The 71889-nt window shown below is 31.1% G+C and overlaps 7 protein-coding genes across 11 annotated transcripts; 3 read left to right on the plus strand and 4 right to left on the minus strand.

The window, feature by feature from the left end:
* Window positions 1-5832: 5832 nt before the first annotated feature.
* On the plus strand, window positions 5833-17745 carry LOC101491556 (uncharacterized). 3 transcript variants are annotated; one of them, XM_004497101.4, is made up of 15 exons: window positions 5833-5989; window positions 6725-7200; window positions 7467-7710; window positions 8697-8974; window positions 9547-10335; window positions 10424-10518; window positions 11346-11408; window positions 11495-11583; window positions 11676-11741; window positions 13607-14152; window positions 15453-15527; window positions 15661-15731; window positions 15874-15931; window positions 16272-16518; window positions 16742-17745. In XM_004497101.4, exons 2-15 carry the CDS (start codon window positions 6779-6781, stop codon window positions 17407-17409), a joined length of 3711 nt encoding a protein of 1236 aa, XP_004497158.1. In that variant the 5' UTR covers window positions 5833-5989; window positions 6725-6778; the 3' UTR covers window positions 17410-17745. The 3 variants fall into 3 exon arrangements, with proteins under 3 accessions (XP_004497158.1, XP_012570254.1, XP_027189597.1); XM_012714800.3 differs by having other exon boundaries at window positions 10427-10518; XM_027333796.2 differs by lacking the exon at window positions 5833-5989 and adding an exon at window positions 6054-6074.
* A 6786-nt stretch (window positions 17746-24531) lies between these two features.
* On the plus strand, window positions 24532-25576 carry LOC101492536 (germin-like protein subfamily 3 member 2). Its single transcript, XM_004497103.4, has one exon. It carries the CDS (start codon window positions 24739-24741, stop codon window positions 25366-25368), a length of 630 nt encoding a protein of 209 aa, XP_004497160.1. The 5' UTR covers window positions 24532-24738; the 3' UTR covers window positions 25369-25576.
* A 1058-nt stretch (window positions 25577-26634) lies between these two features.
* Window positions 26635-29124, minus strand: LOC101492200 (protein trichome birefringence-like 36). The gene is made up of 5 exons (XM_012714787.3): window positions 28730-29124; window positions 28054-28225; window positions 27794-27975; window positions 27312-27470; window positions 26635-27130 (listed from the first exon to the last, which is right to left on the minus strand). Exons 1-5 carry the CDS (start codon window positions 29071-29073, stop codon window positions 26830-26832), a joined length of 1158 nt encoding a protein of 385 aa, XP_012570241.1. The 5' UTR covers window positions 29074-29124; the 3' UTR covers window positions 26635-26829.
* A 4655-nt stretch (window positions 29125-33779) lies between these two features.
* LOC101491864 (diphosphomevalonate decarboxylase MVD2, peroxisomal) lies at window positions 33780-39849 on the minus strand. The gene is made up of 10 exons (XM_004497102.4): window positions 39417-39849; window positions 38724-38922; window positions 37000-37063; window positions 36837-36900; window positions 36674-36754; window positions 35836-35922; window positions 35236-35393; window positions 35074-35122; window positions 34398-34519; window positions 33780-34299 (listed from the first exon to the last, which is right to left on the minus strand). Exons 1-10 carry the CDS (start codon window positions 39633-39635, stop codon window positions 34077-34079), a joined length of 1266 nt encoding a protein of 421 aa, XP_004497159.1. The 5' UTR covers window positions 39636-39849; the 3' UTR covers window positions 33780-34076.
* An 8044-nt stretch (window positions 39850-47893) lies between these two features.
* LOC101492866 (uncharacterized) lies at window positions 47894-53615 on the minus strand. Its single transcript, XM_004497104.3, has 8 exons — window positions 53479-53615; window positions 53124-53308; window positions 52733-52965; window positions 51984-52233; window positions 51719-51864; window positions 51213-51418; window positions 50623-50747; window positions 47894-48664 (listed from the first exon to the last, which is right to left on the minus strand). The coding sequence occupies exons 1-8, from the start codon at window positions 53481-53483 to the stop codon at window positions 48078-48080; spliced, it is 1737 nt and encodes a 578-aa protein (XP_004497161.1). The 5' UTR covers window positions 53484-53615; the 3' UTR covers window positions 47894-48077.
* A 2147-nt stretch (window positions 53616-55762) lies between these two features.
* On the plus strand, window positions 55763-60427 carry LOC101493198 (proteasome subunit alpha type-5). 3 transcript variants are annotated; one of them, XM_004497105.4, is made up of 10 exons: window positions 55763-55869; window positions 55967-56010; window positions 56156-56237; window positions 56363-56443; window positions 56844-56957; window positions 57036-57137; window positions 57473-57531; window positions 58502-58604; window positions 59872-59937; window positions 60037-60427. In XM_004497105.4, exons 2-10 carry the CDS (start codon window positions 55997-55999, stop codon window positions 60127-60129), a joined length of 714 nt encoding a protein of 237 aa, XP_004497162.1. In that variant the 5' UTR covers window positions 55763-55869; window positions 55967-55996; the 3' UTR covers window positions 60130-60427. The 3 variants fall into 3 exon arrangements, with proteins under 3 accessions (XP_004497162.1, XP_004497163.1, XP_073223953.1); XM_004497106.4 differs by having other exon boundaries at window positions 55766-55869; window positions 55970-56010; XM_073367852.1 differs by lacking the exon at window positions 55763-55869 and having other exon boundaries at window positions 55875-56010.
* Window positions 60428-64421: 3994 nt separating this feature from the next.
* LOC101493740 (protein indeterminate-domain 4, chloroplastic) lies at window positions 64422-71863 on the minus strand. Its single transcript, XM_004497107.4, has 4 exons — window positions 71470-71863; window positions 70582-70978; window positions 66609-67709; window positions 64422-64693 (listed from the first exon to the last, which is right to left on the minus strand). The coding sequence occupies exons 1-3, from the start codon at window positions 71624-71626 to the stop codon at window positions 66623-66625; spliced, it is 1641 nt and encodes a 546-aa protein (XP_004497164.1). The 5' UTR covers window positions 71627-71863; the 3' UTR covers window positions 64422-64693; window positions 66609-66622.
* Window positions 71864-71889: the final 26 nt, after the last annotated feature.

Genomic DNA, 71889 nt, shown 5'->3' on the forward strand with positions numbered 1-71889 from the left:
AATTGGCCATAAATTTTTTAATTAAATTAATTTGAAGGGGTAGTTGATAAAGTAGTGTTTAAACAACACTTACCTTCAAAAAACTGTCGTAGTCGTGGTGTATTGTATTTTATTTTTAATTTTTTAATTGGCCATAAATTTTTTAATTAAATTAATTTGAAGGGGTAGTTGATAAAGTAGTGTTTAAAAAACACTTACCTTCAAAAAAACTGTCAAGTAGTCGTGGTGTATTGTATTTTATTTTTAATTTTTTAATTGGCCATAAATTTTTTAATTAAATTAATTTGAAGGGGTAGTTGATAAAGTAGTGTTTAAACAACACTTACCTTCAAAAAACTGTCGTAGTCGTGGTGTATTGTATTTTATTTTTAATTTTTTAATTGGCCATAAATTTTTTAATTAAATTAATTTGAAGCGGTAGTTGATAAAGTAGTGTTTAAAAAACACTTACCTTCAAAAAAACTGTCAAGTAATCGTGGTGTATTGTATTTTATTTTTAATTTTTTAATTGGCCATAAATTTTTTAATTAAATTAATTTGAAGCGGTAGTTGATAAAGTAGTGTTTAAAAAACACTTACCTTCAAAAAAACTGTCAAGTAGTCGTGGTGTATAGTATTTTATTTTTAATTATTTAATTGGCCATAAATCTGCACGATGAAGTATTATTTCTATTAATAGAAACTTCATATATTCCTAAGACTCTATTTGGCTGACACGTGGCAAACTTGCCAAATTATCATCTTTGCTTTATTATAATGTATAGATTTAAAAAATTGTAACAAAAGCATTATTATTAATTTATTATTATTTTTAGGAGTTTAAAAAATTGTAACAAATGTCTTTATGGGATTGGGATGTGCCAAAAAAATGATTAGGTAAATAGGTGATGCGTGCTTGCTGGGGAGTGGGGTAAACCTGTGCTTTGTGGATAGGGAAAGGCACGTCAGATCCAACACTACACGATACTTTATTCCTATTTATTTATTCACTCCTTCAAAACACGTCACCTACGCTTTTTTTAAATCATCTTTTATTTAATGTTTGCGAAAATGACACATCTCCTTGTTTTTATTATTAAAAAAGTATTTATTTAACCAAATTTTGTTATAGATAGTCATTCAAATTATAAAATACATTAAAAATAATACGAATTCAACGTTAATAAAATTAAAATAATTAAATAAACAAATTTATGTTACTTAAATTAATAACATAAAATAGTTAAATATAAAGGTGATTTAATTATAGTAACTAAAATATTAATGTGATTATATCAATAATTCTAACAACTAAATTATTATTTATAATAAATCAAAATTGGCATTTTAATCTAAACTACACAAACACTTCAACAAACAAACAACCAAATAATGCTATATTAAAACGATGAATAAAAATATGTCACACTCAAATAATAAAATTACAAATAATACAAAGAAATATAAAATATATGTGAAAACTTCTTAATTATATAAAATGATTAAAAAAATGAAGATAAGTGATTCAGATGCTTCAAACTGTTCCTCTGGGCGAATAGGTAAGAATAAAGATAAGCAAACTGTACAAGTTGATGTTTGTGATAACAATGACTTATACTGTTATGCAATAATATTTAGCAACATGTTACATCGAGTTTTTGTCTTACCATTATTCACATTGCTAATCGTCTTTATTTTCTTTATGTAGAAAATAACGAGTTTTTGTCTTATGTTGAAATCGAACATGGTACTTGAAGATAACTACCGTCGTCCATTCATTTCAACTACCAATTGATATGCATATCAATTAATAGTAGAAATGAATGGACGACGGTACTTATCCCTCAGATACCGAATTAGGGCAAGAAAATCGTGATTAATAGTACCAGTAAAAGTAAGTGGAACTATTACAAAAGACGTTTTTTTACACAATCCAAGTCATCATTCTATGTTTTTTTATAATAAAAATGATTTTTAAATTAAAGTTGCGTTAGAAAGGGCTAAAAAGATATATGCATACTAATAAAATGGATATTCACGTGCATATGTTATCTAAAAATTATATTTTGAAATTCATAGTTGTTTTTCAAACTATTTGAAACACAAAATTGTGTATTTTAGAATAAATTTTTTGGAATGCTTAAATTTCAATATTTTATTAATTCTATGTTTTGTTTCACTCATGAACTACAATCAAACCAAACCAACATTTTGTCGTAACAATATCATGATATTTTAACTTTTTTATTTACATTTCTACACAATGTGTCACAATAGGTTTTCTCCACTGTTCTAATCTCGCTACAATTTATGCATCACAATTAATTTATGTATCACAACTAAGTAGGGTGGTTTTAACAGTATACTTCTCTAATAAGGTTATTTAATAAGAAAGTGATTGATTTCAATAAGGGTGTTTATGATGTAAAAATTGTATTGAGTTGAATTACATTTATAGTTTAGTTTTTAAAAACTACTTTTGAATTAAGTTTGATGCAATTATGAACCGATTTAAAATTAATTTATAAATATAATTCAGTTTAATATTTTGAATAAATTTTAAATTAAAATCAATTTTGAACAAGTTATTCGCTAAAAGAATTTTGAAATTCTTTTGGCAAATTTTTTTTTATTTTTCTTAAGAATTTTTTTTTTTCAAAAACAATAGATACAAAAATCGAGAAAAAAAGTTTTGATTATTCTTAAAAATTAAATTTTGGAAAAATAATTTGAAAATCCTTTTGACAAATTATTATTTTTTTAAGAAATTCTTTTGAGAAAAATAGCGATAAAATTTTTCTAAAAAAAAGTTTAAATTATTTCTCAAAAAAAAAATTTCAAAAATTTCCTAAGAAAAATATTAATTTGACTAACTGATTTGTTTTAAATATGCAGTACAATTTATTGATTTAGTTTTTTTTTTAGTATAATGTAATTTAATTTATCAATATGATTTAATTAATTGTATATTTTACAAAAATGGGTAAAAATGCATTGTCTAATTTTCAACATTAAGTTTTTAGGAAAAAAAGATGAAAGTGTGTGTAACTAAAAAAATGGGTGTGAATATAATTGTCAAACACAAATGACCGAGTTATATACTTGAGAAATATAAATGGCTCACACTTGTACTAACCTTATTTACAACTTTCAATCTTTTTCAATTTCAACCCTCCAAATTAAATTATTTACCATTCATTTTCAATGATAGACATTATTGTAAAGATTGAGTTGAGTTATGTTAAGTACCCATAATCTACGATGATTAAGACTTGAAAAATGGATACCCAAAATATATGCCTTTTACAAAGGCAATATTAACAATAATGGTTAATTATTGTGAGGTATCATAATAGAGATGTTAACTCGTCTTTAAGGGATCATTGATCGATGACTAACGATTCGTACTTGGATTCGATGGGAGATGAAGTATTATAAGCACTATTTATGGAGAATAACAAATTAAATGTATACGAGTGTGAGCTTTAAATGCACCGATGAGAGATGAAGTATTGTATGCACTATTTATGGAGAATAACAAATTAAATGTATACGAGTGTGAGCTTTAAATGCACCGATGAAATATGAAGTATTGTAAGCACCGTTTACATTGTGGGCTTCAAAATCTTTATTTCTTTAACATACAAGTGTGACCACGTGGATTCAAATGTATATCATTTATAATTATTGATTTATTCCTTTTACTCTTTTTGTAATCGTTACTATCCAAATTATTAGAGAGTATCTCAAATTTGTTGGAAATTTTCAACAATGCTCCCCCTTATGTGAGAATCTTTTACTCCTATCTTTCATGTATCACTATGCACACTAATCTCTACAATTTTTTAGACACACCAAACACATAATTAATCTCATATTTTTGTTTGCAGCCGCTAAATTTGTTATTCGCTCACTAATTCTCTTGCTTGCTCGTCTTTACTTAACTGTTCTATTGTATGGTGAAATCACAATGCATGATTAGAAGTTTACGATAAAGGATCCACAACAACCACAAGTCGCACATATAAGATGAAACCCTTGATATTCAACTTTATACCCATGCCCATTAATCCAAACCTTTGACACTACCTACTTTGCAATGTCAAATTCCACGCATATTCTTACAAATAATTTATTCCATCTCCAGTATGTTAGTATGTTTCTATCTACCTTGATTTGACGTGATATTGTGCAAATATTGTCATTCGTAAACTTCTATCATAGTATATTTATTAGATTTGTATCAGAAACCTCATTCAAACTAACGTACGATTGATCGTTGTCGTATAAGAAATACGATTCAAATTATACTATGTGACCGCTAAATAGTTAACGAATATCACCCAAAATCCACTTGTAGTCACCTCCAATATTTACAATAATGGTTAGCGTGAGGTATCACACCAGAGATATTAACCCATTTTAAATGGATCGCTCATAGAAACAAATAGCTCACACTTTACGTCGGTGGGAGGCAACCTGTTGTTAGCAATGTTGACTTTGGGAAGACAAATTAAATGGTAAAATATCATTTCCCTAGTTGTATATTGACATTTAAACCTAATCAAATTTGTCAATTCTCTTACACATAAGAGTACTTTCACGTGGATTCAGATGTTTCTCAATTATGATTTTTGATTTTTTTTTTCTTTCTATTTTACTCTTTCACGTAATTGATTCTTTTCAAGTTACATAAAATATGTTTTACTTTTTTAGTGACATTCTGCTTTTATGAAGTATCTTTATTATTTTATTTTTGTACTCATACGTATCATTCATTTTCCATACAAACCGTTCTCTTTATATTAGTCAAACCCTTAAATATTGGAACCAATGTTATATTTTTCTTCGGAACTGCTGGAGTTATTCTTGCATGCGTTATTCTGTATAAAATATGTTTTACTTTTTAGTGATATTATGCTTTTATGAAGTATCTTTTTTCTTTTATTCTTATACTCATAAGTATCATCCATTTTTGCATAAAATCCGTTCTCTTTAGATTTGTCAAACCCCTTAAATATTGGAATTAATGTCACATTTTTCTCCAGAACTGCTGAAGTTATTCTTATGTGCACTCTTCTGTATAATACATATTTTACTTTTTAGTGACATTATGTTTTTATGAAATATCTTTATTCTTTTATTTTTGTACTCATATGTATCATCCATTTTTCATACAAACCGTTCTCTTTAGATTTATCAAACCCTTAAATATTGGAACCAATATCATATTTTTATCTGAAACTGCTGGAGTTATTCTTGTGTGCGCTCTTTTGTATAAATATGTTTTACTTTTTAGTGGCACTATGCTTTTATGAAATATCTTTATTCTTTTATTTTTGTACTCATAATATCATCAATTTTTCATACAAACTGCTCTTTTTAGATTTGTCAGACCTCGAAATATTAAAACTAATGTCATATTTTTCTCCGCAACTGCTGAAGTTATTCTTGTATGTGCTCAGTCTATCTCCACACATATCGTTGCAAACACTTTCGGAAACCATTGTTAGTAAAAAACATAAATTATAACATATTAATCAAATTTATATAAGAAAACCTAATTCAAAGCAAAGTGTGATTGACCTATGCCGTGGAAGAAACAAAATTTAAAACTCCATAAGTTAAAGCGCCATATTTTTCTTGAAACATCTCTTTCATAAGTGTCGTTCTCTAATTAGTTTTAATAATCTCGAGGGCATCAATACCAAAGAAGATGGTTGCAATGCAATTTGCATGCATATATATAATAAGGGCCCTGGAGACCGTGGAGTGGTATAGTCAACCCTGGACTTGAGTTGACAACGACCACGTTTTACCAAATCGGATAAAGGGCCCCCGTTTTATAAATTTCTTTTCACTCACTTCCCCTCTTTCGCCCTATTTATATCATTACCTGCGGGTCCCTCTTTATTTCTCTCTCAAAAATTCACCGTCAATGTGTTTTTCTCTCTTTCTCTATCTACAATCCCATCCCATCTTCTTCTGTTCAATCCTCTGGTCAATGCAGGTACTATTATTCTTCTTCTTCCTCCTCACTTTTTCATTCTCTCTACGTTCATTCGTTCTCTCATATCTGTGTTTTGCAGTGAAGTGTATGTGAGACGAGAATTAAGTCTTTCTTGAACCCTAGTTTTTTTTTTTCATTCTAATTGGACTGGGATTCTGAGGTCGCGAATTTTATTTGCTCGTTTCTCTTGCTGTTTTTTAATGAGGATGATGATGATTTTGAATTTCGAAACGTTTTATTAATCGCGTGTTTTCTCAGTTGAATAACATTATCGTTAAGCGTTTTCACGGGTTCAAAGTTTTTTCAAAGCTTCACTGTCATTGACGTCTCTTATTTTTTCTCGAAGTGCGTTTTATTCAGCGACGCAATTCTACTTCTACTAACAATCACATTTTCGTTTATGTTTCTTTTTGTCAATTTTATTGTGTTTTTAAAGCACAATCACTATGTTTTTTGGTTTCACAGCTTCTATTACAATGACGTAGTTTTTTTGCAAGTAAAACTAGTTTTAGTTAGGGTTATTGAAATTTTCAAGGGTTTTGGTAACGTGAATGTAAGTGTAATGTGTAGTATTCATCTGTACATGATTGGTCGTCATATACTGGTTGAGTTTGTGTGAACTGTAAAGTTGTATATCGATTGTGGTTTGTGATTATTATCTTATTGACTTATTACGTATATGTTACAAGTATTTTACTTCTGGCACTTATTTATTGTTTAATGTCTTGTTATCAGGATATTCCTTACTGCATGAGCTGCTAAGAGAACATATGGTTCAAGCGTTGACTTATGGCGGTAGACAAAAGATTTGATTCTAGTGCAGCTAGTCCGGAGGAATTGGCTTTCAAGGGAACTCTCTCAAATGAGCAGAGGGGAAATTCGATAAATGGCGATTTGGACAGGTCTGCAAGTGTCCGTGGTGGTGATGACGGTCAGATGTTTGTTTCTGGTGCTAATATGTTGCAAGGAAGTTCTACATCTTCAGGAGATTCGAATCCGTTAGCTCAGTCTTCAATGTTGGATCCAATTACCGTTGGAGGTCAAAAGTATACTAGGTCAACTGAGTTCAGACGGGTCCTAGGGAAATCATCTGGAAACACCCTCGAAGATGGTGCTTTCCGAACTGCTAATCTGAAGTCTCCCTTTCCAGCGGCTACGAAGGAATTGAAACGATTCAAAGCATGTATGCAAGAGGCCTGTGCCAAGGCTAGGTAGGTAGTTTGAGGAGCTGTATGCAATACTCTTAATTCTGTCATCAAATCAAACTAATGTAATCTAATCCCACTTCTCATTTAATGTGGTTTCTAATCAATTAATGTGAAATCGAGTGCTTGCATTTTCAGCACATATCATTGAATGACTGTCATTTTAATCAATTGTCCAGAACTATTTCAAATTAATGCGTCGAACTCATTGGTTTTTTGTCACTTGAGTAGTGATTCTGTTATAAAGGTTCCACACTTTTATTTTTTCTCAGACATGGATCAAAAAGGTTGGATGAATCTATACACAAGTTGAACAAGTGTTGGGAGGCTGTAAACGCAAAGAAACAGTTTCAGAACGAGTTGTTGCCAAATGAAATGATGAGTGGGTCCCATTTATCAAAATTGGGAAGTCAGACTCACCAGAGCCCCACAGAGCTTGCCAATCAAAGGCTAGAGGACAGGCCTAAGAATGTCATTCTTAATAAGCGCATTCGTACCTCAGCCGCTGAGATACAGGTTTGTAGCTAGCTCGTATTGTTAAATTATTGTTTCATTTCCTGTAGTAAAGATGTGGGTTTATGACATGTTAATTACTCATGGCATTTATTGTTGTAACAAGGAGGACAGAGTTCCAATGGTATCGAACAATAAATAAAAATATTTTAGTGCTTTGTAATAACTTGGATAAGGGTGAGTATGATGATTAATCTTCTCCCATATCTGGTGCAACAATATCCAATTTCTGTTCCACGTGCTTCTCTGAAGATTTAGAAGACATGTTGCAACTTGCAACTGTATGTGTTTTCTTAATACACATAAGGACGAACCATGTAGGGAAAACCGTGTCCCTAGAAACGGCTGTCAGGCTAGCCAGCAGCAAGTACTAAATGTTAAGGGGATAACAAGGCTGTAAAGGAACACACCGACAGAGAGAATTTTTGGTCAAGAGGCGAGATTTGTTGTTTGTAGAAATACTAACAGATATACTGGCTTATGGATAGAAGGAAAGGTAGAGAAAGAGAGAACTCTCTAATTGCTCAAAGAAACTTGTTTGTGCTTGATGTCAAAACATTTTGTGATAGCCCTATTTATATTATTCTTGTAGGGATTTACAAAATAGAGGAATCTAGATTACAAGAAAAATGTAGAGATATTAGGGCTGCTCTAATTTATATGAGTAGAAAAATCTAAAAATATTAAGGTTGCTCTATCCTATTTCCATCATATACTGTTACTTTTCATCCTACTTCAACTATCAATATATTTGCTTGCTAAATATCTGGAGGAACTATTATTTTTTCGATTGCCAGCGTAACTCATGGAACTACAACACTTATGTAGACCCATTGATAACTGAGTATTGATTTGATTCTCATCTCTTGAATACTGACCAGGCTATTATGTTCTTCTGCTTTCCATATAGCAACATATTTTTCGACCTCATTAATACTTTCTTTTTGAAAACATCCATATTTACTCTATATTTTGTGGATAAATACTAGGCGGAAGGGCAAAGTAATAGCTTTGTGAGACAGCCTTCGGCAATCGGAAAGAATAAAGACAACATCAGGGATAGTGCCAAGGTTTGTGGTGCTGTAGACGAGAAGATTCAAAGGTTACCTGCAAGTGGAGAAACTTGGGATAGAAAAATGCTAAGAAAACGTTCCAAGGGAAATGTCTTTGATGGATCCATCGACGAGGAAGGAGATATTAAAAGAGTTATGCATCTAAAGCAAGCTAACGTGTCTGGTATGCAGTCTTGTGATGCCAAAGGTTTGAGGTAATACAAGTTTATGAAATGCTTTGATTTCTGATGTCTGTCGCTTAAACAACTAGACTAAGTATGCCTTTCTCTGTCTGAATTTGACGTGATGCATTTTTTATTCCAGGATTAAATCTAAAATGATATTGACAACCAACTTAGTTTTATGAGATTCACACTCTTCTGAACGTTAATGTCCAACTGCTTACCTACCTTGTGATGATATTTAGTATTTACAATCTTATAGCTTCCGCTCTTTTATGATATGCTAGTGAAAGGTGTTTGCGACATGCTCTTTCTCACAAATCGTCATGATATTGTAGTAGTAATAGCCAACTTCATGCAGCTTACCTGCCTATTAGTTCAAATTCATGTGTATTGGTCCGGAATGAGCAAGAAAAGGTGTCTAGGGATTCAATGGACCAAATAAGAAACAAGTTGTACTTAAAAGAAACAATATTTGTTCATTTGTATTTATGATGCATCTATAAAGTGCCCTGCCTTAAGCAGCTTTTATTTCCTTTATAGTTTATACAACATTATATTATACTGTTACGACTAATGTTATCCTTTTTTTTCTTTCTTTTTAGGTCTGATGTACGTGACAAAAATTACACTGGTGGCAATTATCCACTGACAAAAGGCAAAGCTTCAAGGGCGCCTCGAACTGGTAATTTGATTGCTGGAAACTCGTCTTCTGTATCTCATTCTTCTGAAACTCTTGAAGCCTCAGAACAGTTTTCAAATGTGCACAAGTTCCATTCAGAAAGTGGGACACTCTGTCGAAAGCGTACTTTGCCTGCAGGATCGCCTATATCCCATATTGCCCAATGGGTTGGACAGAGACCTCAAAAAATTTCTCGCACTCGAAGAGCAAATATGGTATTCCCGGTCTTAAATTGTGATGAACTGCCGGCACCATTAGAAGGTTGTTCCCCTTCTGATGTTGGTACTAGAGTGACTTCCACTACAACTAGCGGACAACATATATCCAAGGGTGATATCAACAGCATTCAACTAGGTCGAATGAAACATGAAAATGATTCATCCCCAACCAAATTATTTGAAAGTGAAGAATGCGGTGCTGGAGAAAACGGTGAAAGTAAATTAAAGGAGAAAGGATTGGGCAGAAACAAAGGTGATGAAAGAGCCATAAATAATTCCTGTAATATAAGTTCCTACGTGTCAGTGACACAAAAGAAGAAAATGCTGAACAAAGAGGAGATTGAGATTGGAGATGGTCTGCATAGTCAGTGTAGTGGTAGCAGCGGCTTTTCAGTTTTGAAGACTGGCATCTCATCAAGGAATGAAAAGTTAGAGATTTTAACCCTGACAAATCCAATTCAAAATATGAAGCCTTCTTCTGAAAAGAATGCTAGGTATAATCCCCCCTTCTCCCTCCTGATGATGGATAAAAAGGAATTCTCCCCACAAGATTCAGTTTGTCTTTTTTTTTCTTTTTCCCAGTAGATCAAGGCAACCTCGTTTGAAGAAATCACGCAATAGTAAAGCTATTGCTCATCTCGGGCATCCATCAACTAACAATTCCCCTGATATTGCTGGTATGTCTTTACATTTTGAGTAAACTACTCATTGCATTAAAAAAGTAAATCTGTTTACAATATTATATACTTATTTAATACGATAAGCCTTTATAGTTTATACTGCTTTTTGACACCTAATTCTTTAGCTTACAAACCGACCCTGGTCCCACATCTCCTTCAATATTCCCAAAGGAAACCCTTATCATATGTTTCATTGTAACTATTCCTGCCCTGCATCACTGATGTCTTCGTTTTTTTGCTGGCTCTGTTTCTGAGGGGTTTGATACTTCATCAATTTAGGTTGTCAATGGTATTTTTGGAAAAAAAATCTGTGCTAGATTCATACGATTCTGTATGTCTACATGCTCAGTTTTAAATTTTTGTTGTATTCTAATTGATATTAAGTTTATGCAAGTACTGTAAGAAATAACATTTTTTTTTTATTACGAAGGGCATTAGTCAGTGTTACAAAGTATTATTAATGTAATTGTTGAAGTTATTGGGTTTTAGATGAAATAAAGAGAAGAGAATAATAAGGACTTTTGAATAAGGTAATGGTGTAATTTTATTGATAATAACTGTATACTAACTTGATATAAAAGATTAAGCATCAACGCCTATTAGGTCAAAACTAATAGTGTTAATTAATTGAATAAGGAAATAATCGTGATAATATTAATAACTAAGAAATATGGAAAACAATCTTCAGAGATAACCTAAGATAGTTTCATATAGAAAATGATCCTATGGGATAAAATAAGATACTCTAATATAATAACAATATATTATAAGATATTTTCTTTCATTCTAACCGTAATGATATACTAAACCATCCAACATGGCAGGTAGGTCAGGCGATGACGGCGAGGAACTATTATCTGCTGCCAACTTTGCTAGCAATGCCAGCTGTATGTAACTAAATCTCCTACTTTTTAGGTGTGCATGTGTGTGTATATTCATGCAGAAAATTTAAAAATATATTGGGCCTTGACAGATATCGGCTGTTCTAGTTCATTTTGGAAGAAAATGGAACCTAATTTCGCTCCTGTCAACTTGGAAGACATTGCCTACTTGAAGCAGCTGGTGGGTGTTTTTGACTATATTTTTCTGTAAAATTTAAGTGGCCCTTAATGGAGAAGTGTGGCTTCACCCCTTTTTGTTACTCTTTGCATCAGGTTAAAACAATAGAGGATGATCAGAGATGTCTATCTCAAATGCTTTGCCTTCGAAGTGATGTCACGGTAATGTCTAAGAAGCTAAAATCTTATATTTTCAATGATTTTCAAATTTGGCACCTTTTTACAGATGATCGACATGCTACTTCAAATAACTAAAATGATTATTATAGTCAGCTTATTTCTTCCTTTGAGGTGCACGTGTGTTCTGAATTACATATTACAATTGTATAAACTGAGACAATAAGAGAACAAGGAATAGGAGATAGTGCCCATGCACTGAGGAAGTGCTTTTGAACATTGCATTATATCGATAATTTATGAAATAGGACATATACGCTACGCATTTATACCCATTGTTTTCTTTTGAACTATAATTGCTAGCAGTTAGTGTGTTATGTTATTGGGGGACGAGGGGGTTGAGTCTATGATCTCGCTATCACTCCTGCATTTTTGTTCCTCCCCCATATCCAACCCATCCACTTTAAACTGCTTGGATTTATATCCCTTGTGATTTGGAGAGTAACCCAAAAGGACACTCTTATAAACCCCTTATGCATTTATACCCCTTATGATTTGGAGAGTAAACAAAAAAGACACTATTCGGAACAAAAGTCTAATTTATGTTACTATAGAGACACAATACATAATAACAGGTACAGCCAAAGTCACACAGGTGGTTGTAGTCATGAAGAGGATGATATAGCTTACTCAATTTCATTATGAATGACACCGCAGGAAATCTGTTAATAAAAAACACTTTTGTCAAGTCCCAAAAAGGTTATGGACATTTGCTAGAGCAATAAGAGCTCCACCATTTCAGTGTTGGGCATGTAAGATGATGAATGACACCCAAATCACTGTGTAACTTAGAGAAGGGTCAAACCTCAACCCAACTCTTCCCAATCAGTTTGCACAGCCTTTTTTATTTAATTAATTTTGATGAAAATTGAATTGCAGCAACTGTAAGAAATTGTTTGAAAATATTAAAGGCCCATTGGGTGGATAACTGAACTCAGAATTTCTCTTTCTTAAATCCCACAGTTCTGCAGTAGGCTGCACGATGCGCCGCTGCAAAGGATCCAAATCCTTGTGACAAAATTACATATATTTTTATACTTTAGATTTCAATTATTTTTAAAAATTGTAATTTTGGTTTTTATTTTTTACTTCATACTCTCTCCGCTCCTAATTATTAGAGAATATTTGGAGATTTTTTTGGTCCCATTTATAATTTTTTTTTTTACAATTTTAAGGTATAATTGTTCTTTGAATTACTTTTTTACCCTCATTCAAGATGTTTGATTTTCATTATTAGTAGGTGTATTTAATGTATCACAATTTCACATAAGGGTATATTTGGAAAACATTCAAAAGTTAAAACAATAAATGACTTCTTTGGTTTTGATGATTTTTAGTTTTAGTTTTTTATTTTAACTATCTTCGTATTTTTTAGATTTTAAATTATTTTTGTAATTTTTATATAATAAAAAGATAAAGGTAAATGATATATATATATATATATATATATATATATATATATATATATGTATGTATTATGTAACTCCATTCTCTTGATTTATAACCCAACCTTTACCTCATAATAGATTTGAACAAGAGGAACATGATAAGTGGTAGAATTAATTAACTTATCATATTCTACCAACTCATCAAATTATAGGTTAAGACGCTATATGATTTATCATATCTTGACAACCAAACAATAATAGATTAGGACAAGAATGCTTCAAACTTTGTTTAAGTAGCGTGCATTAACAAAGGTGCTTTAGTATGAACTATGAATAGCCACATGAATATAAAACTGGGGCAGAGCTCACAAATTAAATTACTATAAGTATGCTGCTACCAGTGTAAAGTTTTTATCAGTTATCAGTATTTTTCTAACACATTTCTTTCATTTAAATTCTCAGGATGGGGTTGTGCTTACTGACAACCTTTTATCGCAAAGTTGTCTTGAGGGAGAAATAGGGAGAAACATTTTAAGCCAAACTGATTCAAAAGAGCTATCCTCAATGGTTGACATGGTTGAACAACATCACGATGACAGCTTTCTGTGCAGTGAAATGGATTCAGAAAGCAAACTAGCACCTTTGTACCAAAGAGTACTGACAGCTCTGATCATTGACGATCAAATTGATGAAACTGTTGGAGATGGAAACATATCTTCTATGTGTGAAAGAGATGATCCTCTTTTGACGGCTTGCTTCTCTCGGGATTTTGAGAACCAATTTACCATCTGTAGGACTAAACATGGATTCAACACTGATACCATTTCCTGTAACGGGAATGCTACCTTTACTTGTGGCACAAACATTCATGTTCAAGATCTTGACGATGTTTTGCAAGTGGATCACCGACCATGCTCCTCATCTCTCAATCACCATTTTGAGCAAATGTGCGTGGAGGATAAACTCTTACTGGAGCTACACAGCGTTGGTCTATATCCAGAACCAGTGGTAAATTTCTAATTTGTACATACGTGAAAACAGTCTCCATAGTTTATTCGTATGGGAAGTTTTCTGTATGATTTAACTGTCTTCCCTCTGTCCCCTTTTTTTTTAATTTTATTTATTATCTTGTATATACATGCATAGTGCACACATGAAACTAGACTCGTATAAATAGGAACAATTCATTTGGCTCCACCAGACAGCTTCAAAATTTGTGATAGACATGGCTTTATTGCCTCTTAACTTATGATCAAAAGTTCTATAGTATGCCTCCCTCATTCTTCAAAATAAATTTAAGGGTTTAATATGTTTTTAGTCTCTATAAAATTGCAACATTTCATTTCTAGTCCTAATAAAAAATACAACTTTTAGTCCCCACAAAATTATCTTATAATTTGTTTTAGTCGTTGTTGTTAAGTCAATATATATTTTTGAAATCTTTTGCAAGCATGTTTACAACATTATAAAAATTACCTCCACAAAAAGTAAACTCAAAATTTAATTTCTAAGTCCATATTTTCGTTACTTTTATCTTGAATTTTTTATGTTTAATAAAAAATTCATATTTAGTTCATTCCAAGTTAAAAAATTCTAAATTTTAGTGGTTGTCTAGTAGCGGTGGTGGGTGCCAGGAAGTGGTGGTAGTGGAGGGTGTTGAGCGATATTTCATGTGCCATGTGGTAGCAGAGAGTGTTGGGCGCTTGGGTGTTGGAGTTGAAGGGGACAGGGGAGATGCTGAGAAGGAGCAGGGATGGTGGTGAGTGTTCGATGGTGATAGCGATAGTTAAGGGTACCCAACGGTGACACTGTGGGGATGGAAATGGCAGTGTGTTGGGCGTGAACATGGATGAAGGGTGTCCAAGGGTGATGGTGGTTGAGGGTTTTGTACAGCAGTGGTGAGGTTGGAGGATAATCTAGGTTTTGTAAACATTACTCGGGATAATCATAGTTTAAATTGCTTTTCTCTTTCTTCTAAATCTCCCCCATATTGGAGGGGAGGCAGATTGGAGAAGGGAAATATTTTGGTCCTCCCCATTTCCCTCCTCCCCTTTCATCCATAATTTTGAACCAAACTAGGAAGTTTATTAATGGGCCTCTCCATTCCAATCTCTGAAGATGACTGGTGCTTGATGCCTTCATCCTTGGCAGTTGGCGGAGAGCATGGTCTTTATATGTTAATGCATGCATGCAGACATGCATTATATTTAAAGAGTTTACTGAGTATTGAGTATGTTCTTTTTTGGTTCATTTTTTTCAGTTGATGCTTCTGTTACTAACTGTTGTCTTTATGATTGTTTTTTAAAAGCCTGATCTTGCTGATAGTGGTTGTGAAGCTATTGATCAAGATATTATTCAATTACAGAAGGGACACTTCCAACAGGTTTTGATTCTTATGTTGACTGATATATATATATGCTGTAGTAAATTGTTTAGAGGGAAGGATCTGCTTGGTTTTAAGTTATTCTTCTTGATTTATTTATTATAAATTTGGCTATATTTGACCAAATTTGCAGCTCACTGAAAAGAGAGAATACTTTATGAAACTTACTCAAGCAGTAGAAGAAGGCAGGGAAATGGAACAGCGGTAAAATATTTCATAATATTTAGTTTATCTTGTTTGTTAGTTGTTTTTATTTTTTATGTTGGCAATTTGTTATAAAAGTAATCTGTGTTATGTATCTATATGACCCTCATTAATAGCTAATATGTATTGTGTTAATCTGCAGAGCCCTTGAGCAAGTTGCTATGGACAAGCTTGTTGAGTTGGCTTATAAAAAGAAGCTGGTAATATGGTTGTTTATTTTTTGTGCTTATTCCCTGTTGTTTGCTCTGAGTTTGTTGTAGAATGCGATGTGGCAATTGAATTGAGCTATTTGACATATTATTTGAAACATGTTATTTGTTTGATTGAAAGGTGGCTATTTGTTTCAGTTTAATGTATATTTGATCCTTGAAATTATCTTCTTTGTTCTTTGCCTCTATTTTAAGCCCCTTTTGGGATGTGTTACAAAGCATCTGGCTTGTGCTTTAGACTTATCTTTTCAGAAATGTGATAGCTTTGGTCATGAAACAGTGAAGTTAACCTGGTTTGTATTTGGAAAATGACCCTCTATAATATTGATAGGCCACTCGTGCAACTAGTGCTGCAAGGTATGGACTTTCTAAGGTCTCAAGGCCAGTTGCTTTGGCTTTCATGAAGAGGACTCTTGCTAGATGCCGGACATTTGAGGAAACTGGGAAAAGTTGCTTTCTGGATCCTGTGTTTAAAGATGTCCTATTTGCAACTCCTGCCCATGACAACTATACTATCTCAGCTGATGCTGAAAACCGGCCACTCGCTCAAAATTCTCAGCAAGAATCTCCACTACCAGGTTTTCTGTTTCATTGTGTTTTATTTGTTTTGGATGTATTTTTTATGATACTCAAGTAATATGGGCAAGATGTGTCTGTAATCATGTTTATATTCCTATGGCATTTGCATTTTGCTTTGTCTTTATTTACAACTCGTCCTGGTTTCTAAAATCTATTATTTTATTAAGGGGTAGATCGGTTTTTGTTCCTTATTGGTAATATATTGAACTTTGGCTATTGCAGGTTCATTTCCTTGCGGGGAGCAAAATGTCTTGGGAAATCCAGACCATCCCTCTGACATGGATTTTGCCGGGACTGGATCAATGCTGAACAGGGGGAAGAAAGAAGTGCTACTTGACGATGTTGGTGTTGGTGCTTCCTTGAGACCTAGATCAACTCTTGGCAATTCTTTCATGATTGAAGCAAAGGGAAAGGGGGCTGAAAGAGAGAGGGACAAAGACACCTCGGGGAGAAATTCTGTTAAAAAAGGCGGTCGTCCTTCTGCAAGGAACTCAAGGGGTCGGCGTAAAATGAAAGCAAAGGCCAAACCAAATGCAGCTCAACTATCTACTTCTGCAAAAGGATCTCTTGGCATGTTTGTGGAAAATGCAAACTCTGCGCATCAATATACTTATGGCTCTGATGAACTGGTTCCCAATGGTAACAACAGAAAAAGTCAAGTTGGGTCTGTATCTCATGGTTATACTACTAACGAGTTAGCCGTTGAAACCGAGGAACCCTTGGGCCTTACAAACATTCATGAACTAGACTCCATAGAAGTAGGTGTAGATAATGAACTTAATGGGCATCAAGACCTGGATTCTTGGTTAAAAAACATTGATGAGGATGCTTTAGAAGATGATGCGGTTGGCCTAGACATACCGATGGACGACCTGTCCATGGTTCTGTGAAGACGAACCAGGATATTATATAATCCTATGCAGGACATGGTGTTTATTAACAGTGCTGTTTCGGTTGAACGATGCACATACAACTTATGCCTCTCAAGTTGGCACTCTTAGTTATTCTCATGACTTTCGTATAGTTATTATTAGTCAGTATCTACAAATACCAAATATAGAAGCCCAAGAAAGGGTTAAAGAAATAGAAAAGAAAGATAAGGTAGTCCTCAATTGTTCATATGATCTAGAGCACCATAGGTTGTAACTATTACATTCGTTACAAGATTTTGACAATCCGGTTGTTATTTTCTTTCATGAACTTATAAATCATCTTCTTCCAAATTACAGCAAATTTGTTGAATAATTTGTGCCTAGAATCTGAAACCAAAGACCGTTTACGATTTATAACCCAACCTTTACGTTTGAGAATTTGAGACAGGTTTTGTTGTTTACGATTTAGAACCGGAGACTAAGGTATGTTTGACCCGCGAAAAAAAGGTTTATAGCCAATAGTTTATAACATTTAAGCTATTATTTTTGTCAAATAGAGCCTAATTGGTTACGAATAAAAAGAAAAAGGGTCATAGTGAAACTGAAAATGTTTTTGTGATAAATATATTTTCTTGAGTCTTCAAAATAGAAAATCTTGAAAGAATATGTAATCATTTAAAATCTCTTATTTTTCTTTTTCATTTCCTTATAAATTAGAAGGTTAAGAGAAAAAAAACAAATTTTTAAAGAGTAATAATCAATTTTTAAAAACAAAATGTAGAAAATTTATCATTAATAAAAAAAATTGTTTATAATGTGGTGTACATTAGTCCTACAAAATTTAGAAATAGAAAGAAAACAAATTATATACTGAAAATTCATTAAACAAAGTATATTAAAGGCATACTCCAATAACAATTCTTGCTATTACCACGTATACATGTAATAAAACTATTTTTCAAAATAACCGTACAATACTTTGTTTTTATTGTTGTTACTTGTGAAACAGATATACAAGTACCTTTGTAAGAGTGTTCGTGACATATATCTATTATAATATATTAAAATTGAATCTTTAATTTTTATTTAATGACACGTCACACTTATGTGTCACATTATAATATTTGTGTTACATTGTTTATTTTCTTATGTGGCATCCTTCATATGTCTCTACTGTTTCATCTCACATTTTTTATTTTTTAATTTAGTTTTTGCATCTCACGCATCATAAAAATAAGTTAAAAATGTTACAAAAAAGCTCATCACAAAGATAGTTATATCATCTTTTTACTCCAATCAACTTTTGAAGCCCCTCTAATTCTAACTTCACACATCCTTACATTAATTGGTAATAAAATATGTCATATTGATGTTATCTGATCTCAAATATTCCGATAACTATTTGTAAGTATGAATTCGATCTCAGAACCAATCTCACAAAGCCATATTTGAATTCGATCTCACGAAACAATCTCCGCCTATATAACTAACTATAAATTGTTTCCACAATTAGACAAAACACACCGCGCGCGCGCGCGCACACACACACACACACACACACATATATATATATTGTTTTGTGTTCTAAGATATTTTATCGGGTACCAAAAGGCAAAAAATTGGAACTGGAGCATCTTGACACATTTCAAATGTACATACTTTGAGTTTGAAAAATTGAATTTATATGTCTGAAAATTTTGGATTAAAAAATTTTAAAGGTGTGGTGTGACTTAAAAAAAATGACATTTCATCAAATTTTAGATTAACATTCTGTTTGGGACCAAAACTGGGGAGAAATAAAATGAGGGAACCATTTTCGTGATTCAGCTAAAATAAAAGATCAAAACTGTAATTAAACCTAAATAAATTAAGTTTCCATCTATTTATTTATTTTGTGTACTTAAAGTTTCCATCTATCTATTATAATTAGAGATGTCAATAAAATCTCAAATTTCAAAGTCTCCCCTCAAAAATCTCCTACTAAGCCTTTAATATTAGACTTTCTATTGAAATAATTTTTTTAGAACTCATCAATTATTTCATTATTTTTTGTTGGCTGTGAAGGGACTCATTGATAAGGATCTCAAGAGCATGAAGATGATTCATATTTTAATAAATTAGGATAAACTTTATATATTTTAATTTGGTTTGTATTAATTCTTAGTTTGCTTTGATTTAAAATTGTAATAGTTTTATTATTGATTTAGTTTTTGTTATGTGTAAGTGAAAATACTTTTCTTACTTACATTAAATTTATCTCTAAATCTAAATGGGTCATAAGTGACACCATTCTCTAAATAATAAAACTATTACAAAAAATTATTTTTGACTTTGCTCTCTAGAGTTCTTGAAAGAATTCATCTTGAACTTATCAAGGCTGTTAATCCTTGTGGCGTTCTTTTTGGCTTATCAATCCCAAGATTGTGGCGCCATTTTGTTCTTTGTTTCGTTGCTGAATAATAATATTGAGTTTCATTTACATCAAACCCTAATACTCCAATTCTTCCAATTTTCGTGATCAATAACCTGCGTTCATATCTCGAGTTCTATATATTGTTTTTCGGTGATTCAAAAGCCTAACTTGTGTTTCAAAATGTCATCTTTCACCTCGTTTTGGAATCGGCCGAATCGGAGTTTTGCAGCGCCATTTATCGCGTTCTCCAGCTATACGCGATTTTCACTCAAATTTGTAAGTTTCCGACCTAGAACGATCGTTAAAGTGAACTATGACTATTAGGATCGTATCACTCATAGGCCTAATATTTTGTTAATTGAAAAAAAATTTGAAAAATTTTCGAAATTTATTTTTCTCGAAAAGATATAGGAAAATTTTTTCAAAAAAATCTAAAATATTTTTTCTCGAAAAATTTTGTAATCAAAATCGAAAAATTATTTTTTTGAAAATATCGATTTGTTTTTGAAAAAATGGGTCCACTAAACACACAAAATTTTAGGGGTCTTTTAAACATTAAATTCTTTTGTCCCTCCAACATGTGAACAAAGGCTAATAATTAGTGGACTTGTGAAATTGACAACTCTAATTATAATATATTAAAATAGATTCTCAAATACCATTACGATAGATCGTCAAACATTGTGCAACTTCATTAAAATATTATCACATAATTTTTTTTTTGATGTGACACATCTAAGAGGCACTCTTTCATTCTTCTTATTATTCTATACTTGCAATTTACTTATTACTATTTTTAACTATTTTTGCATATAATATTTTATTGAACTATTCATGTGTCATGAATTACAAATTACAATACAATTAATATTAGTTATTCGACACTCCTCCATCATTATTTATGATGATTCTTCCTATGGTTTGAACTCTCCAATTAATATATTAAGTCTTTAAACATTTCTCAATAAATATATACAAGACTACCAAAAGTTATTCTATATTGTATATTGCTTATGTCTATCAAAAGTAGGAAAACAATGACTAGTGTGCTTAAGTCCACATGTAACTCTTTATATTGAAATTTAAGTTAGATAGATTGTCGAAAATTTTATACTTTATTACATCAAATTCGTGTTTTTTTTTATATGCTCATTTTACAGGCTTTTAAACTTTGGCTAATGCTAACAAGTACCTTTATACAAATGTTTTCAAGGCTCTTGTTAAGGAAACAAAAATGAAAGTTTTCTACTGAAAAAAAAAAATACCCTATACCCCTGGCATTTTAAAATCTTGAAAACACAAATTTTAATATATTTTTAATTGACTTTTTTTATTTTTAGTTCTTAACAAGTGCTCTCGGTAAGGGCACTTGTTAGCATTTCCCTCAAACTTTTTTCTTTTAGATAAATAAAACATGTGAGAATTTTTATATTTTTTGAATTTACATATTTGAGTTTTAATTCTATTTACATGTTATGATATATTTGTGGTCAATTGTTGTGTTGATATTTGGTCCAAATAAATCAATGCTTTTGTCTAAATTGTGTTTATATTTCATTACAGAGTATATTATGTGTCATCCAATATATTTGTCGAATATATGTTGGAACTTAAAACAAGTTTCTAACACCAATACACATCTTTTACATTTTAGTAATAATAAGAGTAAGTTATACAAAATTATATGATGACAACTATATAATATTTCACACCTCATTTTTATAGACATATGGAGTCCAAAAATGTAGCACATAACTTTCAAAGATTCTTTAGATGAGGAATAATAAATACTTCTTGTCTATAAGATAAACCTATCCCACATTTTTTGTTTCTATAAAAACTTTAATTTCTTCAAATTGAATATTGCATAGTATCATCATGGAAAAAATAATTCATGTTTTAATGAAAAACTAGAGAATAACTCGCGCGTTGCGCGGTAGAATTTAAATTACTGAATATAAAATAACAATAATATGTAATTTAAAAGTAATGTTAATTTTATTTTACAGTAGAATATACTCAAGTGTTTATGTACTTAAAAATAAACATATTTTTGAATAATTATATATAAGCTAGGTTTGCTTTAGTACAAAAGAAAAAGTAAAATATTGTTGACTAATACAATTCTTGCAAAATGTATTTAAATGTGGAATTTGTTTATTCAAACTTTTTTATTTTATTGAAGTGGTTCTTCTAATAATATATTTGTTAAATAGTTATGTATTTCTTTATTGTTAAAGTTATACATTTAGCTATAATATTTTTTTTTTATTTTATATAATTTATATTAGTTTTGAAACATTAGATTTATAAATTTATGTACTTTTTCACGTTTTCAATTTCATTAAAACTGAAATTATATAATATATGAAATAATTGTACATGGACAAATGAAAATGTTTGCATTATATATTGAAGAAACAAAACATAATATAATAGAAGATGAATTTTGAATGTGCCACATCAGAATTTTGGTGAGTTGATAAATATTAGAGGATGTGGTATAGATGAAGAATTTTGGAGGTTCTGTTTTAATTATTATAATAGAATGATTTGGGTTTTTTTAATTAAAAAAAATATTGTGGGAGACACATTCAACCTAGGAAAAAACTCATTTCCTATGCAATAATATTGATATATGATATTCAACAATAATTGACAATATAAAAACAATATTATTGAAGTATCCTTGAACTAAGAGTGTGTCACACAAACAATTGTACCTGAGTTGCATTTCATAATGTCGTTATTATTGTTTGAACTTAGAATTTATAAGAAAATGGTTGGAAATTAAAAGATAGATCTTGATGTGTGTATGTAGTCGAACTTGCATTGGCATGATTTGTACTTTTTTGTATGAGTTATTGAAATGAAAGTTTTGATGAGTAATTATAGCTGTTTAAGTGTATTGATGATTCATTGAGTGATAAATTAAAACTGAAATTATATAATGTATGAAATAATTGTACTTGGACAAATGAAAAGGTTTGCATTATATATTGAAGAAATAAAACATAATAGAATATAAGATGAATTTGAAATGTGCTACATCATAATTTTTTAGAGTTTTCAAATATTAGAGGATGTGGCATAGATAAAGAATTTTGGAGGTTCGATTTTAATTATTATAATAGAAGATAATAGATAATAGATAGCTCATTTTTAGTGAGATCTATAAAATATATAATTTTATCTCACGTCACTTATTAGATAACTCAAAATAATATTTAAATCAAATAGAGAAATATAATTTAGAATTAGACCAATAATTTATTATTAAAGTATATAGTTCTTTAAATTTAATTTATATTGTTTATCATGCATTTTTCTGTTTCTTCGTATTATATCATTGTTGATATGGAATTAAAAGAAAATTTATATGTTCCCTGAAATATTAAATTTGTTTTGTATGGTTATATACAAAAATATATTTTTAACTTTTTTTTAAATATCATAAATTGTTTCAATACTAGAAAAAAAAAAGTTATCTCAAACATATTTTCTAAGTATTTTTTGTATTATATAGAACTTGTTTCGATATACCAAAGTAGTATCACATTACTTAAAAAATGATTTTAAAGGTAATTTATAAACATATGTATTCTTCAACTCATAGTGACACTTTTGCTAAGAAAGAAATCATGAGACTTTCCATAAATTGTTGTTAAATTGTATGTATAATATTAGAAAATATTTAAGAAAGTTATAAAATTATATGTTTACCTGCGCAATGTTTGGGTCTTAGTGCATATTTGACATATTTGGATGTTGTCGAATAAAATTGATTTTGCTTCAAGAATTGATTCTAATTTGAAGTTATAATTTATAACTTTTGAGTCAAAACGTGATTTTTACACTGAAATTTATCATTAAACTCAATTTTGTATGAATATTTTCAAACATAAATCACTTTACATTCAACTCAATTTTAATCAAAAATCAATTCATTCAAAATCAATTTTAATCACCACAAAATCAAACATACAAAACTTTCACTTAAAAAACATCCCAAAGCTTTTTCTTACAAACATTTACCTTAATGGGTTATAACTTTTACCTAAGTCCCATGGAGATGCATGCAAAACTTAGCGGAAGCATGTATTGTCATTTTAGCATTGCTTCATGTGACACAACACATCACATCACATCTTTTTAACATACTTTTATTATTAAGTTAAATCTCACCAAATAGAAAATGAGTAGTACATGTTGTTGGGTCCCAACACATGTGACACAAGGGATGTTATAATCCAATGCTATACCAAATGTTAGTTAAGAGATATTATGATGCAATGCTATACCAAGTTGTTTGGAGCATAGAAGAGTTTTATTTTGTCTAATAGAATGAATCTTCACCCTTCTTTAGATTAGTGTTCTTTAAGCAATAACAGGATCAGTGGAAACAACTCAGCTGCCGTCCTCACTATGACCAATTCTTTTGCTTACAAGTCAATGCAATGAATAAATAAAGCAAATAATGAGTTGGTGGATGCTGTCATTTATTGCTTCTAACGAACTAATGCCCCTTTATAGTTGTGTACAGAGGATTTTTAGTGTATCAACAAAAAAGTTGTCAGATAAAATGATTATCTTCAAAAATATAGAAAATTGAATATGCACTTTAATATAACTTAATTTTACACAAACATTCAATAAATTTTTTATATTCTATAGTTATTTTAAAATTGCAGTTATAAAGTCAGAACATGTGAAAATATCAAGCGTTCTCATTTGAGGTTGTTTTACACCAACCACACATCTTCATTAAACTCAAAAAATATCCCTATAAATATGGTACTCAATAATTGATGGAACAATTTGTGAAGCATATAGTCTTTTGACTCAACAAACTCATTCATCCGAAACAACCGTACACACCTCTTTCCAATAACATCTATATTGATACTACAACAAATAGTTAAGTTTCAAGAACAATGATCAATAAAGTGATTATCCTTTTAGTTATTATGCTTTTCACCATTTCTGCATTTTGTTCTGATCCAGATCCAGTTATGGATTTCTGCATAGCCAAATCAACAGACAACAGTTTCACCTGCAAAAACTCATCAACAGCAACGGTTGAAGATTTCACCTTCTCTGGTATAAAAGTTCCAGGAAATTTCAAAGAAACTGGTTTTGCTTCAATGGGAGTGAATTCAAATATTTTTCCAGGTTTAAACACACTTGGAATGTCTTTTGTTAGAGCAGATTTTGATGTTGGTGGTGTCAATGTTCCACACTTTCATCCAAGAGCAACAGAGGTTGCTTTTGTTCTTGAGGGAAAAATTTATTCAGGATTTGTTGATACTAAAAACAAGATTTTTGCTAAAGTTTTGGAGAAAGGAGAGGTTATGGTTTTTCCAAGAGGACTTGTGCATTTTCAAATGAATGTTGGAGATGTTCCTGCTACTATTTTGGGGAGCTTTGATAGTCAAAATCCTGGTTTGATGAAAATTCCAAATGTTGTTTTTGGATCTGAGATTAAAGATGAGCTTTTGGAAAAGGCTTTTGGATTCACTTCTAAGGAGCTTTCTAAGTTAAAGAAGAGGTTTTCTCCAAGCTAAAAAATGCAATTTTTATGTTTATGGTAGAAATTTTTATATGATATACTTTTTGTATAATAACATTCTTGTGACTATAGTTGAAAAATACATCATCACAGTGGAAAATTATTAGATTGATTTGTAGTTAATTGTTTTATTAATTCATTCCTTCAGGAACTGTATTTTATTTATAATAACTGAGTTAAAAAGATTAGAAATTTGAGTTGAAGTGTTATTTTTTAAGCGACAAGTAGTAAAGTGTTGGAGTTTGTTTCCAAGCTTCTGGAATTTTGTGTTCATATTTTATAGTTATTAAAGTCAATAATATTTGCTTTTTTTTTTTGTGTTCATATTTTATAAGTCATCAAATGATCAAAGTCAATAATTATACACGTTTGGCACAAAAGCTTGAAAATCAAAGGAGTGGTTGGAGGAGATATATTTGACATGAGTGTCTTTATATTTACTTTCCCATTCTGCTAAGCTTAATTAGTTTCTGCCAGGGTGTGCTTTTATCCTAAGGCATCGTTTTCAAGAGGTTGAAACTGCTCCAAATGCTCCTTTTCAAATGACTCTCATGCCCTTGTTTGGTTGTTGCAATCACTTGACCAGCATTTTACTTTTCCATGCTTGTCTATGTATAAAGTTTTTATTGGTGAACCAAACAAGCCATGGGCCATGATTATATAGCCTAAATGAGGACATTGTGTTTTTCTTGTGTAATATTATAGTTCAAGTTTGTATCCCTTTCATTGCATTTAAAAAACAAATGTTATTTCATTGTCTCATATACAAATCTTTGAAAAGAAAAATAGAATGAAAATAGGAGACATTTTATAATTAAAAAAGCTAAATTAAAAAACCAAAAGAAATAGAAAACGTTTTCTCAAACTACGTAAATCTAGTTTCTTTCCTTTTTCTAATTTCAACCGAACAAAAATGTTTATCCTATGAATCACTAACATTATACATAACACGACACTAATATTAACATGGACACCGAACACGACATTAATAGTGACACATATACATCAATAGTAATTTAAGATCTGAAAGTAATTGAATATAACTACATGTGGCGGTGTCGTATCAATGTCAGACACTAACATATGTCGAATATGAACACACCACACCTTCAATTGAAATGTTAGTTGCTATTTAGTTCCATAACAATATTAGAAGCCTAGCAGGTGTCCGAGGTGGCTTTGATGAATCCATGCTACTTGTTTTTAAGGTTATTGTTTGGCTACTAAGGAAAGAAAAGCTTTTTTCTTGTGGAAATCAAAATGACAAATGCAAGCATAGTGTTATTGATCATATAACATTAATAACAAAAAAGACACCTTAAACAACCATGTTCTTGCAGGAGTAACCATAAATAAAAGACTCTAGATAATAAAAATAAACTCAGATAATTAAAAATCAAAACAACCATGTTCTTACATTTTTCTCCATAAAATCCATTCCATTTTTCAGTCATAGTTAAAGCCATGCATTCAACATCTCATTCCAAATATCAGGCACACCAGGAAGGCACCAATGGCTGCAATCAGAGGAAATTCCAGTACCTTGTTTCTGTCTTTCTTCTTCACTTATTGCCTTACTATACACTGAAGGATGTCCATCTCTTCTAAAAGCTGTCATTGTTGTAATATCTTGTAGATATACTGGAAATCTCATTCTCTTCACCACTCCTTTTAGCACAACGAGTGGTTCAGGAACATGTAAGTGGCTGAAAAATTGTATAGGCTGTCTTTGATTGTAACATTTCCAACCATTTTGTCTGCGTAAAAAGGAAAGGCTTAAATATGTTATAGAGAATAAAAGAAAGAGAATTAGGTATATTACATAAACTAAAAACATACTTAAACTGAAATGAAAGAAACTAGAGACACTAAGTAAAGCAACAATAAAACGACGACAATTTTAGTATGTTTCGATTAAGCAATAAAAATTGATAGTACCTGTTATGTCTAGGTGACATGCTTCTAAAAACGACTCGGGTTTTTCGAGGGTCCAAATTTAGATCCACCCATCTTGCCCATGTACTGAGTCCTTTCTCGTAAGCAACCATTGGATTCATGTTTGTGATGATACTATTTCCCTCCATGTAATAATCCCACCTGAAATTAATCACAAAAACCGCAGGTAAGGTAAAGGATGCCTACACTTATAAACACGTTTTCAGGTTGTCTGATAACCGGTGGCCGAACAAATCTTGGATAGAGTCTATACCATCTTAGAATTTTTTTCGAGTCTAACACATTTTTAAAGTAAAAGATCTCTCTACATATAAATACTTTTCCAAGTCATATCTAATAAATCAAATGTGGAACTTTTAAGATGATCAAATGACATCATTTGCTGATAATTAAATTATGGAAGAAAATAAATGATACTACATTCAATTGAAGTGGAAAACTAGAGAATGAGAAAGCTTTCTTACGAGCTTGTTTGACCAGAGTGAGTCCACCAATGAGCTGAATCAAACACAAGAATATCAACTCCTTTCCAATACATTGCATTCTCTTCAATCAAATCCAAATGTAGAATTCTCTTATTATTAGACCCTTTCTTCAGCTCCACTAATAGTGGTGCCCAAAAGAACTCAATTGATGTCTCAAAATCCTATAAGTGAACATGTAAGTAAGTAAATCATTTTTAGAATTAAAAAATTGTGGAGATTTAGATTGATTAATGTCCTACCATAGCATTGAAGGACATTAAAGGACCATTATATGTCACCCTCTTCTTGTCAGTTGGAATAACTCCCTGAACTAAACATACAAGGGATTCCCATTGGTTTCTCATTATAGAATCACCCACCAACATTATTCTCTTTCCCCTCATTTTACCAAGAAACTTCAGTGCATCAAACCTGAACATGTCATCAACAAGTCAAAATTATCAACAGTATTAATATTCGTTTGTCTCAAATTGTTTATTATTTAATAAATACATTTTTTAATAAAAAAAATTTAGGTATCTTAATCTAATGTATATTTTCTACCTAACTCCTACTAAAATAAGTATAACTAATTGTTTTGTCTTCAGACGTGTGCATTATCTTAAACAATAAGACTATTTTCCAATAAGTACATTTTCATACTAGCTATCAGCACAAGTTGTAGGTGTTTGAGCCTCTTAACCATTTGGTCGAGGGTTCGATTCGTAGCTAGAAAAACATATGTTAAGAGAGGTCAATCCCTTAAAATGATTTTAGTTATCTCGATAGATTAGTCTCTAAAATTACGCACAGAGAATACCTTGTTTACCCAAAAAGTACTAGCTAGGAAACAAGCAATAAGATATTGACGATGCAATACAAAAGCATACATAAGAAAACAAAAGGGTAACAATGTGAAAAATGCTTCATCATCACCTTGGGATGGAGCAACCAGATGGCTTCCACTTCCATTTCTCATAATCTGAATCTGGCCGTCCATTCTTTTGACAAGTAACTGCAGTGGTGAGATAAGGACAGTTGGAATCGTAAAGAGGGTAAGATTCATCAAAAACCCATTTTCCAACTGATAAGTCACATTTCTTCCATGAATCACTATAAGTTTGCACCATGTTGACATCTTCAGCTTCTTCAGAAGAAAGCCAGTTGGGCACATACCCTGGATTGATCAGTGATAATGTGCATTGGAACAAGCCTAGTAAGGTGCTGAGGAAGAAGAATAAGAAGAAAAATGATAGCAAATGAAGGTTTGGTTTTGCCATTGAAGAAGGCTAAAGTGAGAGCATAGTGATGGTTGTGAAGAAGTTTTGTAATTTAGAAGAGAAGGGCCTTCTTTAAAGTGTTTGATCAAGGCATGACTTACGGTGTTGTGGACCATGCAAATTATGTTACTTTTACTGATTGCCATTGATTGATGAGAAATCTCTGTAGCAATGACACTTTTCTTCCTCTTTTTACTGAGAACCTTTATTAATATTACTATATCAATCAAAATTGCTTCAACACATTAGCTGTTGATTTCAATATTCACAAATCCTCTAAATCATTTAGACCAAAAAGCATTAAACTGTCATAATCATTGATGGCAACTAACTTCGAACAATGTTTACTTGATAATACTACTAATTTTAAAATGCACAGTTGAAACCGATACAGTTCCATGCAAATAAAAGTTTTTTAAATAATAATCCTCACCATACCAGAAGGGATGCTGATGTTCTTCGTATTCCTGTTGGGGGGTTCAGAAGAACATACCTCCTTCAGCTTAATGCCATCTAGTTTATGGTAAATAGTTCCTTTGCAGAACTTAAAGAACTACAGTGTAGTATCACATCTACTGAAACTTTAGTATTGATTCCATGGGTCAACTATATTAGGCTACATGCAAGTGTATCTATCCATGCAAGCGTTGCAATGCAGTGCTGCTTGTTAGAGGAGTAATACAGTGGAATGTGGACAATTTTTCTGTTATGCAGAACTAAGCGAGAATTATCAGAAGCGTTGCAAAAAAACTATTGGCTGCGGCGTTACTTATCTGTAGGTTTGAACAAAATGTTATATATAGGGATCACTCCACAAGGTAAATGGACATGCCAAGTACTATGCAAGTGAAAAGAACTCTAAATCAAAATACATAAAAAGGAAAGAATTAAATTTGTTGAAAATATATTTATAATCTTTATATTTATTACATATCGTGTAAATAAGGATAATATCTCATATTTAATTTTGTATTTATTGTCTTTAGTCTATATAAAACCGACTCCATTGTGTAGTTCAGACACACGTTTCACCATATTTCTCTCATTTTCTCTTATTCAACATGGTATCTAGAGCCTATTAAGAGAGACGACCCTATACCATGATTACCCCGGGATCCGCTGCCCTTTGATGAGATTTTTTTTCGGTAAACCATGTCCCAATTCTAGTTTACCCCTTCGTTGTCGCTTTTCGTTTATTTTTCAGCAAATCAGACGCAGTACTGTTCATCGCGTGTGGTACTGTTCATCGCAAAAAAAAACAAAAAAAAATTCTTTTGTCACTGCTCGTTGCTGGTTTTAGGTAATTGCTTATTGATTATGACTACTTATTAAAATTTTCTTCGGTGGGTAGAGTATTGTCAGAACTCGAGTTCCGTTGTTTCGGCCTCACAAAGTGGTAATTCACCTGTTTGCATCTTACCTTCTCATAGTCCATGGATTCTCGATTGTGGTGCATCTGATCAAATTCGACAATATCTCACAACTTTTGGTTATTTACCAAGGATAGTCTTAGCCAATGGTTCCCAAACACAGTCTCAATGGATTGACACTGTCCAAATCCTCCCTACTTTGTTAGTTACATTTGTCCTTTATGTGCCTGGATGTCCATTTAATTTAATTTTTATCAGTTGATTAACTCATTCTCATGATTGTGTTGTCACATTTACTAATTGAAATGTTACTTTTCAAGATCAAATATTAGGACAACAAAGTGGTGTCGGATGTGAGTCTAATGGCCTTTATTATCTCTCAAACTCATCAACGACATGCCCTACCACATATTCCCCTCTTACTATACATGCTCAGTTAGATCATCCGAGTTTTCCCAAACTATAATAGTTAGTACCTAATCTAATCAAATTATCTAGCTTAAATTGTTAGTTGTGTCAGTTAGGAAAACACACTCGTAGTCATTTCCCTTATTGAGCTAATAAATGAGCTTCGTCCCTGTTTGCTTTAGTTCACACAAATGTTTGAGGTCCTTTTCGTACTATTTTCACTCTTGAGTCTAGATATTTTGTTACCTTTATCGATGATTTTTTCCGTTGTACGTGGTTATTTTTAATGAAAAATAGGTATGAATGGTTTTCTATTTTTGAACAATTTTATAAGAAAATTAAATCTTAATTTGGTATATCCATTCGCACTTTGGGCAGTATAATGCCCGTGAATATTTGTCCCATCAATTTCAAAATTTTATGACATCTAACGACATTCTTCATCAAACATCTTGTGCTCATACACCTTAACAAAATGGAGTAGCCGAACGCAAAAATCGGCATATTATTGAAACCACTCGTACTCTCCTTCTTCATGGTAATGTACCATCTCGCTTTTGGGGCAATGTTGTTCTAACGGCGCATTATCTTATAAATTGCATTCGTCTATTCTTGATAACAAAGTCCCTCACTCGATCCTCTTCCCTCGTACCCCTCTTCACTCACTTCCTCCTCGTGTCTTCATGTCTACATGTTTTATCCACAATCTCACTCCTAGTCTTGACAAACTTCAGCTCGATCACTAAAATGTGTCTTTCTTGATTATCATCGGTCCCAAAAAGGTTATTGTTGTTGTTCTCCTACTCTTCGACGATATCTCATATCGGTTGATGTCACATTTTTTGAGTTTGCTACATACTATGAGTCGCTTCCTGACCCTTTGTCTGCAACTATTCATGTGGACCTACCAGAGTCTGTTTCACCTTCTCTTTTACCACTAGAACTTATTACGTATGTCCCACCTGAAACACCTCTGGTGGCCCCTCCTGTTGTCCCACTTGAGACTCCTCTTGTAGATCCTCCAATCGTACAACCTCTTCAGACATATCGTCGTCATCAACCATCATCCATTATACATGTCTCTACACTTGTTCTTGATACCGAGGTCAATCCAAACGCTCCTTCGTCGCCACCTCCTCCTTTATCGGATTCGACCCTTGATATTCCTATTGCTATTTGTAAAGGTATATGTCTTACTCGTAACTCATCCCCTCGTTACATTGGTTTGAGTTACTATCGTATTTCTCCTTTGCATTATACTTGTTTGTCTTCTTTGTCTTCTATTTCTATTCCTAAATCTTCAGGTGAAGCTTTATCCCACCCATAGTGGAGACAAGCAATGATTGACGAGATGTGTGCACTTCAAAGTAGTGGTACTTGGGAATTGGTTCCTTTACCATCTAAAAAGTCTTTAGTAGGATGTTGTTGTCTTTATACGGTAAAGTTGGTCTTGATGATAACATTGATCGTTTTAAAGCTCGTTTGGTGGCAAAAGGGTCTCAAATTTTTGGCCTCAATTACAATGATACTTTCTCCCCTGTAGCTAAGATGGCCTCTGTTAGACTACTCCTCTCTATTGTAGCCATCAAACATTGGTCTCTGCACCAACTTGACATTAAAAATGCTTTTTGCATGGTAACCTTGAAGAAGTGTATATGGAGCAACCACCTGAGTTTGTTGCTCAAGAGGAGTCCTCTACCATGGTTTGTCGACTTCAGATGCTTCTTTATGGTCTTAAACAGTCTTCTCGAGCTTGGTTTGACAGATTTAGCACATCAGTGCAACAATTTGGTATGATTCAAAGTGAAATTGGTCGTTCTCTTTTCTATTGCCACTCAATCCAAATGTGCATTTACTTGATTGTCTATGTAGATAATATTGTCATAACTGGTATTGATCAGCAGAGCATACTCCAGTTGAAACAACATTTATCTCATCAGTTTCAAACCAAAGATCTTGGCAAGTTCCGCTACTTCTTTGGTATTAAGGTAGCCTAATCTAAGGACGAATTAGTAATTTCACAAAGGAAATATGCCATGGATATTCTTGAAGAGACAGGTTTATTGAATGTCAAGTCGGTTGACACTCCTATGGATCTATTTTCAGATTCAAGAAGATACAGAAGATTGGTTGGTATATTAAACTACCTCACAGTCACCCGTCCAAACATTTCTTTTGCAGTCAGTGTGGTAAGCAATTCTTAAACTCTCCTTGTCAAGAACAATGGGATGATGTAATACAAATCTTGAAATAATTAAAGGTGCTCCAGGAAAAGATCTAATTTATGAAAACAGAGAACATACTAGATAGTTGGTTATTCAAATGTCGATTGGGCAGTCTCACCCATTGATAGGCAATCCACTTCTGGGTATTGTGTACTTGTTGGAGGAAACTTAATATCTTGGAAGAGTAAGAAACAAAGTGTAGTTGCAAGATTTAGCGTTGAAGCTGGATACAAGACTATGTCATTAGTGACCTGTGAGCTCATTTGGTTGAAACAGTAACTCAAAGAGCTTCAATTTGAAGAGGCAACACAAATGACATTAATCTTGATAATCAAGCAGCATTGCACATTGCCTCTAATCCGGTTTTTCATGAGATGACCAAATATATTGAAATAATTGTCACTTTGTAAAGAAGAAGATTGAATCAGACAACATCACCACTAGCTTAGTTAATTCCAATAATCAATTGATAGATATATTCACTAAGTCCCTGAGAGGTCATCGAATCAGTTATATATGTAACTAGTTTGGTGCATATGATTTATATGCACTAGCTTGAGGGAGAGTGTTGAAAATATATCTATGATTTTTATATTTTTATTACATATCATGTAAATAGAGATAATATCTCTCATATTTATTTTTGTATTTATTGCCTTGAGTCTATATAAAACCAACTCTGATGTGTAGTCTAGACACATGGTTTCACCATATACTCTCATTTTCTCTTATTCAACAAAATAAAAGGTGCTTAATTCATTACAGTGAAGGACAATACTTATTTTTCTCACAGAAAATAGACTAACTAGATTTGAAAATAAGAATTACAGATATATAAAAGAAAAACACAAACTGCGAACTTGGAATGAACAAATAATCATGCCATGGGTACCACAGGCTTCCTTGAAAGGGTCCTCTAAGAAAAATATTTCAGGCTGATAAAGCCTATGGTTAATCCTGATGAAGAGTAGATCAACCATGGGAATATTTCCCATGAACCTTATTTGGGTAGCCCATTTTCACTGTTGAGAAGAGCTTGACTTTCATCAGAAAGCAAAACAGGTCCCCTTCCTGGTCTGGTGCATATAAAGTAACTGACTTCCCCCTTGTACTTTTGTGATGGAATATTATCTTTAATTTCTGGAGGTGGAGGCAAAGTTTCTATGTCTGGTATTCCATTGATCCCAGCATCTTTTGCAATTGACTTGTCACCAATAATGTAACTGGAGGGGGAAGAGTATTGCAGGTAAATAAGAAACTCAAAAGATTGACAAAAATCTTAAGAATAATATGCACACAGCTACCAAAACTTAAAAAGCACCTGTTTAGGTCATCTGAATTTGGAGGGAAGTAGTAAAGCAGCCTCTGAATCAAAAGGGTAGCAGCTTTTCTATTACGTGCAATTAGAACTGCATTCGGCCCTGCATCAAACGTATAAGCTACCTGCACATCAAAACTAGCCATTAATATTTAACAGGAAAGCTAAGGATTTGTACACGTTAGTTTGTTTATATGTGCCCGCCTAATAAATATGTATAGCCAAACAGGCTGTGTATATACACATTATTCATGCGGACATTAATGCATATATACAGAGGGCATAAGGTCATAGGAAACTCCAGTTGTGGAATAAAAGTTTAATGAAATACTTGATAAAATGAGAGGAACAAAGATATTAGGTTAAATCGGTCAGTGAAGATTGCTCGATGCCTGTACTTCACATCAGGTGGCTCATTGAGTTACCCTGATATCTGAAAGGAACTAAGGAATTGCTACTAATGTATTGAAGCATGATGACTCGAAATATTGGCTCAACGTTTGAATTATAAATTAGTAAGAACTTTTTTGAAAAATCAATTGGTTATTATAAAACAACAAAGGAAATTTCTTTTTATTTTAGCATATTCAATTATTGTTAACCATAAATTAGACAAAATTTGACCCTAGGAATAAACCTTTCTGCATGAGAAATATATGACCAAGAAAGTAATTCAAACCTGGGGAGCTTCTTCTGAACGGTTCCACTTTTCGACAATGCTGATTATCCTGAAGTGAAATAGAATAATTGATAATAAATTAGAACAGAAATGTGCCACACTTGTTTGATCTTATAAAACTAACATAATAGTCATAAATAACTGTCAATTATCAGAACCTACCTATGGGATGTATCATTCATGTAAAATATAGGGGGACTCGTATCCAGACAGACAGCATGAAACTGATTGCTATCGGTACAGGTGAGTTGTGAAAAAGATGCAAAATCACGGTTTCTGATGGCTTCTTCCATTTTCAGTATTCTCTTTGGCACTACTTCCTATTGTGGTTCAAATGAGAAAAAGACATGAATAAGAAGTAATCAAACGTCAATTACCATGACATAATTGTTGTTTATATAATAACAATGACAGAAAAACACAACTTTCATTTATTGCCAATTAACAACAGTATTTAAATTCACATTTACAATTTGAGAGAGAAATAATGGAAAATAAATTCCACCATTAACAAGAGTAAGATGCTTGAAAGTAGAGGTCTTGTATGAAATTAAAAAAAAAAACAAAAAATATATATATATCTATATCTCCTTGATTTTAATATTTAAAACCGCATAATGAGAAGATTCTTGGAAAAAAGAGGGAGGAGGGGGGAGACTATATATATTCTATAGTAGTTATTGAGGAAGGTCTCTACTTTAATACAAAGAACTCCTCATCCAACATGGTTGATGCAAAAATTGTACAAAGGGAATGTATTACCTTAGCTCTATGCTGTAAAAGCAAACTTGTTTCAACACTCTCACGCATTCCTGAGGTGCTGCTTGTTTCCTTTTGCCGAGAGCTAACCTAGAAATAAATAATGAGATGGGAATATTGAGCAAAGTATGACATGAGTTAATACAATAGTGTAGATCCATAGTGCTTAGGTGAAATGGAAACATCTCATTTACAAGATAAAAGGCACTGCTTAGGAAAATAAAAAACTCAATGTGGAAAATCTAGCACAGCTATCATATCATTTGCACATCAGCACTTTCTACAACTTAAAGCATAAACTTTTTATTGTCTGAGGCATAAGAAGCAAGATGGTAGCGAGAAGCGGCAACCACAACAGAGTAGAAATTGAGAGACAATCCTTTTCTTCAACATTTAACACATTAGGAAACAAAATAATGGACTTTTACCACAATATTTCCCAATTACATTCTTTTATTATGAGATAATATACAAGTATGTGGACGACTTGAATATTAAAAAGAGAAAATTGTAAGCTATTGATATGATTTGAATGCCGTCAAAAAATAGTAAAGCAGTTAAAAACTGTTATGCAGTGTTGAAACAGCAGTTTAGTGAGAGAGTCAAATTCAAAGTTAGGTCATATAGAACAAATATCTTGGCCTACTAGAGAATAATAAGACAAACTAAACCGACTGAAGAAGTGCTTGAGAGAAAGAAATGGGAATCTAGAAATCAGAAGCTATGAGCTTTACATTGAAAAATGACCACACCATACCATTTTTACTGAAATATATTAAAAGTTAAAACGGAACAGCAAACTAATCCATTCAATTAAATGAAGACTAAAAATATGACATACCACAGCAATAACAATAACAAGATCATCCCAATGCTTTTCATCAGCAAGTTGAACTGCAAGACTATCACTTCCATTCTCCTCCTATAAATATCAAAAGAATACAAATTACAAATGGATTTTCAGATGACATAATACCCATAAAATATAAATTAAAAAAACTTACTTTTCCCATTATCCATTTCACAAATCCCCCAAATAAGCTACGGCAAGCACTACCTGATCCTTGCCTGTATATCGTGACAATATTCATAATTGCTACGTACAATCAATACAAGTGTCCAAACAATAACACCTTGCAAATTTAAAGCCATAAAGAAAAGAAAGACCTTGCAATAGCAGATAGCTGGCTTTCGTCTTCTTTGACATTCATTAGCTTCCCAAGGGCATAAACTGCAAAACAGAAAACAGAAGCCATTATGACATACGATGACTAATATAAAGCATAATATAAAATTAATAAGAACCAAGAATCATACTATTGCAACTAAGAAAGCATGGATATTAGGTTGAAATTGCAATTAGACAGAAGAAAAAAAATTGAACATATGTGTATAACACCTTAAAGAATATAAAGTTAGAAGCAATATACCAAAAGATTAATGAATAAAGAATAATGTCCTCTATGAATCCAAACCATGAGACATTAAACACGAAACACTGAATAAGTCTGTTTATCTGGGAAAAAGTTCTACATGGTGGAATAATTAATAGCAATATTACTTCATAGACAACTTATTGATAACTCAATACTTTAGTCCCTAAATTATGGCTAGCATACAATGCAATTCAGGCCAATTGTTACTTGAGTCTAGGGGTGTGCAAAAACATGGTTAATTGGACCATGTTGATAAATTGAATTGCACTGCACCATAATAAACCAAACTATTTAAATGGTTCATGAATTGAACCACATATTTAAAACAATTCGGTTAACCAAACTTAATTAAAAAATTAGTTTAACAATTTTAAAAAAAATTTAACCTCAACTAAGATTTTTTTTCTTACAAAATTTTGGAAATTTATTTTTCTCGAAAAAAAAATAAATCTTTTTTTTCTTGCAAAATTTTTGAGAAAAAAATAGAAACTTTTTTTATATCTATTTTTCTAGAAAAAAAAATCGAAAAGTTTTTGCCAAAAGAATTTCAAAATTATTTTTTCGAAAAAAAAAATTATCGGAAAACTTTTTACATTTATTTTTCTCAAAAAAAAATTGATTGTTTTTTATCAAAAGAATTTCAAGATTCTTTTTTCAAATAATTATTTTGAAATTGATTTTAACTAAAAATTTGTTCAAAATATTAAACTAATTTATATTTATAAACCAGTTTTAAACCGGTTCAGAATTGCACTACACTTGATTTAAAAGTGGTTTTCAATAACTGAACCAAACCATTAATGTAGTGCAATGCAATTCGGTTTTTGCACCATGAACACCCCTACCTGAATCCAATATCCACAGGAAATCTATCATCACTACCAACAATTTTGTTTTCCTGGTCAAAGTTTATTTATCACTGTCCTTTCCATATTTGCTCTAGAATAACCAAAATATTAATAGGGAAAATTGTCAGAGTCACCTTCATGAATTTTCGATAATGAGACTATAGAGTTGAATATAGTTCTCTTCCCTCTAATTTTTTTCCTATAGTTCTTTATCTTAGTATGGCTGATACACTATAATGGGATTGGGACTACTTCAAACAATTCTTAGATCCTCAAACCTATTTCTTGTCACATGCAACTTTAAAACTAATATGTGACCTGTTTGATTTAGATATTAAACCCGCTAAAGCTAATCAATTGAAACCAGATTTGGTGGATTAACACCCATGCAATGCAACCTGCATTAAGCTCAAATGCATGGTAAACTGGTGATTTGTATAATATTGAATTGAATGTGCAAACTGCCAATGGTTTTGCAATTTGGGGAAATGGTGGAAGACTGCAAAGTACTAGCCAATAACCACTACCGAATTCCAATTTGTTTTGACACTCATAAAAACTAATGAATGAAAGAAAGCTTAAAGAAATTAGTATAAAAATGTATTACCAAGACAAGCAAAACCAGCAGCTGATGAAGCCAGTCCAGCTGCAGTGGGGAAGTTGTTGTAGGAAGCAATATGTATGTGAAATTTGCCCCAATCTTCCTTGGTGATCTTAATACCCTTTTTATTATCCTCAACTTCACAAGCGCGAGCGCGTATCTCCCTTAAACAGCTCTGGAATCTTCCCCCAGAAAGAGAAATCTCCTACACTAACCAGCAAAACCAAATTCCACCAATTAAAATTAAAAAGTAAAAGAATGACAGCATCTCAGCACACCCAAACAACACCTCTATGCCTTTTTTTTTACTTAAATATATTTATTCTTAGCTAGAACATAGAAACAAGTATAGAAGGGAGAAAAAAAAATACACTATCAATTTTATTTTTTCTGGTATTTACAAAAGTGTGAAAATAAACAAGCAAGTAAGTAGTACTGTAGTAAACATAAGATATATAGGTACAGAGATAAAAGCTGTAAACATATGCATAATTCCTTCACAACAATGAAGTCAAACTGTATTAATTTCCAGTCCAACAAATGTACATAAAACTGTTAATTAATTCCCTATAGCTCATAAAGAATTATAAATTTTAAAAGACAAATAACAAGTTAATAAAATATAAGCATGCGTAATTAGATAAATTAGTCAAAATTAAATAGAAAAAAAGTTCAAATAAGAAAAGAAAGAAAATGAACCTTGCCATTGAGCCACATGCGATCTTGTTGGAAGGAAGGACTAACAGCAACGGTGGTGGTTGTACAGAGATGATTGGGATCAAGAGTAACACTAATGCTATCATTAACAGGTAAGATTAGGGTTTCATCTCTCTTACCCCAATACTTGATTACAGCAATGTTGGTAGGTGTCTGAGCCGTAACCATCAGTACCCAATTCTGCTGAGAATCACCACCCATTTCCCGAACAACGTAATTTCAAATGCTGAGAAGAAGAATGTGACAGTGATCAGATCAGATCTATGATATATAGTCTAATTAAGTGTTAATTAAGGGAATTAGAAAAAGAAGGAAAAATAAAGCTGTTTATTTAATTTTTATATTTGTATACAAGCATTGGTATTCGGTATTTTTATGGAAATGTAAACAATGTTATAACAACAAACACCCTATTATTTCGGTTCCGTATTCACGGGTTATTTATACTCACTGCTGAACTAACCTATGCTTATTTTATTCATTTTGGATTTGGATTTTCTCTCGCCAACCTCCTTTCTTGTTTTTTCTTCCGCACATCATTCTTTTTTTTAATTAAGTTTCTTTTTTTCCCACACATCCTAATAAGCATGCAATATTAAACTAATTATTTTTTTAGAATAGAATAAATTCATACACAACTTTAATTTTCGAATTCAATTCAAAAAAAACATTCAAACTAATAATATCTTTTAAAATGTTAAATTGACGCATCATATTTTTATATAATAAAATATTAATTTTATCACATCATTTAATAATATGATGTTGCACTTTTAGAATTTTTTATTTATTTATTCTCATCATACTCATTTTTATCTATATCTTTATAATTAAAAAATCAATAATAAAAATATAACTCTCATCACAAACTTGATTTGATTGTTATTTACTTTTTTTTTAATCAATTTCATATAAATACATCATAATATTTTAATAATTAAAATATAACAACTATAAATTACCACAAAATATATAAAAACATAATAATCACATATTAAAAATCAATAATTAAACTTATGCACAAATATTCTAATAAAATTTAAATTAAAATAAAAAAAAATATTGAAACATAGTCATTTAAATTAGCAAGCTTTTGCAAAAAAAAAAAACAGCAAATAATATTTTTTTTTAATGTTTTATTAAATATTTTTAAAATAATATATAATTTGTGTTCATTTTTCTCTTATTAGTGCTCATATACATATTTTATTCCTCTAATATAAAAGAAAATATTTAATCAAAATCAGATCATAGTTTCAATTAACGGCAAAAACAATCATATCATAGTGATGTCTTATCATTCCCAATATTATTTCGTGTTTTTTCTTAAAAAATAGTACTTTGAATTTGTTCATTATATATAATATCAAAAAAGAATAATTAAATCTAAATATTTTTTGAAAAAAACATGTGGCATAACACTTCTAATTAAGAATTAGTTATCGAAAATTTAAATGGAAATAAGACTTGAAACATAAAATATAAGATATAATATTTCATTCAATTAGTAAAAAAAAAAAGATATAGTATTTCATTTTATTAGTCAAAAAAGAATAAATATAAGATATAATAGTTCATTCAATTTCATTCAATTAGTCAAAAAAGAATAAATATAAGACATAGTAGTTCATTTAATTAGTCAAAAAAGAATAAATATAAGATATAGTAGTTCATTCAAGTAGGAAAAAAATAAATAAAGAAATAGTAATACTCAAAGTAAAAAGCAAAAGAAAAATAAAAATAATTATCATATAAAAATCAATACTTACAAATATATCTCAAATCAATGATTGTAAAATATATATTATATTCAAATGTATACAAACAATCATTCAACTTTTTTTAATATTTTTAGAGAGAAAATCATTTGTATCTTATTTTAACTTTTTTATATGTGTATACAACCAAACACTCATATTTTTTATGATATACTTTAGAGTAAAAATCACTAATTTTATTATAATTTTTTTAATTATTTTTATTCAATTTATTCTTCTGTTATACAATTACTGTTTTTATAAATTAAGAAACTTACAAATATTATAAAAAAAATCTAATCAAATTGATACATTTATATATCATAAATATCATCTTCAAACAATTTAAAAAATAATTACAAATTACACTTGCACACTGCCAAATTTATTCACTGTAAACCAGCGCTCTAACTTTTGTCAATGCTTGTAATTCATGGAGTTTTATAATTTTAAGTTTTAACTTTTATTTTAATATAAGGTTATTGTTGAATTAAGAGATTTATTTTAGATATTTTATGGGTTTAGTGGTGATGAAGATTATTATGAATATTGTTTGGGAATCTTAATTTTAAAAAACAAATAAAAAATATAACGTGGCAAGCCACGTCAACAATTTTAATAAAAATTAAAAAATGATAAATTTGTTAATGTTTTAAAATATAGGTAATATATATAGAAAAAAAGAAAGAAAAAAAATATATTTGTGTAAATGTTAGCTTAATTGACCGGAGTCGGTCCGCAGATAAGATTATTAAAACAATCACTTTTGACCGACATGAAAGATAAAAAAAGTTATTTAATCAAAAAATATCGATATAATTTACTTAATAAAAATATCTTGTATTTTAATATTTTTAAAATTTAAAAATATAACTTTTTTAAAATTTAATATTATCTCAATAATATTAAATTAATTAAATAATGTCAAGTTAAAATTTAAAAAAATTTATTTTATATCTCATATTAAAATTTATTTTTGGCTCCACATCTGTTGGGTCAAAATTATTAACTTGATAACGGGAATTGAATTCGAACATGAGATCTTAGTACAAATTTATTACCATTTTATTTATAAAAAAAAAACATATTTATCAAAATATAATAATAATAATAATAGGAATAATGATAATAAACTAACTAAATTAGATAAAGGACCATCTTATTTTTGCTTTTAGTTTTTTCAAGTATTTTTTATTGGTGGTCTTATTTGAGGCATCTTAATATATTTTATAGTTAAGATTTAAATCTCAATTTATGTAAGAGTTTTTAACACATTTAATTAGACTTAGCTCTCGTTGATTTTTGAGTTGAAAAAATAAACTTTATTTGTTTGGATATCAATGTGTTTTCTATTACAATATTATTTACACAATAATAATCACTCATAAATAATTAAACTTTATTTTACCAACTTACTTTATAACAGTCGAATCATATATTTATCATTCCCATCATAAAGGAAAGAAAAGAAAAAAACTCTGTTTTGGTGTTAGCTTGCTCGTGTAACACGAGGGGCTCATGGCACAAGTAAGGTAAATAGAAAATTGGGAGAAAGAAAAAGGTGTTGCTCGTGGCACAGCCACTTTATTTTTTATAATAATAATAAATAAATAAAAACAGACATTTGAGACTAGACTATATTCACTGTTGGTCATCAGAGGAGGAGTGCACAGAAATAGACTAGATTTCATACTAAAAAAATGGCTTTCGGTTAACTCACGAACCAAAACAGAAATAGCTTTAACAACACAATTAAATTAATTTTGTAAAAAAAAAATCAATTAAATTACTCTTACGCCTTAGATTATATTATATTTTATAAAATAATTTTTCGTTAGTGGTATGAGAGAGAAAAATTAATAAAATTCAAAGAAGAGAGAACAATAAATAGTAAACTGTGTAATAAGAAGGAAAAAAAATGAACAAGTCAAAGAAAATATAAATTAAAAAAGGTTAATCAAGGTACAAGGTGTATCTAAAAAAATCAGAGAAATAGAGTTTACATCTCGAATAAGAAATTACAAATCCAACTATACAAAAAATATAATGAAACTTGAAATATAATCGGCCAAACATTAAGCAATAAAGACTCCAAACCAAAACAAACAGTTGAGTTACTCCACCAATGATTGAAGTTAAAATAAAAGTCATTCGACTTTGATTTATGAAACCATCACGAATGCACTTTGTTACGATCTACTAACTAAGTTAAGTTGAACTTCACTTGTTTAAACACACAATTATTACATTATTTATACATAAATCAAATCCATGTCAACTAGATCGCTTATATCTTTTTGTGCACCTTTTTGTTTGTGGAGAATATGTCTTCAAATTGTCGCACGTGATTAGATGCAACGTTGAATGAAACACTTTGGACGTTCAACCATACTAGAATCTCATACCACACACGACCAAAAAAATGGCATTTAAAAGAAAACTGTTGTAATGATTCTTCTTTGGTGCACCCACCAACACAAAGAAGAGATTGGTTTTCTAGTATGTCGCGTCTAGCCAAGTGGTGTTTAGTCCCTGTAAGACCCATAATTTTAAAGTACCTTTTATGTATTTTTGGTATATTTTGGATTTTGGCTCGGAGGCTTTTAAGTCAAAGTTAATAATATTTTGGAGTTTTATAATCAAAAAGATATTTCGATGCCAATTAGAATTTCTCGTCGATAAATAAATTGAAATTAACTGCGGTAAATACTTTACGGTTAATTTAAGGCGTTTCGGGTGAAACGGTAATTTAATAAATATCTAGATTTTGAGATATTTGTTAAGTTATATTTATTATATTTATATATGTTTGTTTGGAGGGAAAAAGAAAGGAAAACTAGAAAGGAAGGAAAAGGAAAAGAAAATAGTATATAAAGGAAGGAAGGAAAAAGGAAGAAAGGAAAAACAAAGGAAAGAAATAGAAAGGAAGGAAAATCTCAAATTCCATCTCCTTCCTCTGAACATCTCACGTGAAAACCAAAAATCCATCCTTCTCCATTTTTCGTTTTCGTTGCTTCCTTTTCTTCAAAGTTAGTGACCCAAGGTTGGGTGTGAGTTAGACCAAGGTTTTCGTAACTCCACTCTTCCTCTTTGATTCGAAAACGAAGAAAAACGGTTTTGAGATCCAAACACAAACCCCTCCGTTTCTTCTAGATCCAAACCTCATTTCTCGAAGAGATAGAAGGGAAAGTTGCTCACCACCACGCTACGGTGCTAGTGAACTAATTTGGAAGCGGCGTTGCGAGCGGAGATTTTACCGGAATTACTCGCGGTACCGGAAACGCGCGTTAAAGCTAACGTTGAGGTAAGGGCTCCTTCCAAACTTCTAGCTTGCATTAGGGACTTATCTGTAGTTGTGTGGGAAGGAATTTGTTAGGGTTAAATGTATCGATTTGGGGAAAAACGAAACTAGTGCGTTATGGGTAAAAACCTTAGAGTTAGGTTTTGTTTATAGTGATGAATGTTTCGTGGTAAATGAAATTTGATGTATCTGGGTGTTATGTTGCGTGATTTGTGTTCGTTGTATTTGGTGTGTTCGTACTTGATGTTTGTTAATTGGTGTGGTTGTTGTGAATTATGGTTTGAATGTGAAAGTATGTTTGAATTTGTTTCTGTGGAATTTGAAAACCATTAGAGTTAAACGAGTATTAAAAATGGGGAATCTTTTAATACCTCGGTTTACTTAATGTGTATTTGAGGAAAATGTTTAAGTTAACTGGGCGTTGAGAATGGGGAATCTCTTAATGTCTCGGTTACTTAACTATCGTTTTTGAAAATCGTTTCGGTAAATGAGTATTAAGAATGGGGAATCTCTTAATGACTCGTTTACTGAATGTTTTGCGAGAAAATCGTTTAAGTCAAAAGTATATTAAGAATGGGGAATCTCTTAATATGACTGTTTGCTTAACGTTTTGTTTTGAAAATCATTAAGTTAAATCGGTATTAAGAACGGGGAATCTCTTAATGACTTATTTAATTAATGTTGTTTGAAAGTCGTTTAAGTTAAATGGGTATTAAAAATGGGGAATCTTTTAATATCTGCATTTGCTTAACGATTGTTGTGAATGGAGTCTGTGTATGCTCATGCATTTCATTTGGTAAATTGTGTCGACCCGTGATAGGTGACACCTTGGTAAACTGTACTGACCCGTGATAGGTTGTACGTTTACGATTTACTATTTAGTAATTCGTGTTGACCCGTGATAGGTGACACCTCGGTAAACTGTACTGACTCGTGATAGGTTGTACGTTTACGATTTACTATTTAGTAATTCGTGTTGACCCGTGATAGGTGACACCTTGGTAAACTGTACTGACCCGTGATAGGTGGTACATTTACGATTTACATTTTTGGTGAATTGTGCTGACCCGTGATAGGTGGCACCTAGGTAAACAGTACTGGTCTGTGATAGGCGGTACGTTTACGATTCCCGCTTTTTCTTTTAGTAAATCGTGTTGACCCGTGATAGGTGACACCTCGGTAAACTGTACTGACCCGTGATAGGTGGTACGTTTATGATTTACGCATTTTAGTAAATCGTGCTGACCCGTGATAGGTGGCACCTCGGTAATTGGTACTTTGGCCTGCGATAGGCGGTACAATTATGATTTACGGCCCTTCGAGGAGGGTTTTGGTTTGGAATTCCGAGTCCATGCATTTTGGCATATACGCATTGCATTAGGGTGCTTGGCACACGAGTCGTGTTTGATTGAGTTTTATGATTGAGTGATTTGAATTTGATTTATCGTGTTAATTGCGTTGAAAATGCTAAGTGTTATGTGTTGATTATTGTGTGTAAGTATGATGGTTATCGAGATCCCAATTGCCGTGGTAATCGCGTAGAAATTGCTAAGTGTTAAGTTGTGAACTTGATTAGGAATGACTTAGGTTAATTCATGAATTTTTGGAAAAATGATCAGGGAAATCGATTTCCCAATCGATTGGTATTAAGTCAGGGGCTTGGCCAAATGAACAAAATCGATTAGCCAATCGATTTTGTAATCAGTTTTTTTGAAAATCCCTTTCGAAATCGATTGCCCAATCGATTGGCCATTAAGTCAGGGGCTCAGCTATCCTGTCAATCGATTGCCCAATCGATTGAATCAAGCCAGAGTTCAAAATTTCACTAAAAACCTTCAGGAAATCGATTTGGAAATCGATTGGTATTAAGTCAGGGGCTCCGTTATCCTGTCAATCGATTGCCAAATCGATTGATTCAGCCCAGGATTCTATTTTCATTAAAAATCTTCACCCCAATCGATTGCCCAATCGATTGGCTCAGTGAAAATCCTCATTTTTAGTTGTATGTTTAATTGCTCATGAAACTATCCATGTCTTGTTTTATCATGTGTTAATTAGGAGATCGAGAACTGCATTTTACCTTCATTTTCATTGGCAATGTACTGTATGAACTTTTCGCATATTGAAAATCCTGTTAAGGTGCATGCTTAGTTGAAAAGTTGTTTTGAGCATTCAAAAAACTTAATTGCTATGTGTTAACTGTTATTTTCTGGTTGGTGACCCTTTACAACTATTGTGGAAATCTGGGCTTTGCCCTCAGATGAGAGTCAGGACGGCCCTACCGGTTCGTACCCTACGGACAGGGATGGAGATGGGAACGCTTGACTGCTGTTACGTTAGGAGGATCTCACGGGGCGCGTGGAGATTACTCAGGGTGTATAGCTTTTTGGTAGGATGATCAGATTAGGATGATGTATAGGGACTAGGGGTCCTTCTTTTTGGTTTGAAGTATTTTTAGTTTGGAAAACTGTACTTATACAAATATTATCAGTTTGATATCATCTTTGGATGGGTTCCATGTACCATTTGATGTTATGTAAATGTTTTGGATTTATAATTGGAGAAACTTTTCCGCTGCGTAAATTATAATGACTCAATTATTTATCCAAAGACATTTCCTCATTTGTTTTACTTTGTTTTATTTTAATTTCTTTTAAAAAAAAAAATATACCCTCGCTTTGAAAAACGGGGTGTTACAGTCCCCAACCTATTACTCAAAAGTTTCGAGGAAAACACAGAGACTTTGAGAAGTGCCATCTTATTCCACATGATGTCGCATTGATCATCCTTTCCAAAATGTGGTTCATCAAGTGTTGGGAGATGTATCTGACAGAGTAATCCTCTGTCCACTTCCACGTGTCTGCCAAATATTGTTGCATTACCACTGAATCCAAACAACGAAATGCAATCCAAAACCAAATTTTTCTTCCAAACAAATAGATCTCTCCTCAAAACCAAACCCCCCCCCACCCACTCGCCACCCAAGAGTAAATATACCAGCAATCAATTTTTTTTATCAATAACCAATCCAAACAAACAGCTAAAACTCACACACAACAACCTTCTCCATCCAGTTGATTATCTAACCAGAAAGAAGTATTTCTACTGACATCGATTAGATCACCGTTTCCATTATAACAACGAAGATGATCGTTAACTTCTACTTCCGGTGAGCATCGCCAATCATCATAGAATTTCGAATAATTTTTAAGCATTGATCTATAATAGACATGTTCACGGAAGCACTCACCTTTTTATTTATATGTAATTAATGTACTATTTGTCTTATTTATGCATTTTATTATGAAACACCACAAAGTCTAAGTTAATTTATCTAAATTATAACTGATTCCACTCCAACTTTTTTTTTGGTAAACAGATGGCATTTATTGTATACTAAGTCAACCCAAAAAATATTCATTTCGTGCATACCAATGTGGTTAATGTATAAACAAGAGTTCTCTCCTGCATCAGAATCACTTTCACATCTAATTATAAACTGCATGATTAAATATTTCAATTTTATTTATAAATTTTCTAGATGTATTATATTTTTTACTACCAGTGTAAAAATTTTCAAAAAACTTATGCTACTGGCAAAACAGTCTTCATATCCTTGTGCATTGTTCTAATAACACTAGTAACCTGCTCAATCTGATCTTCATTGGAGCATGCTGCAAGAAGTACCTTTGCTGTTCCTCCATCTGGATAACAACCATCATCAATCATTTCTTCAAATATTTCTAAGCACTTTAGATAAAGCTTTTTTTTAGAATAAGCTCCAATACGACTAGTCCATGTGACCACATCGGGTTTCAAGCCTTTTCTAAGAAGTAATTGAAACAAGTCTTCCATTTTCTCAATAAACCCTGCTTGTCCATACCTATGTATCAAGATATTAAATGTACTAATATCAACTACATATGATCCTTTTTCCATCACTGTTAAAACTTCTTCCATCTTTTCAAATTGGCCTAATCTTCCATACAAGTTCAGCATGCTGTTGAGGACAAAAGTGTCTAGTTTTAGGCCTGATTTACACATTTGGTTGAGAATGTCTTCACATTTATTCACATTGCCCATTTTGGAATAGGCAGACAAAAGTACCATGTGGGATTTCATTGTTGGTGTTATTCCAACTCTTTTCATATCTTCAAAAACAGCTTCGGCATCTATATGTTTCACTCAAAAGGGAGAGAAAGAAAACATGTGTTAGACTAATCACATAGGTAAACAGATAAAGTAAAAGTATAAAATTATTCAAAATTGGTTGAACCAACTCCAAGCATTACTTTATTTTCCAAAGCCAATATACAGTATGGCTTGTGTAAAAGCAAAATAATCTATAAGTCATAATGTTGACGAGAGGCTAACATTAGATAAGAAATGAGTTGTGTTAGAATATTAGAAAATATCTTATAAGATATTTTATATTATATTAGAGTATATTGAGTTATTTCTTAGGATCAATTTATAATCACAGAGATATCTTAGAATATCTCTCATTATTATTATGATTTATTCCTGATTTAAGATTGAGTCTATATTTCTCTATAAATAGATATTAGTATTGAGTCTTTTGTAATCAATTTAGCATAAAACTATTATCAATAATATTCAAACCCTTATTATTTTCTCTTCTCCTTTTCTCTAAAATCTCACAACTTCAACATGGTATCAGAGCCTATTTCGATCCTCCTTGAACAATTTTGCCGTTGTTCCGCTGCCGAGTTCCCAACAGTTAGGGAATATAATCATAGTTTCTTTTCTCCAACACGTTTCACTCGTTTTCTATTCAATTCGCTATTGCCGCCGCTGCCACTATTTTCGGCAAATTTTCCTGCGAATAGCAGTCATCTCAAAATCAGGTCATTCCTGAAAGTGCGTCGCCAAAAAGCCGTCACACGCGCTGCTAATCTCTCATGCGAGTAGATCTGCTTCCACCGACGTCTGCTGCCTGTCGTCGCTGCTGCCCTGTCTGCTACTGCTGCCTACCATCGCTGCTGGAAAAGTTTTCCGACACAACCACTTTCATTTGTGTGGAATCTCCCAATCTACACAACTCATATTTATTTTAGGTCAAAAGTTGCTCCACGCAACTCATGTGCCTCCAAGATCCGTTGTGTTCATTTCACGAGCCGCCACCAACAGCCTCGAGCTCAGACGCGTATGTTTGTCTTCCGGCATAATGTTTCAGTCGTCTAGATTGAGTTTTCCTCCCTGGTTCCAGATCTGTTTTATGTTTTTCTTTCGAGCCACATGCATATAGTTTGCCAATTTGTCCCAGATACACTGACCCTATCTTTGTCCCATATGTATTGGCCTTGTCTTTCTCTCTCTGAAGCATGTCTCTCTCTCTCCTTGAAGTAAATTCAAGTTAAATATTTTGAGTCTCTGATATTATTGGTTTGAAGCTTTCAAATGCAGTTTTTTAGAAGGACGGACTTGGCTTTGTTCAATTGCTTGCCATGAATTTCTCTCATGCTGATGATCATTCTGACTATCTGGCTAGGTTGTATTTATAGCAATTCTCTCCGACTTCACTTGCATCCTTGAGTTGCCCTTCCATATTTTTTTTATTATTTTGCGAAGCAAAACATTGTTATCTTGTAACAAGCTAAGCTTAGTAAGGTTTAGCTTAAGGGGGAGTGTCAAAATATTAGAAAATATCTTATAAAATCTTTTATATTATATTAGAGTATCTTGAGTTATTTCTTAGGATCAATTTATAATCGTAGAGATATCTTAAAATATCTCTCATTATTATTATGATTTATTCCTGATTTAGGGTTGAGTCTATATTTCTCTATAAATAGAGATTAGAATTGAATCTTTTGTAATCAATTTAGCATAAAGCTATTACCAATAATATTCAAACCATTATTATTTTCTCTTCTCCTTTTCTCTAAAATCTCACAACTTCAACAGGTTGAAAATGTGTTTATAAGTTGGAGACCTTCCTCACCTTAAAAATCGGTTTTATAGGATGAGTACGTCCAAATTAAATTTTAAGATGGTATTGGAGTGTTGAAGTAATGTTATTTGCAGACAAATGCAAATTATGAAAACAATCCAAAAGATTATGTGAATAAACAAAACAAAATGATAACTTTCCAAAACAGATCATTACCATCTTGAAAACCTGCTTTCCCATATGCATCCACCAAGATATTATATGAGGCTCTATCTGGTTCACATCCCATGTGCTGCATTAGCGAAAAAATTTCTGCTGCCCCGTAAGGAAAACCTGCACGGCTGTTGTGGGAAGAAAAATCATTAACTTTTTCTAGATATATAAACCATTATATATTTACATTTATTGTTAAATGAAAAATACCATAGTCAAATACAAACATCCCTAAAATGAGTGGAGAGCTATGTAGCACCGACAATTCATATCGAATGTGTGTCCAGTGTTCGCTATGTGTCAGTATTTGACATCGACACATCTTACAATTCCATTGCTTTCATTTTCTTAAACTACTACCGGAGTCTAAGTATCAATGTCGTGTCTAGTGATTGTATCTGTGTCAATGATTCATAAGTGGACAGTGTAAGAAAAACAAAAGAAATCGTTGACAGTCACAACAGTAGAAGACACAATAAAAAACACATCATAAGAGTTAAGCTCTGAGTGGATAGAACAAAAAAGTTTTAAGGGATAAACAATATATTCATCAATCAATGAAGAAGGCATTTTATATCATCTTCCGTATCAACCTGTAAGCTTCCATGAGGGCATTATAAGCATATACATCAGGTTCAAGTCCAGCTTCTTGCATTTGTTCAAATATTTCTTCTGCTTTCTCACATAGTCCTTCTCTGGCAAATGCATTCACTAGAGCAGTATATGTGCAAATATTAGGTTTGCACTTTTGGCTTATCATTTCATCAAACAGTTTTAAGGCCATAAAGGATTTACCAGCCTGCATAAATTCAAATCTCAATTCAATTAACATAACTGTCTTTGTTGTGAAACTTTCCACTGTCAAAGTATGAATTGATGATGTTTATATAAGAAAGTACATGAATGTCACATTTAGTCCCATAAATCACAAGTAAAACAAACAATACTATTTTGATCTTAGGTTTTCTTGATGCCAATTCATCCTGCATCATGCTAGCTCTAACTAGGGGTCCTGGCATTTAGGACATATAAAAAATTACCTTCTTTCTAGTTGTGAAGGTTTTATTTTACATGAAAAAAATAACAGTGAAAAGCTTACCTTCCCATATAAATTTATCAACATTGTATAAGTTTCAGTAGATAGCTTGCAACCATCTCTCTTCATCCTTTGAAAAACCTCTTCTGCTTTGTCAAAGTTTCTTCCTTTCATCAATCCATTCATGTAAGCGTTATACACAACCGAGCCTGAATTATTTATTCTGATTACTTGTTAGTTATTTACAAGAATCATAAAATTTCCAGTTATCATAAACAAATATAAATATATTTTGTCCAAAAACATTATTATTTATGAAGGAATATACTTGAAGGAAGGCCGTAATTTCGCATTTCGGCAAATACAGCTTCAGCATTTTGTAGCTTCCCAGATAAACAATAGGCCTTTATGAGAAGTGCATAGGTATCTTCATTTGGAATGCATCTAGCTTCATGAAGCTGAAGATATGTGGATTCTGCTTCCTTGTATAGAAACTTTTGTCCAAAAGCATCTATGAGTAAATTATAGCATATGACATCTGGCTTAAAGGAGCTCCTCAACAATATCCATTTACATATCTGAACAGATTTCAATTTGCTTATGTTATGATTAGCAATACAAATCCACAAACCAAACCCAAAAAAGAAAAACAAGTTGATATAAAACAAGAACAAAAGTCACTGTCATTGGCTAAGGATTGAAAATTTATATACAATACTGTCACACATTCCAAGTCCTATGAAGTAGATGCTAACACCTGAATCATGAGTGCAAGATGGATTCAATTGTGAAACATTGCAAATGGGAAGATAAGACATCACATTATTCAAAGGCAAATGCTAACCATGAATAGTTTTGCTAACTTATCTAGCAGTGACACTTCAGATTGAAGATGTCTGGCATCTGACATATGTCAATGTTTGCTACTGACACCCATACATATGATTTCATTCAATTACTTTCATTTTTTTAAATTATCGGTGTCTACGTCTTAGTGTCGTGCCCAGTGTCCGTGTATGTGTCATTGCTTCGTAACTAAAGCGAGGATTACTATACAGCAGCATGTGTTTTTCTCACCGAAATAATTGAATCCCACTGTTTTCTCATCCGAAGTTGAACAGACACAGTTAAAATATCATCCCATACATCAAGAGAAGGTGGAAGCTTATCCAGTGAACCCCAAATTCTCTCAGCATCCACATCCCTCTGAAGATACTCCAGAATCTGATGTGCAGTTGGACTCAATACCGGGAAAATCCCATCAACAAATCCAGAACCAAATTTCCATCCTCTTCCTCTCATAGAACCACCTGAACAGAGAAAATGACAACACAATTCTCAATCACACACACAAAGACATGTAATTGCAACTGCATTGACCACACGTGCCCACATTCTACTACAATATAAAGGTTTATAGTGTAACACTGCAATTTAAAACCTAAAGCATAACATTAGTTGTTAATACATTTTTTCCTGGAGAGTTTCTTGTGATTGAAGTTCCTTAAGTTGCCAGTTTTGTCAATGTAAACGCTGTCTTTCTTGAACTTCTTCAAGGCCACGCCACTGGACTCATTTGCTTTCCAATCAGATTCGTTCATGCAACATCTTGGTTCTATAAATGTGTGGTTCAATGTGCATATATAATTTAACCTGTTGATAACATCAGGATTATTCGCCTTAATTTTAATTTAACTCAAAATCAAAGTGACAAAAATGACCCTTCTTAATAATAATAGTATCATATCCTATGCTTATTAAAGGATTAATGTAAATGTAACAGTACAATGAGATTGAGATGAAGATAATTGAATGGAGCTTACATCATTCATGAAGTCGGGCCTGAGTGTGGATAATGAATGAATGAAATGAGATAGATGGTGCTTTTAAAAAAAAAAACAAATATTGGTACAAATGGAAAAATTGAACAAATAGAATAAGGACAAAATATCAATGAAAATATCAATGACAAAAATTCGTTTTACTTTTAGTTTTTCAATTTTTTTTATTTATATCCGTATAATTTTAAAAAACTTTAATGAGTTTTTTAACAAAAAAATATTGAAGTCACTTATTTTCTTGACTTGCATTTGATGACTATATAAATGACGTTGATTGGACATTTTTTTATATTTAAAATAAATAATTTTATTAAACATCTAAAATAAATATAAAATATATAGTTGATTTGGTGTCTGATACATAAAATTTAGAGAATAAAATGATATGGTATTTGTGAATTCGACGTTCATTCTCAATAAAAATGTTAACAATATTTATTATAAAGATTGACCGTTGAAAAAAAAACATACAACACAAATTAATTAGTTTGTAAATAAAATAAATAATAAATAATACAACAATCTTTATCTTTAAATATAATTTTTTCTTTAACCTATGGACTCTCCGATATGTATCAAAACCAAACTCAAAAATTGCCGTTTATTTTTCAAAAATTGAGTAAACTATTAATTTGCTCCCTCAAATGGTAAATGTCTAACAAAATGCTCCCTCAAATTTACCCTACTTAAAAAAGCTCTCCTATTTTGTCTGAAATCAATAAAAATGTTTCACCAGTTAAGGAATCCTATCAGATATATTTGTCAAGTAGAGTGACACAATGACATAAATGTGAATGTCACGTCAAATAGAATATTTTGACAGTACATAAACATAGTAAAGAGGTTAACAATTGTTTCTTCTTATCTAAAGTCTCACGTCAAAAAATTCAAAAATTGCAATATCTAACGATCACCTCTTTCTCTAAATTTATAATTCGTTATCATCAGAAAATGGACGAGGGTGGTAATCAATTTATAAAAGGGTAAAACAAGTAATATAATAAGAATTCACATTGATCGAGTGAAAGTTTGTGAAGAAGATGTTGGTCCTCTAATGGAGGATGGTCCATTCAAAGATTGTGGAGATGGTGTTGGTCCATTGATGGGTGGTGGTCAGATTCAATGTTCATCACTAATTATCTGTAAAAGTTTAAACAATCAAACAAAATAATCTCCAATTTGAATTACTTAAAAGGTTGAAATGCTCTATGAAATTTTCAACTGGTTAGCAAAAAGCTCCTTAAAATTTGCAACTAGTAGGTAAAATGCCCCTAAAGTTTAATAACTTATAAACAAAATAGGACATATGGTAAACCAAACTGAGAAACAAAGTAAACCAGTCTAATTTCATCAATCATCCTAAGAATACATCAACACTAAATGCAAACACTAAACTTCTAATGCATACAAAATAGAGGTTAAAATATGAATCAACAACACAAACAAATGTTAAAAAACTTATAAAAATGCATCAACAAAAATAGATGATTTCGAACATATAAAACTTCGAAATCATCAACAAAAACAATTTTGGATGGTGCAATTTATGGATTGGGAATTTAGGAATTTGGGGAAGAAAATATAGCAGAAGAAATAGTAGTTGACCTTTTTACTAGGTCTATTAACCATTAAAACACTCTCTATGATGTGACATTCATGTTTATGTGTTATTATGTCACTTAATGTAACATATCAACACTTCTAATGGAGCTCATTATCGAATAAAACATTTTGATTGACGTCAAATAAAATAAGAAAACTTTTCGATGTAACATAAAATTGAAGGAACATTTTGACATACGTTTACAATTTGAGGAAACAAATTGGCAGTTTACTTTTCAAAAAACTCTACCCAAAAATTACAATATAAATTTAGTGGTAATGTATCTTCACTTTTGAGACTATTTAAGCCGACTACAATATTAATTAAATTGATATTAAAACGTCCAATATTTTATCTTATTTTTGGATCTAATTTATAAAAACTATTAGGTAAATATTTTTTTACATCATTAATTAATCATAATTTTCATATCATTAAAAATATTTGACTTTTATTTATAACTATTTTTTAAATCATACTCATAATTAATTGATCGTAATTTGTCAATGTATAAAAATTGAACTATCTTTCACATTAAATATTTAGTAATTTTGCAATTAGAGGACTCTAAAAATAGTACAAAGAAAACAATATTTTTGGTTTGATTGATTTTTAAAAAAGTTTATATGTAATTTTTACAAGCCCCTTGTTGAGCAAGAAAGCATACAATAATAAAATAAAATAAAAAGCAAAAGCCCACACATATTTCCTCACAACTAAACCACAGTGAAAGAAAGAGCAAACCCACCGAGCCAGTCATCGTCCTTTAGGTAACTCAACTCCCATCTCAAACCAAACCAAACTTTTCTCTTTCCGTCTTCATTTCTATTTTCTTTCGCCACCGTCATTTTTTTTTTGTTTTTGCAGCAGTTATTTCACCGATTCGAAGAATCCAACATGTTTCTCACAAGGTGAAACCCTCTCTCTCTCTCATACACAAATTTGCATTTCAGGGTTTCTCTCGATTTCATTCATTCGTAACACGTATTCTCCTAAAATGTATTATTAGGGTTTAATTTCTAGGTCTAATTAATTCATATTATGTGAACGAATTAGGACTGAGTATGACCGAGGAGTCAACACCTTTTCTCCCGAAGGCCGTTTGTTTCAGGTTGAATATGCAATCGAAGCCATCAAGGTATGCTGTTTTCCCTTGATCTCTTATTCTGTTTAAATAACATTAGGGTTTATAACAACTATAAGAACAATCTGTTCCGTGTTCTAGTATTTGTGAATGGGTTTTTACTTTTTAATGGATTGCAGCTTGGATCAACCGCAATTGGGTTGAAGACCAAAGAGGGCGTGGTTCTTGCTGTCGAAAAGCGTATTACTTCACCTCTACTGGTCCGTTCTTGTTCCGTTTAGTTAATTTTTTATTACTTTAGTTTAGTGGAAATTTTACCATCTTATTGTAACACTACTAATAGCTATTAGTGTACAATGTGACTATGTCTTGTTAGAAAGATGTGTGTACAAATCATTGATGTGCTTACAATAGATTGATTTCTAGATGTACTTCTGAATTTTGATTAGTGGTGTTTAACTTTAGATATAATGATTGTTTTGCTTTTAGTCATATACCTTGAATAGTGTTATTTAGCTTGATGATCTTTTCTCCTTCTATTATTGATTTGACATGAAGAGTTATGAAAGTTTTGTTTTGATCACTTCTGATTTATATTGTGATTTATTTGCTTGCAAGAAACATCCATTATATTGTTTTGTGTAAAATTTCTGTTTTCAGGAGCCCAGCAGTGTAGAGAAAATTATGGAAATTGATGACCACATAGGTTGTGCAATGAGTGGATTGATTGCTGATGCTCGTACACTTGTTGAGCATGCACGAGTTGAAACTCAGGTATTGTTATCCCCATAGGACATTGTAGGTAGTTGATTGGTTAATGATTGATATGTTTTGGTTAATTACTGTTCACAGAATCATAGGTTCTCTTACGGTGAACCGATGACGGTTGAGTCCACAACTCAAGCTCTTTGTGACCTAGCCTTGCGCTTTGGTGAAGGTGATGAAGAATCCATGGTAAAGAACTTTTTAGCTTTGATTTTTGTGTTAATTTGTTTTTTATTTACATATTTGCTAGATACATTGCCTTGTGTGTTGCATTTGCTGAATGGTTTTTGGAGATATAAACTGAGTTCTTGTTACTAAAGAATTTTGTGATGCACTAATATCCTAAACTTACATCTATTGCCGAATATGTAACATTCCTATTAAAGGTGCAAGTCCTTATTGTCGTGTAAGGTTGTTATTGAATCATGTATTTATGGGTTCGGTTGCATGGGCCAATGAACATTTTTTCTTTTGTAAAAGATGCTAATTGGTGGTGATTGCCATTTATTTTTTCTCTTTGGCAGTCTCGACCATTTGGAGTGTCTCTTCTGATTGCTGGTCATGACGAGAATGGACCTAGTCTGTAAGTATATTTTCCATCCAAGCAATGGTTATTTGTGGGTCATGTGATGGACTCATTTTCTTTGTTTTTCTGAATCTGTGATATGGTGGTTTTTTTGAATTGATGCTATTGTTCCTTTTATGCTACACTTTCTTTTCTGGGGATCAGTGAAATTTCAGAGAAAGGACTGCTGAAAAATATTTTAAGAACAATCACACATTTTCTGGTTATTCATATATGCAAAGAGTGGTTGACAAGTGACCACTTATCAACTTGATGTTTTGATACGATTCATGTGATTCTAACGGCAATGCTTGGATATTAAATCATTTCTAAATCAGATATATTTTGCCAAAAACTCCTTTTCTGTAATATTCTCTCGTTTTTGTTTCACTTGGTTCCTTGGAAGTAACATATCATATCCACTCATCACTTCCCTACCTTTATATTTCTTTTCCCAGAGAAACTACGAGGATCTTTGCAATTATTTCATAGTCGTGTAGTTTTTCACTTTTTCTTATGATTTCCTTTATTGAAGAGAATGATGCTACAGTTCAGGAATACACCTCCTACTTTACCATTGATGTGTGCGCAATACATTTTTTACTTAGTTTGGTTCAGCTGTCTACACTGCATGTTAAACTCAGAGCAAAACATATATCGATCTTTTTGTTTCTTCAGTTCAAACCAGTTCATGGTAGCAAATTAGCACCTTTTGAACCGTAATGGAAATAATTGGACGTAGTTGGTATCTCACCTACCTATAAGGACTTACGACTCGATTGTAATTTGTAAGCAGTTTACATATTCAAGCCCATCGCCTACAAACTGATCATTGTTTAAACAGAAAATAAACGCACAACATGCGCATTTTTGCTTTTGTAGGAGAAGGCTCTATTATTTCAGTCTCTAGATGATACAATTTAGTTTATTGCTGCTGATTATTTATTCTGGACTTGTTCTTACTGAATTGAAATGTTCTGATTTGCAGATACTACACTGATCCTTCTGGCACATTTTGGCAATGCAATGCAAAAGCTATTGGCTCAGGATCAGAAGGTGCTGACAGCTCTCTGCAAGAACAATACAACAAGGTATCCATGTTCTTACCGTGGGTTGTTTCTTAATCTTCTATTCTGCTTAAAGTGTGAACATTATTATCTGGGATTGGAAAGTGGAAAAGGGAGTGAAAACACAGAAATAAGTCTTGATCCTCTTCATTTGTGGAGAAAATGGAGATCTCCAGTTCCGCACATGCAGATTCAACACATGGCTAAAATCAAAACAACGGCTGAGATATAATTATTTTAAAATCAATTTTATATTTTTTTAAAATAAAATACATTTCAGATGATAAACTTGTTGGTCATCAGTTTTCCTCTGTACTCCAGCCACCCATGTACTGTGCCCAACCCCACCCTGACTTCCTGATGCGGCTACAGGTAAATAAGAGTACAGCCACATGAATCCTATGCTAACAGGAGATTCACCAAATACAATAACAGCAAATCCTAACCCCCAAATTTGGAATCGTTTATAAAATTGTAAAAGCAAAAGAGTTTGAGAAAATGTGTCAGAGGCTGCCAATTTTTATGTCGGGGCATAGAAGAATGCAGAGACCTGGCCATCCAGAGGATCATTGCAGTGGTCAACTAATGAGTCTAAAAAAATAGAGGGCTCCACTAGGAGAGAGAAAGACATTGCGGTTAAGAAAAATTTGAACAAAATTAAATGATGAAAAATATTTGATACACTATCCACTATGAGTCTTTCTTACTCCAAATGAAGCCCTCCATTTCTTGAGAAATTTGGAGAATCTCAACTTGTTAAATAGATAAGAAATTAGGAGATTTCCTTTTTCTGCACAAATGGAGAGAATCCATATCCCAAAAATAAGAGGAGTTTTTATCTGGATCTGGAAGTTGGCAGCATATGTTGAGAAGAATGAAAACATGTTTTATATTAATTACCTCAATACTGTTACGAATAACATGTTTGGAGCAGTACTCTCAAACAATATATTTATCTGAAGTCACAAATTAAATTTTGCAATCAAGATTAACCTTATTTTCATTTAATTCATGAGAATAAAACAAAACCTTGTCACAATGATTATAAAAATCTGATTTTATTCTGTCACCATTGTTCCAAGTAAGTATACTGTAGTACATTTCTTCCCATTTTTTGGCATTTCACTTACAAATCATATTGATATTTGTTTAAGTTTATGTTTGATACTTGTGTCAATTGAATTTCTGTTCATGCACTGGCAACATTTGCTTAAAGATTATCTTTCAGGTTAGATGTATCGAGACGACAAGAAAACAAGTGAATTTGGTTTTGATTTATTATTTTGTGCAGGACTTGACTCTTCAAGAAGCTGAGACTATTGCTTTATCCATTCTGAAGCAAGTTATGGAAGAGAAGGTAAAGTTTAAACTAAATGCATGCTTCCAGTTGTTTGTTCCCCCAACTAAAATGGAAAGAGAATAAGATATAACTTGTTTCCTGTGCTTTTCACATTAGGTCACTCCCAACAACGTTGACATTGCCAGGGTGGCTCCAACATACCATCTTTATACCCCTTCTGAGGTGGAAGCTGTGATAAGTCGCCTATGATTTCCATTTGCGTGATTTGCTTCGAGCTTTCATTTCCTATTCCTCCTGCCTGTACGTCTATTTAACTAGTGCTGTGCCTGAACTTTTTTGGTCGATTATTATACATGTAGTGCTGCTTTGTGGCCAAGTTGTACGCTATACTAGATTCTCCTGTCAGATTTGCTGCCATTCAGTCTAGTTGAAATTGAGGACTAAAATGCCGTTTCTGATGTTTACTGAAAACACATTATAATGTCTTTCAAGAGCCATTCACAAGATCGGTGCTAATATATATTTTTAATTGTTTCTACTATCAAAACTACTGGGAGCCATTTTCCACCTTCATTTTTTAAAGTTTCCCAAAATTTCTCACCTCATTTAAATAGGAACTTAAATATGGGTTGATTTCGGGTAAACACTTTTTTACAAAGTGCTTTCGGATCAAACTTAAACATTGTTTTTTGTTAAAACTTTTTAAAGAGTGTATTGGAATATTACAGTTGTTTATATATTTAAAATCATCGTAAAATATTTAATGTTTTTACAATAAAAAAGTTAAAATAATATAAAATAATTTTACTGATCAAGTAAAATTAAATACTAAACATTTTTTTGTTCAACGAATATTAACAAACTTATCCTATGCCAAAATCTTATTTCAACTGCAAAAGGGCCTGTCGGGAGATGAAGAACATATCTACAAACGGAACAATTGGGTTAGGAGGAATATGGATTGGAGAAAGCTATAGTAGATTTTTTGCACTCATTTGAAAAGATAAATTAAAGAAAATTGGTTTTCATTACAATAAAATTGTTTTTCAAGTTCATATATAATCTCTTTAAATAAATCTTAATTATTTTTAGAAATTAATTTGTACAATTGTGCAATAATACCTTTATTTACCACGAAGGGTTGCGTATGAGACCTCCTCCGTGTATATGCGAAATACTAGACTTGTTTCATCTTAACTTTCAGGGATTTTGACATGAATATCTCTTATTTTTCTTTTTAATTCTAAAATGCCCTACTTTGAAAAAAAATACAGAATTGTGTTACTTTCACAATATCGCATCCTGGGGATGCGACCATCTATATATATATTTTTTTGCCATTTTATTAATTTTGTTAATTATTATTTAATAAATTATAAATAATTAAAATATTTAAAAATTTAAAAAGCTATTAACAAAATAAAATATATTAATAAATAATAATAATAATTTTAATAATGTTTTAAATTTTAATAAAAATAATAATAGTAATAATAATAATAAAGTAAATTATATTAATAAAATAAAATTAATTAAATTGAACCAATAAAACACGTTAAATTAAAGAAAAAATGCTGAAGAAAAAATATATCAAATTTATATTTTATCATTATTATTATTATTATTATTATTATTATTATTATTATTATTATTATTAATTTTTATTTATTAGATAAGAAAATTAGGAGGATTTTGTTATAATAACCTGTCAAAGAGGAGAAAGTTATTATAATAATTTGCCAAAAAATCAAAATCCTATTAGAGGAAGTTGTTAAGAAAATACATTGTTATTTTACGGCAAAATATCAGGAACACACGTTCACTATTTGTTTGTTTATCGAATTATTATAACAACTTCCTCCGATTTCGCAAATTAGTATAACAAATTCCTCCTCTTTTTTGGCACATTATCATAACAAATTTCTCCTATTTTTTTAATCTAATAAACAAAAATTAATGAAAATAATAATAATAATAATAATAATAATAATAAAATATAAATTTGATGTATTTTTTCCTTCAATTTTCTGTTTTTTTTTATTTAATGTATTTTATTGGTTCAATTTAACTAATTTTATTTTATTAATATAATCTACTTTATTATTATTATTACTATTACTATTTTTATTAAATTTAGAATATTATAAAAATTATTATTATTATTATTTATTAATGTATTTTATTACTGTTATTATTATTATTATTATTGTTATTGTTGTTATTATTATTATTGTTATTATTATTATTATTATTATTATTATTATTATTATAATTTATAATATTATTATTTTATTAATAGTATTTTGATTTTTTAATTATTTTTAATTTATTAAATAATCAATAACTCATTTGTTAACAAAAATAATATTAAGTGTTAATTTACTAGCAAAATAGCAAAATAGGATTATGTCAGGTATCTGGTTATACTAAGAAACTTTGTCCAAGCTGGCACATCTACTCAAAATTGATGTATTTTTTTCTTTTGATTTAACGCAATTTTATTTTAATGTATTACTATAATTTTCTTATTATTAATATTATTATTATTATTAAAATTATTATTATTATTTTTCTTTTTTTTAATGTATTTTTTCTTTTAATTGAATGTATTTTTATTTTATTTTATTAATAGAATTTTCTTTTTATTATTATTATTATTAAAATTAAAATTATTATTATTGTTATTCTTTTTATTATTATAATTATTAAAAGTTATATAATATTATTAAATTTATTATTATTATTATTTATAATAGTATTTTAAATTTTTAAATGTTTTAATTATTTTTAAATTATTTAATAATAATAAATATAATTTATCCAATAACAAATACAAATGACAAAAAAAAAATTAAGAGGACTAGAAGGTCGCATCCCCAAGATGCGACCATCAGTTAACATAATTTTTTTCTTCTTCAACAAGTCGCATCCCAGATTGCAATGAGCAACTGAGACTAAAAAGTAAAAAAATTCTTGTATTTTCTTTTAAAAGTGAGGTATTTTGAAATTATAATTTAAAAAAGAGGATATTTTCATCAAAATCCCTAACTTTCATGCATGATTTAATTTTCAATGTTTTACTTGATTTTATGTGGAGGAGGTTGGAATAGGCCTTTGTAAGGGCTTGTGAACTGTTCTATATTAGAATCCACATCAAACCTGTCATGTCCAACTTCATAAAAAAAGTCTGACAACTTTTTTAAGCAAAAAAGATTATCTATATTTTACACCACGCCTTTGATAGAGAAGACTATCACTTTGAATCCTTCGTGTCCTTAAAAAAAATATAATTTCACAAATTTAGTTTGAGAAATTCTAATATATACCAAGGTTTCGACAACAAAATATGGTGTTTTAAAAGAAATGTTAATGGTGATCTCAATTGTCATGATTGGTGATCTCAATTGTCATGATTGAGATGATGATTTAGATTATATTAATAAGATAAATATAAAAGAAAATAAATATGTATATATATTTTATATTAAGTTGACATCAATCAAGTTATCGTCTTATTTATAAAGATGTAGAGAGTCACAAACTATTATTTATTAAAAGTATTGTCGATCTTTATTAATTTTTTCTTTTTATAATTTTAAGTGTTGATCCATAACAAACCATTAATGGAGGTGATCCATAGTAAAATTCACAAATATTACAAGGTCTTGGTAGAATGTACTCTACAATCGAACAGCACATAACTTGCTAATGTAAATAAAGTCTTTTTACAATATTTATTTATGAAATATGGTAAAATATTAACTGAGTTAAGCATATTAAATATTATTTTTTAAAATGCTTTCGATTAGAAATTCTATTTTAGAACTGCTATGATACTGTTTGGAGTAGCAATTGTAGAAGGAAATTGTTGCTCTTGGTGACACATCTGTACCGGTTCTAATAATGTGAAATTCGAAATCAATGAGAAAATTTTAAGAAAGCAGTAATTAATTGTGAACACAACCATTATCCAAGATTTCTAACCTAATACGAAACTCAACTCACTTCAAATTTAGGTGATTGATTATAATAAAGAATTCACATTCCTTGAAAGGCTTTTCTTTTTGGTGACAAGCCCCAACGAAAAATAGAAACGAAAACACTAAAAAAAAAGGTGACACACTTCCAATCAATCGTCAAGGTGAAAGAAGAAAAATAAAAAGTTACATATAAAATACAATCTTCATTTGAGGAATTCAAACCAAGATTGTTAAAAGAATTGCAAACACTTAATTGACTTCACAATACACATAAACAAATGTGTAGTGAGATAGCTTAGCAAGCAACGCCTAATGCGAAAAACTAAACCATAGCACAATTGCCTCATAGAACAACTATTCTCAAAACCACAATTTGAGAATCACATTCTTGTTTTTGGATTGACAAATTTTATTTTCAAAGTTTGAATCAAAGACCTTCTATTTAAATATTATTAAGTATTCTTTAGCTCATCAATCATACTACCTAAGTAGTACGATTGAGAATCAAACTTTATCTCGCTTTGAAGCCATACATGCACATTTATGAATAAAAACAAAAAATATTCAAACAATGTCATTATATATAGATAGTCGAATTAAAATATATATGGTAAATATCCATATCCAATAACAAAATCTATTAAATTAAACCATGAAAATCTTAAAAGCTAATATGTATCAGATTTTTTTTTATAATTTTTTTTATGCTTTTTGTTTTGGGGATGGAGATTCGACCTAGTTGAAGAAGCCTCGATAAATTCAGGAATTCACAATATGCTTCATTGTGCTCTCAAAAGCCTTAATTAGATCAGCTACATAGCCAAGTTTCAACCCTACAAAAAACAAACCATAATCGTGATTCTTATTATTGCTAAGGTTTCAAAAATTAGAACGTTACTTTATTTAAGCAAACATCACCTATAATTCCAAAATTATATGTATGCATATAAAGAAAAGAGACTAACAAGTACTATGCACTCATGGAATAAATTTTTGTATGCATATGTTTGTACTATCGTCCACTTCATAATATATTTTTTTAGAGCAAACATAATATATTGATATTAATGCATGATATTAAGAAAAGAATGTAAATGCGGTAAAAACGTGTATGATAGTACCAATCTACACCTAAGTTGTGGAGAAAGGAGCAATAACACACATGGCCAGGTACGTGCATGATACAAATTGTAACAAAAGAGAAGGAAAACAAAATGAAGAGCATAAATATAAAAACTTTTATAAAAATATATTTATCATATACAATATAGAAAATATTTTCTCACCAACTAATGTCATTCCAAACAAAACTAATAGAAAAAAATCATGGTAATTTTTTTTTATTTGATAAAATTAATCACGACCATATACATCATGAATTTATATTATCAATAAATAAAAATTTATATTGTTATCAATCACAATTATTAACTTATTAAAAATATTTAATTTTTATTATTGTTACCATTAAAATGATGTTCATGAATAACTGCGATCCAGTAATATTTTTGAGCTAAAAAGTTAAACTCATATATGATAACTTACTAACATAGAAAAATAAAGACAGTTCAATATAATTTTATTGAATTAACCCGAATGAAGCATGAAAGTGTTTCAAATTATTATTATTATTATTAGTGTGGAAAGTATATATGACGTGGCAATGTCGATAAGAGCAGAAATTTGTTCACACAAGTTTGACACTCGTGACTCTGTATGTGTCAGCCAGCCAACCAAAAAAATAGATATTATAAATAAATAAATAAAAGAAGTATAATAGAATGAAAAGGAGAAGACAATAGAAGAAACAAATTAGTTCTGCAAAACGTCGCTGTCTACACCATGCAAGACAACTTGTCAGACCACACATCCTTTTTCAATAAGAAAATCAAGTAAAAACAAATTAATACTAGCATCTTTTCTTTCCTGTACAATAATAATAATATGCACCCTTTCATTCTAAATAAATTAATATACTATAATAATGAAATAATAATAACATGAGAAATTATATGGTCCATGCAAAAAGGGGACCAGTTTAATTTTTGTAAACAATTTAAATTTAAAAAAACAAAATAATAGACTAAAACAACATTAACTACCTCTTTTATTCATTTTAAAACCACTTTTATTTAAATATTGAAATTAAATACTTAAAAAATCATGTAAAATGATCATTATTAAAAAATAAATCAATTTTTTAAGTAAAAAAAAAAAAGAAACTTAAGTATTTGTATTTAAAATCTTGAACATTATTTATGCAAATATTTAAATTTCGAAGAAAACTTTTTTTTTGGTCAATTTTGTTTTCAATGATAGTACTTAACTAAATGGGTTTTGTTTAATACAAACCATTCAAAAAAAGCCAAGAGTGACCAGTGACCACTTACCATTTTTGGTAAAAAAAAATAAATAATAATTATTGAAAACCAAATATAATATTTTATTGAAATAATTAAAAACTCCCTAATAATTATTACTATATATATGTAGCCATGGAATTCGATCCAACAACACATATATATCAAGAAGATCCTCAATCCCTTTAATCACAATAATCATCACATGATCACATCACATATAATACTATATTATTATTATAATAAAGTATAACCTATAATATTATGAGCAAAGAAAAAGTATAGCATGTAATATAATCTATTGGTTAAAAAAAAATACTAATATAATCTAGCTAGGTTACTACTATAGATAATAGAATTTAAGTGTTGACTAGTTGAAGTTACGTACCTTTTTGTTAATGATCAGTGAAAATTCCCTCCTCCACCAGCAGCACCAGCAGAAGCACCAGCACCACCTCTTCCTCCTCCTCCTCCAAAAGACGATGGTGCAGCAGCATTGTTTTCCATAGAAGGCATGTTACTAAAAGCAGCAGGTGCATGTTGATGATGATGATGATGATGATGATCTCTTCCACTCATGCTTCTCACTATCTGACCACCAACTCCCAAAAAATCACGAGTAAGCTGCCTTTCACTACAACTACCTCCAATTCCATCAAATATTGAATTACTATTCCCACCCCCACCACCACCACCAACAGCAAAACAGTTCATCAAATCCTGCAAATTACTATTCTGTTGTTCATTTCCACCACCAACACCAAAACCTCCATAGTTTCCACTTCCACCACCACCACCTGAAGATGAATTATTACTAGTAGTGTTTCCAAAGCTTTTCAAAAGCGAAGTTGCTGTTCCATTTCCGTTGCTCGAAGTTGCACCCATCTGAGCAGCTTTTTGAAGCAATGCAGTTGCAGACATATGAGATATTCCACTGCTTCCTCCTCCTTGTTGAAGACAAGTGCTGAATAATGAAGGTGCACTACTTGTTCCTGATCCACTGAAAAAATTTGTTCCTTCATGATTCATATTCAACTGTTCAGAAAACGAGTTGCTCCCACTATTAGTATTGTTATTATTATTAGTACTGTTGTTGTTGTTGTTGTTAAGGAAAGGAATGTTGAAGAGGTTGTTGGTTGGGTCAGGGACATAGTTTTGGTTTTGTTCAGGATGAAAGAAGGAATTAGGTCTGAAAGATGTTGGGAGAATGTGGTGATCGAATTGTCCGGTTCGATTCGCGGTAGCATTGCCGCCGAGTCGAAGGAGTTCTGTCGGTGAATTGGTGTGGTCTTGTTGGATGTTGGAGATTTGTTGAGGTACATGATGGGATAAGTTTAATCCCATGATGGAGTTGTTGGTGCCGCTGTTTCCTCCAGCTCCATAAAGATGGCTGCCAATGCTGCTACCACTTAGGGTAATTGGTGCCTGTCTTGGTCCCTCTTGAGCTAATGCATCACAGAAAGCTCTGTGTGTTATGAAACTGTCTCTCCTGAAATAATTATCGCATTTCTAAAATGTTAGAACAACAATTACAGTTCAAAAGTAATTTACAGTGTACAATTCGAGTTTTAATACTACAGTCCAGTTTACAAGATTACTCTTGAATAATTTTAGTTGAATGACCTGCTTTTTATTAATAAATATGAGTCATTACTCTATAAATTAATTAGTTTCTAATTAGATGATGCATATAGCTAGGTAATTTTTATCAATTCATGTGTAAGTGTAAGTAACATTATTACTCAAGTCATTTTTTGTTAATGAAAAAATTAAATAAGAGGAGAGATACATTTATGCATGATAAGAGACAATCATCAACTTCAGCAAAAAATTGACTTCTAAATTTTCGACAGAGAAATTATAGATTTGAACAATACTACTACTAGTAGAAAATTTAACAAGAAAAAACTGTATGAAAGGTAAATTACTTAGATATGGTGACAGTGGACATTACTAATTCTTTTTAGAATAATTTTAAATGTGAAAATTTTATTTTATTTTTCAATAGAAAGGGATAAAACTAGTCATACATGCATGCATGTCAGATTCTAAAGGGATGGGAGGGATGAAAAAATGTTGCAATGTCTCGGCTGAATTGTCCAACCAGAAATCTCATCAATAATTCATGAGTTAGATAAACATTTTTTTTCAACACAAGAATAAGATTAATAATATTATATTACTAAATTTATAATTTATTTATTAGAGATTGATTACTAAAAAAGCACATAGGAGATAATATTTCTATATATATCGAAAGAGAGGGAGTTCAAGACGGAATATATTTTCCAAGAAAATATTTTAGAATTTAAAAGTAATTAATTTATAAAATAAATTAGTTGAATGTGTATATATCTAAAAAAGCTGTCACATATCCTGAAGTATACATAGATTACTAGAAGTGGGACTTGCCCTTTCCAAGGTAAAAGACAATCAAACTCTAAATTACAAATAAAACATTAAGATTCTTAACTAACCCGAGGACAAAAATTTGCGTGTATTTATGAAACGACTTATAGTTATTACATAAAATCATAATTTGTGAATACCTCTACAAATGTTTAACAAGATAGGTACTACTAGTATAACTAAAAACTACCTAAAAGAATATATTCAATGCTAAGAGATACAACATGTGAATATATTAAACCCAAAAAATTAAAATCATATTTAGATACAATATGTTGCAACAATCATATGAACCATTAGAGATTAGCATTATATTATATGGTGCAACCAAATGTAAAAATCATTCCAATTTTAATGGTCCTTAGAAAAATGCTTTGGTGTTCAATTACTATAAGGAAGAAACAAGTAAACAAAAAACATGTAGAGAGAGAGAGTTGAATAGTTGAGTAAGTCGTAAGGTTATCATGTAAAGGAGAACCTGCAAGAGCACAGTACACTGAACACAAGTAGCCAAGGAAGAAGAAAACAAAGCTAGTAAAAACAACTTATCATACAACTCTCAATTTCTCTCTCTTCTCTTCATGGCATAGCAACACGTGAATAGGAGATAAATAAATAGGCTAAACTAAAAAAATAAAGCGGTGTTTCCGAGGTAAAATGAGAAAAAGGTGAAGTGTTTTTTTCACCATATTCTACTTCTTCTACTACTACTACTGCTGCTGTTATGCTTTTTGACAAGGAGAGAGAAACAAACAATTAAGCTGTTCTTTCCTTCCTTCCTCCGTGTGTGTTTTTTCTCAAGGAAAGTTTTCAGAGATTATTCACGTGGGGGGATGTTTCCATCCACACCGTACTCATTTTTAGAGAAAACATGACAAATGAATCCATGCCAAAAGGACAGAATCTTAATCAATCAATTGCTACATTGAAATGTAAGAGAAAATATATATATATATATTAATTCAAATAGATAAAGAAAAAGCATCTTAGTCTTTTTCCTCTCTATAGTCACCTTGAAGAATCTTACATTATAAGCCCTAAACCAAACCAAACAATGTATGGCCTAGCTAGCTACACACTATTATTACAATTTGTATATTGTAACCAAAAAAATAATAATAATCGGTTGAAAATAAAAAAGTAACATTTCATTTCATGTATGTTTTAGCAATTATTAATATTCGGTTTTTGTCCATTTGATTCGTGTTTATTAATATGACATGTATATTAAGATAATCGACACCTAGACAAAAATAATTGTTTGGAAAAGAAGGTAACATGACATTTTTTAACATCAAATAGTAACTTTATTATTTACAATTCATTGAGATTGAGTCTTTATAAGTTCGATTCAGATGACATAACATATGTATTTTTGAACATATAAAAAATAGTATCATAAATGGCAAATGTAATTTTACTGTTACATTTTATTATGATTCAGTGCTTGCTAACATTATCACATTTTCTCAATTTATAACTACTATTTATCCAATCCTTATTACTTGTATCATAGTTTGACAAAATGTTCCATCCGTGAGACTTTTGAATATAATGTGACGTATACCTTGAAGATTCATTTGAAAATTTATATCAATTTAACAAATACTTTTTTTACTCGTAAATCTCTTAAATTGTATAACAAATATTATATATTTTTTATTTTATTAGATTGTTTTGATAAATTTATCCATAGTTTCTTTTGCGATTCATTAATATTATATAATATTTGTTTTATAATGGATGATAAAGTCAATTAATTTAATTTTTGTTGAGAATATGTTAAATTATACAAGATTTTATCAGTTTTAATAGAGAAAAAATTGAAATACTTTTTTATAAAGTAAAAATTTAATTTTTGAAGAAGCTGTAGTTGTTAGTTGAATTCAACTTTATTCATCCGAAATAAGTATGTACATTTAAGGTAATTGAATTGAATTTTAGAATGTTACCTGGAGAAGAGAGTGCCACAATCACATCTATATTCTCTAGTGCCACAAGTCTTAGAATGTGCTTTCCAATCAGATTGAACAGCATATTTCTTGGAGCATTTGTCACATTTCCATTTCTTCTCACCATGTTTGCGAGAGTAGTGTTTCTTAATCCCAGTGAGGTCACCAAGAGCCCTTGAAGGATCATGATGAACACATGTGGGCTCAGGACAAAGATAAACCTTTCTCTTAGGCTCTTTTGTACTCTTCTGCTTAAGCTTCCAAGGCAAGTTGTGTCCTCTTCTGTGAAGCTGTAGGTTTTGCTCTCTTTGGAACCCTTTGTTGCATACTTCACATATAAACCTGTTTGTTGCCATTAGTGTCTTGGGAGATAGTGCTATCACCTCTGCATCTGGATCTGTTCATTCCATATATTCCAAACAAACAAATTCATACACACAAATATAATAATCAAAACTTAATTGAGAATAAAAAATATTTTTATATATTTAGATTCACAACAAAATCATTTTTTTTTAAATTCACATCAACAACATATTGTGATTAAAATTTTAAAGTGTAATTTTTGTTAAAATCAAGGTATTGTGATTATGTCATGTTCAACGTCAATCCAAACAAACACTAAACTTGAAGACAAATTAAAGTCGATTTCCAAGAGAAACATATATACATCATTGAATTTCATTCCATTTTCACATTTTTGTTTATAAATTAGGTTCCACACTAGAAAATTCACATCAAATGAAAACAAAAAAATATATCACAAAAAATATTTGTAGAATTAAAATGAAAATACTCAAATAGACAAATGAAATTTATGAAAAGAATTTTTTTTTATAAATTGTATCAGATATTTAATTTTGCAACAAAAATAGTTGAGATACTTGCTTGGTGTTCCAGGTTGGTTTCTCTTCTTCTTCTGAGATGGTGCAGCTGGAGTAGCAATTGATGATGAAGGTGGAAGTGAATGTTGTTGCTTCATTTGATTTGATTCTTCTTCTCCTCTAAATCCAAACAGTGATGCTGAAGAAGATGATGCAGCCATATCTCTTATATATATATATATATAGCAGCTCAACTCTTATATATAAATATATATAACTAAACCTTCTTCTTCAACTAGATGAGTGTATTATAAATATATATATATATATATAAATATTCCTTTTCTTCTTTAACCTTACAACACAATCACAATTCTGGAAAAATCCACATGCAAATTGAGTCTTCTTCAATTCATATATCCCAAATCAAAAAAAAAAAAAAAAAAAAAAAAAAAATTGAAGGGATGGGGAAAAAGAAGGGATA

This window comes from Cicer arietinum, chromosome 4, assembly GCF_000331145.2.
Source record: "Cicer arietinum cultivar CDC Frontier isolate Library 1 chromosome 4, Cicar.CDCFrontier_v2.0, whole genome shotgun sequence".
Lineage (NCBI taxonomy): Eukaryota > Viridiplantae > Streptophyta > Magnoliopsida > Fabales > Fabaceae > Cicer > Cicer arietinum.

Coding starts and splice junctions, on each gene's coding strand:
- LOC101491556 (XM_004497101.4), top strand. CDS start 6,779: ATGGCGGTAGACAAAAGATTTGATTCTAGTGCAGCTAGTCCGGAGGAA. Junction 15,528..15,660: donor AGAAGGGACACTTCCAACAG/GTTTTGATTCTT, acceptor CCAAATTTGCAG/CTCACTGAAAAGAGAGAATA. Junction 15,732..15,873: donor GGCAGGGAAATGGAACAGCG/GTAAAATATTTC, acceptor GTTAATCTGCAG/AGCCCTTGAGCAAGTTGCTA.
- LOC101492536 (XM_004497103.4), top strand. CDS start 24,739: ATGATCAATAAAGTGATTATCCTTTTAGTTATTATGCTTTTCACCATT.
- LOC101492200 (XM_012714787.3), bottom strand. CDS start 29,073: ATGGCAAAACCAAACCTTCATTTGCTATCATTTTTCTTCTTATTCTTC. Junction 28,226..28,729: donor TCTGGTTGCTCCATCCCAAG/GTGATGATGAAG, acceptor TGACATGTTCAG/GTTTGATGCACTGAAGTTTC. Junction 27,976..28,053: donor TAATGTCCTTCAATGCTATG/GTAGGACATTAA, acceptor GTTCACTTATAG/GATTTTGAGACATCAATTGA.
- LOC101491864 (XM_004497102.4), bottom strand. CDS start 39,635: ATGGGTGGTGATTCTCAGCAGAATTGGGTACTGATGGTTACGGCTCAG. Junction 36,901..36,999: donor CAGCTATCTGCTATTGCAAG/GTCTTTCTTTTC, acceptor CACGATATACAG/GCAAGGATCAGGTAGTGCTT. Junction 35,923..36,673: donor TTGTTATTGTTATTGCTGTG/GTATGTCATATT, acceptor ATTTATTTCTAG/GTTAGCTCTCGGCAAAAGGA.
- LOC101492866 (XM_004497104.3), bottom strand. Junction 51,865..51,983: donor AAATTACGGCCTTCCTTCAA/GTATATTCCTTC, acceptor TAAATAATTCAG/GCTCGGTTGTGTATAACGCT. Junction 50,748..51,212: donor GCCCTCATGGAAGCTTACAG/GTTGATACGGAA, acceptor TTCCCACAACAG/CCGTGCAGGTTTTCCTTACG.
- LOC101493198 (XM_004497105.4), top strand. Junction 56,238..56,362: donor ATGCAATCGAAGCCATCAAG/GTATGCTGTTTT, acceptor AATGGATTGCAG/CTTGGATCAACCGCAATTGG. Junction 57,532..58,501: donor GACGAGAATGGACCTAGTCT/GTAAGTATATTT, acceptor TCTGATTTGCAG/ATACTACACTGATCCTTCTG.
- LOC101493740 (XM_004497107.4), bottom strand. CDS start 71,626: ATGGCTGCATCATCTTCTTCAGCATCACTGTTTGGATTTAGAGGAGAA. Junction 70,979..71,469: donor AAACCAACCTGGAACACCAA/GCAAGTATCTCA, acceptor TGGAATGAACAG/ATCCAGATGCAGAGGTGATA. Junction 67,710..70,581: donor TGTGGCACTCTCTTCTCCAG/GTAACATTCTAA, acceptor TAATTATTTCAG/GAGAGACAGTTTCATAACAC.